The sequence below is a fragment of the Cryptomeria japonica genome, chromosome 2 (genome assembly GCF_030272615.1).
Source record: "Cryptomeria japonica chromosome 2, Sugi_1.0, whole genome shotgun sequence".
In the NCBI taxonomy this organism is placed as follows: domain Eukaryota; kingdom Viridiplantae; phylum Streptophyta; class Pinopsida; order Cupressales; family Cupressaceae; genus Cryptomeria; species Cryptomeria japonica.
This window is the reverse complement of record NC_081406.1, coordinates 632,384,638-632,456,726: the sequence shown is the minus strand read 5'-3', so window position 1 is coordinate 632,456,726 and position 72,089 is coordinate 632,384,638. Positions and strand designations below refer to the sequence as shown.

The 72,089-nt window shown below is 36.7% G+C and overlaps 2 protein-coding genes across 2 annotated transcripts in view; both read right to left on the bottom strand.

The window, feature by feature from the left end:
- Window positions 1-13,355, bottom strand: part of LOC131042919 (AAA-ATPase At4g25835) — a 19,296-nt gene extending 5,941 nt beyond the window's left edge. Inside the window, exon 1 of the mRNA XM_059215707.1 lies at window positions 11,811-13,355. Within this exon, the coding sequence (XP_059071690.1) occupies window positions 11,811-12,725 (915 nt within the window). The 5' untranslated portion in view covers window positions 12,726-13,355. The remainder of the gene's footprint in view (window positions 1-11,810) is intronic.
- Window positions 13,356-48,858: 35,503 nt separating this feature from the next.
- On the bottom strand, window positions 48,859-50,915 carry LOC131042921 (AAA-ATPase At4g30250). Its single transcript, XM_059216941.1, has 3 exons — window positions 50,836-50,915; window positions 49,747-50,741; window positions 48,859-49,708 (listed from the first exon to the last, which is right to left on the bottom strand). The coding sequence occupies exons 2-3, from the start codon at window positions 50,098-50,100 to the stop codon at window positions 49,145-49,147; spliced, it is 918 nt and encodes a 305-aa protein (XP_059072924.1). The 5' UTR covers window positions 50,101-50,741; window positions 50,836-50,915; the 3' UTR covers window positions 48,859-49,144.
- Window positions 50,916-72,089: the final 21,174 nt, after the last annotated feature.

Sequence of the window (72,089 nt, the reverse complement as noted above, 5' to 3'; positions counted from 1 at the left end):
TTAAAGTTTTTTAATAATTTTTTTTAATTTGTTTTTTAAATGTTATTAAATATGTTTTGTTTTTTAAAAGCCAAAAAATGTTTTTTTTTTTTTTTAAAACCAAAAAATCAAACTTACGCCTTTTTAAAAAAAAAATTCTTTATTATTTTTTAATAAAGATTTTTTTTTTTTTTTTTGGGGGGGGGGGGGGCAGCATTTTAATAAATTATTTTCATTAAACTTTTAATTAAGTTGTTAAAAACAAAAATATCATGGAATAAGCAAAATTGGGAACAATTTTTTCTTGTCCACTTTACACCTGTCTTGCAATGCTTCCAACCGACAGTCGGGGGGGGGGGGAGGGGACAGTCGGGGGGGGGGGAGGGTTCAAATTGCTCCTTTATATCTCTTGGCAACATCTCAATAGGAGGCATCTTCATCTGCAGTATTCTACAGGGCTTCTTTGGTGGCATCATCTTCATGTTTCCATATTTGTATGCTCTTGCATGAACAATGTTGTACTCGCACTATCATAAAGTGCCACACCTCTTTGTATGACATATTTTGATGTAATCATCTTTTACACGTAGATTAGGAAATATCTTGTGAGACTTGGTGCATGGCTCTAGTTGAGACTTAGATTGTACACATTTGTGTAGGGCTCCCGCGAGACTTTGATTGTACCAGTATTTCTGCTATTTACGAGTATCCAGTTGATGCTCAAAGCAGGTTGTCTCCATGCCTGATCTCTATCATGTTGCAGCGAGTGATTCATCGTCATCAACATTGGTACTTGGTTTTGTCACACTTTGCCATTATTGGTGCAACATTGGCTCTCTTTCTTCCTAATGGGGAGGTATTTTGGTCAACATCATTGGACCATCTTTGCAAGAGATTTTACATTGAGGGGGGGCTTCATGGTCTCTTCTTCAATCTTATTCATCATTGAGAGAATTGTGTGCTTTCATCATCTCTCTTTTGGGGGGGAGTTTTTTCCCATGTAGTTTTCCTCTCTTTCTCTGTTTGTGAGAGATTGCATTTGTACATGGGTACCTAACATGGCCATATAGTCGGGACCCATCTTGCATTGCCTAGTTGTATTATAGACTTAAGTGCATTCCCCTGAGTTGCACTTAAGGGGGGGTGTTGGTGTAATTATTTATTCATCTTGGATATAATTACACTTTACTTAAGATTACTTAGGTACATGCACAACATTGTAGTTTGCATATGAGACATTTAGGGAGATGTGATACATTGGGAGTGTGTATGTAGGAGAATTTCCACCTTTTATGGTGTGATCTTGTTGTTACATTCCACCTCCAGTGGGTGCACTTCATGTGGAATATTTTACTATTTCTCCTACCTACCCCTACCTACCCTTGCATCTCATTGAGCCACATGTTATCATTGTGTGCTCTCTTGTCTCTTAGCCTTGCCTTTATAAGCAGACTCTTCTACATTGTATGTAACGAATCTTGATGATCCAGTTGATCACATTTTGCATCATTGATAGGAATACAGTTTATTCTTGTCACATTTTGTTCTCTCTTATTTGTGCTTTCCATTGCCTCTAGATCTTGGCAAATTCTCATGAGAGGCAATAGTGCATTTGACCCCCAAAAGAGTGGATTGTAATTTGACTTTTTCTAGCATTTTGATAAGAGTGGGGGAGACTCCATCAAGGGTTTATTTTAAGAATAAGAGGTTCAATCTAACCTCCCATGCCTTTTTATTTTTTCTGATAACCTAAGGATATCCCTACATATCATCCCTGCAATTCCCACCAAGCCTTGCCTTGGGCTTATTTTTTTATGCCAAATTGGGGTGCTAATGGGGTTCAATCTAACCTCTCATGCATTTTTAATAAAAACATGATTTCAAGCAAAAATTAAGTTGGCCCAAAAGTGGACTATGGGACACACTATTATGCTTTCACCTATGATGGGTCTTAAGAAAGATGGTGGATGTAAAATGTTCCCATATTTTTTGTAACTTGATAAGATGACCATCATAATTAAGTTCCTTATTTTTGTCATAGATTATTTATTCTACAAGCTCTCTAGGACTAAAATATTTACCAAGCTAGATATGAAATCGGGGTATCACCAAATTTGAATAAAGATGGAAGATATTCATACAAATGGTTCTTTAAACATGTGAAGGTCACAATGCATTCTTGGTGATTCCTTTTGTCTCAATAATTGTCCCTCTACCTTTTGGAGTCTAATAAATTGGGTTTTCAAATGTCACCTCTACATATTTTTTTGGTACTTTTTGTTGATACTCATTTAAGTTCACACTTAAGCTAATCATATCTAGCATGTGGAGCTTACTCTTGTTGAAATGTGGCGACTGATCAGCAAAGTACTGTACACTCAGCATGTATCCTCGCCGGGGTTTGGGGCCAGGCCGGTAGCCCCCGAGAAAAGCGAGGGTTCGGGGGCGGGAGCCCCCAAGAAATTTTTTTTGGGTATTTTTTTGATGAAAACCGACATTGTAATAAAACTCTAAAAAGGGCGACTTTGTTTTTGCCCTAAAAACGCATGTTATAAGCGGCTGGGATGCTTAAGGCATTGTAAGGTTGATGTATTGTTTTTGCTAGATAATAAGAAAGATTGGACGACTGTGTATGGTGGACGTAACCCATTCTGGGTGAACCACGTTAAATCTCTATGTTATATGTGTCCTGTTTTATTTCTTTATCTTTTGTATTTAAATATGCATATAATTGTTAGTTCATATTTGCTTCGGATCAGCTTGAAACCCTAACAATTGGTATCAGAGCGAGGTTTTTTGTAAATTGGCAAGACTTTCAGATTTGAGTGGGAGCAATGGAGGATTCCAAATTCAAGGTCGAAAAGTTTAACGATTAGAATTATCAGTTATGGAAAATGCAGATGGAGGATTACCTGTATCAAAAGGATTTGTGGCGGCCATTGGAAGGAAAGGCAAAGAAACCAACCACAATGTCAGATGAAGAGTGGGACATTTTAGATAGAAAGGCACTGGGATCCATTCGATTGTGCCTTGCACCGTCTGTAGCATTCAATATAACAGAAGCAAAAATGACTGTAGATTTGATGGCGACATTGGCTAAGTTGTATGAGAAACCCTCAGCTTCGAATAAGGTATTTCTTATGAAGCGTTTGTTTAATTTGAAAATGAGTGAGGGAGGATCTGTAGCGGAGCACTTAAATGAATTTAATACAATTACTAGTCAATTGTCTTTGGTAAAAATTACTTTTGCAGAAAAGGTTAGGGCTCTCTTGATTTTATGTTCTTTGCCAAAAATCTGGAATAGCTTGGTGATGGCTGTAAGTAACTTTGTCTCTGGTAAAAATACTTTGGTATTTGATGATATTGTTGGTGTTATCCTGAGCGAGGAAATGCGAAGGAAAAGCATAGGAGAGACTCCAACATCATCGGGTAGTGTTTTGAATGTGGAGAACATAGGAAGATCAAAGGAAAGAGGAAAAGGCCCTGGGAATGAGAAGTCACGAGGGAAGTTAAAGAAAGGATGCTCTCAATCTAGAGGAAAGAAAGATTGCTGGTACTGTGGAAAGCCTGGTCATCTAAAGAAAGACTGTTGGTCTCGAAAAAACAAAGGAGGAGACAAAAATGAAAATGACAGTAAGGAAGCTAATATTGCAAGTAATACTTTACAAAATGCTTTAATCTTGTGTTTGGATAATGTTAATGATTCCTGGGTAATAGATTCTGGGGCTTCATTTCATGCTACACCCCATAGAAAATATTTTCTAGATTATGTTCAAGGTGATTTTGGACAGGTATATTTGGGTGATGATGAGCCCTGTCAAATTGTTGGAAAAGGAAAGATAAAGATCAAGTTGCAGAATGGAAATGACCGGTTTCTGCAGGAGGTAAGACATGTTCCTAATTTAAGAAGAAATTTAATTTCTGTAGGGCAACTAAGTAGTGAAGGTTGCATAGTTACCCTCTCAAACAGTATGTGGAAGGTCGTTAAAGGATCATGGAATGCGCTAGGAGCATGAGATTGCATGTTGGATTTCCCTTACATTTTTGGGCAGATGTTGTACATACTGCTGTCTATTTGATAAATAGATGACCTTCAACCCCTTTGGATGGTGGTATTCCAGAGGGGGCATGGACTGGTAAAAGGGTAAATTATTCTTTTCTAAAAACTTTTGGTTGCGAAACTTTTGTCCATGTTGATAAAGAAAATAGAACCAAGCTTGATGCTAAATCTCAGAAATGTACCTTCATTGGATATGGGATAGATGAATATGGCTATCGGTTATGGGATTTTGAAAATAAGAAAATAATTAGAAGTAGAGATGTTATATTCAATGAGAAGGTCATGTATAAAGAACAAATGCAGGAAAAGAAGCATGAACAGGACAAACAAGAATATGTGGTGTTGGATGAGATTCCTAGAAATGAAATGCCACAGGTACCTGATGCTCAGCAACAACAAATTGTCCCACAAACTCCTGCAAGTGTTAGACGTTCTACGAGGACATGTAGACCCCCTGAAAGATTTTCTCCTTCTTTGTATTCTATTTTATTAACGGATTCTGGTGAACCAGAAGAATATGAAGAAGCAATCCAGGTAGATGCCAAACAACAATGGGAGCTAGGCATGAAAGAGGAGATGGACTCCTTGATGAAAAATAAGACTTGGGACTTAGTCCTTTTACCTGCAGAAAAAAAAGTTTTGCCTAACAAATGGGTTTATCGGCTAAAGGAGGAGGAAGGAGGTCGGAAAATATATAAGGCCAAACTTGTGGTGAAAGGTTTTGCACAGAAAAAGGGTATAGATTATGATGAAATATTTTCTCCAGTTGTAAAAATAACTTCAATTAGAACTGTACTTAGTCTTGTGGCTGCAGATGATTTACATCTTGAACAATTAGATGTCAAAACAGCTTTTCTCCATGAAGATTTGGAGGAGGAAATTTACATGTTGCAACCACAGGGATATGAGGTCAAAGGTAAGGAGAACTTGGTGTGTAGGTTGAAGAAAAGTCTATATGGCCTAAAGCAAGCACCCCGACAATGGTATTTAAAATTTGATAGTTTCATGGCTGAACACGGTTATCATAGATGTCATTATGATCATTGTGTATATTTTAAGAGATTTGATAATGGCAGTTATATTATCTCGTTGCTTTATGTTGATGACATGCTTGTTGTTGGGTCTAAAATGCAACATATAAATGATCTTAAACAGAAATTAGCCAGGTCATTTTCTATGAAGGATTTGGGCACAGCTAAGCAAATTCTCGGTATGAGGATTACACGGGACAGGAAAAATAGAACCTTGAATTTGTCCCAAAGTGAGTATATAAAGAAGGTGTTGAAAATATTTAACATGCAGGATGCAAAAGTAGTTAGTACACCTTTTGCTAGTCATTTCAAATTGACTAAAGAGATGTGCCCAAAGGCACAGGAAGAGGTTAATAAAATGTCTAACATCCCGTATTCATCAGCTGTTGGCAGTCTGATGTATGCAATGGTATGCACAAGGCCAGATATTGCACATGCAATGGGAGTTGTGAGCAGGTTTATGAGTAATCCGGGTATGGAACATTGGAATGCTGTGAAATGGATTCTTCGGTATTTGAAAGGAACTACTACGAAGGCATTATGTTTCAAAGGATCTAATGCTGCTCTGAGCAGATTTGTTGACTCTGATTTGGCGGGTGATATTGATTCACGGAGGAGTACTACAGGGTATGTTTTTACTATAGGGGGAACTGCAATCAATTGGATTTCTAGGCTGCAAAAGGTTGTTGCACTTTCAACCACTGAAGCTGAGTATGTTGCTACTACAAAAGCGAGCAAGGAGATGATTTGGTTGCAATGTTTTCTGGAGGAATTGGGTCAGACACAAGAGGATAGCCCATTGTATACTGATAGCCAGAGTGCCATTCATCTTGCGAAGAACTCTGCTTTTCATTCAAGGACAAAGCACATTCAGCTCAGGTACCACTTCATCCGGACTGTTTTGCAGGAGGGTCAATTACGGCTTGAGAAGATTCACACAAGTGAGAATCCCGTCGATATGTTCACGAAGGCAGTTCCACAGGAGAAGTTGATTTCTTCATTAGTTTCTATTGGTCTTCTTGATTGATAATTGTGGAATTTATACCAGTCGAGTCCTAGTGTTTTATCCAGCGGATGCTACATGTACAACGGTGTTGTGTAGTATGACTCTCCAAGTGGGAGATTGTTCGGTGTGGAGCCTGATCAGTCTCCAAGTGGGAGATTGTTGAAATGTGGCAACTGATCAACGAAGTACTGTACACTCAGCACGTACCCTCGTCGCCCTCGAGAAAAGCGAGGGTTCGGGGGCGGGAGCCCCCGAGAAATTTTTTTTGGGATTTTTTTTGATGAAAACTGACATTGTAATAAAACTCTAAAAAGGCCAACTTTGTTTTTGCCCTAAAAATGCATGTTATAAGCGGTTGGGATGCTTAAGGCATTGTAAGGTTGATGTACTATTTTTGCTGGATAATATCCCATTCTGGATGAACCACGTTAAATCTTTGTGTTATCTGTGTCCTGTTTTATTTCTTTATCTTTTGTATTTAAATCTGCATATAATTGTTAGTTCATATTTGCTTCGGATCTGCTTGAAACCCTAACAACTCTCTAATAACCCCTAGCATTTGGGAAACATGTTGTTTCATGAGAGAGAATAAGAGTGCATTCTAAAAGCATTATAGCCATTCAAAATTAAACCAAACCCCAATCAATAAAAATTCTTAAGATGTATCTTAAGCTTGATTGGGTACTATCAAAAGTCTATTCATAATGATAAAATTGTGGGACCTCTCACAACGTTAAAAAAAGAAAAATTCTTTTGTATGGGATGAGGAAGCATAAATGACTTTCAATGCCCACAAAGACGCTATATGGTCCAGGTCAACTTTCTCTATGTCTAATTCTCAATAACCATTTATCCTATCGAGTGTTGCCTCTAAAAGATAGGTATGGATGTCGTCTTGATGCGAGAGGGGAAACCACTTGCTTTCAATAGAAGTGGGTGACAAAGATGATTTATTTGAATTATGAGGTTGTTTATAAAAAATAAAAAGAATATTTGGTGGCTAATGCACTTTTTCATAAGTATGAAAGGAAGGTTCATTTTTTTGTCTCTCAATTCTTGTACGTACTTAGAAGGCAACAATTTGTGTAGAATAGAAATCAATACCAATTTTTAGAATATTATTTTACAATTATAACAAGATTTTTAGGTATATGTCATTAATACAAGTTTTGCAATACCATGGCCATATTTATTCGTGTAAAAACCCACAACTCAAGCATTAATTATTCATGGAACTTCATCCATACCCCACAATAGATCACCTAGGCTTCTTGAAGACATATAAGAACCTTGACTAGAATTAATTTTAGGACAACCTTAAATAGGATTTCAATCTTCTTTGGTACTATGTGTCAATTCAATAAAGAAAAGATAATCAAATTGTCAAGATCTCTACAAATCCATGTTCTAAATACAACTTGGTTAGATATTTCCATGGATTTTGTTATGGGGATTCCTAATTCTCATGGTAAACATGTTATTATGTGATTATCATGATATGCGATACTCTATTATAAGTGATCATGATTTGGGTTTTTGATGCAACTTGTGGCAAGATTTATTTAAGTTATAGGACACTCAATTCAACTTGACTATAGCCTATCATTCTAAGGTCCTAATGACCAAACAAAAGTAGATAACAAATGCTTAGAAACTTACGTAACATATTGTGTCAAAGAAGAAAGGGCAATGGGCCTCATAATTTGCATTACCAAAATGGTGGTAGAAAATCACTTATAATAATGCTTCCAATACGACTCTACATGAGCCTCTCTACAATCAACCTCCACATTCTTTGCTTCATATGGTTTACATTCTTCAAGGTTTAATGACATCAATAGCTTCATTTCCTAGTAGAAGAAATATCTCATCTTTCTTAAGGACAATATATAATAGCCACAAAACCATATGAAGCAACAAGTAGATTAGCATAGGTCTTAACATAGTTTTGAAGTGAAGCTAACTAGGACTTTCTATCATTATAGGCATACATATTGTCCTCATTGTGTGATAAGGTAGGGCATAAGTTGTTGAGTTTAAAATTCTATGGTCCTTATTGAGTGGTGTGGCCCATGGGAAAGTGGTGTATAAAGTTGCACTCCTTCCTCTCTAATCATTCATCTAGTTTTTCACGTCTCTTGCCCTGGGAGAGTTATTCAGCAAGCCATACAAGTGTCGACATAACATCTAGTATTAAATGAGGATGGCTCCATCTTTTTGAAACCAAAGGTAATATTAGACAAGTGCACAATGCAACTTTATAATGTTGTCATTAAGAGAAAACCAAGGTTTTGGAGTAATAGAAAGAAATGCAACCTAAAGATATCACGTGGGAGCAAACCAAGATTGTATCAAAATTTCCTTATATCAAGCTTTAAGGTTGATTTTTTTTATAGAAGGATGGAAAGTTCTGATATGTGTATTAGTATTAGATTATATTATCTTTGGTATATATACGTCATAAATAATCTTGTACAATAAACTCATATTCCAACCTTTGCCTTATTAGAAATAAACAAATCTTACTAATAATATTAAATAGTACAATTTAAAGCAACAAAAATCTAGCATCGAAGACTATCAATATCGTACAAGATTTTCAATCATTTTTTTTTATTGTAGATTAATTTTTACTCGCATCATCTAGATGTCTACAATGTGAACTTTGCCATTAAACCAAGTACACAAGATCCGATAAGATTTTCAACTATATGACCTCTTCATTATATTTAAGTTCTCTCTAACATCATATAATTTAAGTTAGGTACAATCAAACTAACCAAAAAAGATGATTACAAATTTCAATCCATAGATTAACTCAAAAGATCACAAAAACTAACATAAGTCCATATAATTCAGGTACTATCGGGACATTGCTGACGGAAAAGGCAATCGACGGACGATCGAGGTTAACAAATTTCAATCCATAGGTTAATTCAAATGATTAGAAAACCAACATCAACTCCATATAATTCAGGGAGATTCCCGACGGAAAAGGCAACCGGCGGTCGAGGATAATAAATTCCCATCCTGAGGTTATCTTATAATTGTTTACAAAAATGGGGTTTTATGGAGGGATTAAAAACTGTACCGATTTGCGTGTCAGTCTCTGCAATTTCCTTCAAGTATTTTATCTGAATCGGTCTAGGGTTTGGAGCTTTGCCTCCATAGAGAAAATAAAGAAATGTGTGCCGAACAGGTGGATCTCCTTACGGCCGGCCTGTGACTCAAACCCGCGACCTCCCAGACTCGTACTTGGACGACTCTCGTGTCAAAATTTCTTGGAACAGGTGAATGGGATTTGATTCCGAGCAATGATCCGAAAATATCTACTCAAAAACAGGAAATTGTTGATCTTGTGCAGGAAAACGGCCGCAGCGGCATATCAAATTGTCCTAATAATAATGATCTTGATGTTGACGGTGCTGATCTGCTAATCATAATTTTTCCAGCCATGAAATTTTGGACGGCGAGCCAGATTCTGTGAAGGAACGCCGCCAGCAGCTTCTGCAATGACGGCGATCTGAAAGCTCAAGTGAATGTGAAGGAAAAAATGGAACTGCTTTATTTCGCGCGTGTTTAACTTGAGTATTAATGGAAAATGTAGCTGTAAAACTTCTCAAATCCTCCTCGGAGGCTGTGACAGTTCACGTCGTATCGTTGGAATATCATCATATTACTTGTGCCACACATCACAACTATAAATCGCGGCCGATTTTATCGTGGAAAAAGATTTATCTCCACTAAATTTGTCGGGAGTAAGTGACTGAGCGCCAAAATTGTGGACATCGGGGCTAAATCACCACCAACTCTATGAAAAAACTGTTCCAAATCTGGGGCAAAACGCGAGGCGTCAAAATATGGTTTTTCTGATTATGATTATACGTATTTTATTTTGTTTGATGAATTCTTATATTAAGCTGTTTTTCATATAAAATAATATAATAGTGAAAATATAAATTTTCAAAATATAATTGTTTTTTAGTAGATTTTTTTACTGTAAAATAATATTGAAAAGGCAGATTAAAAGAATCAAACCAGTAAGAAATGGCATGGTGGTGTTTTCAATCAAGTGGTGGTGTTTTGTATGGAGAATAGATGACTTCTTATCAATTAAAATTTGATGTTAAATTAAGATTTTATTTTATTTTTAAAATTTAAAATAATTATAAATAGTTGAATCAATTATATTATAATTAATATTTTTTCAAATATACAAATCATTTCGAATTTGTTTAAATAATTATTGAGGAAGATTATAAAAATTAAAATAATTAATTATTATCTTAATTTTATAATTATTAACTAAATTATAATTATGATTCTAAATATTATTAATTATTATATTATGATTACAACTAGAATTAATATCAAGACCAGAATAAGAATTATGCTTAAAACTATTCAATAATTAAAATAAATTAACAATCAAAATATTAATAATAAAAATCACTAAAATATGATTACTAGATATGTTTTCAAAGTGTCATAGTTTTCATATTTTATTCATCTATTTCCAACATTTGCAGCATAAACCCAATTTCAATTATATTTCTAAAGATCTAGCTATCAAACTTAAACTCAATTGATCAGTCAAATAGTTAAAACTATAGTTGTTCTTATTTTGAAATTATCATACTTTAATTTAAAATCAGCTAATCGATCAATGATTTATCTTATGAAATATAAAATTGACTTCAACTATGCTTGTCACAATTGTGCCTAACATGAATCAACTCAAACTTTTAAAGTCAATCCTAACAACTATAATCTTTTTCCTTTGTTAAAGGTTTCGAATCCTTAAAACTTGTTATTCATATTAATCAAAACTATAATCTTTCTCGACCAATGACAATGTGATAAATTTGACTTGTAAGAAGCTGCCTGATCTCAAACTATCACTTACCTACCTCCAAGTCACACTATCATTCCATAACATTAATAAATACTTAAATTATTACAATATCTCTACATGAGAATTGTCACACAAACCAATACTTAAAAAATTGTATACTACACATTTCAATTTTAAATAGTAATCATAGAAGCTCATCAAATTTATCTTTAATCTTTAATGCAACAAAAAAATCTTACAATTAAATTTATTATTACTTTGTATAAAATGACACTACTCTCACACATAAATTATCATTTTGTATTTCCATAGTGACAACAATAAATTTTTTCAATCATTTTCTATAAACAGATCATTAATATTAAAACAGACTTAAACCACATGCTAAACAACATATTAAGCCTAAAGAATGTCAATCAACTCTAAATATTTAACACTTTATGTATATTAAACCATTCATTACTATTATGAACATCAGTATTATAACATCCAATCATTCATATTATTTACATGCTTATCCAGAATTATATTGATCTTATATGATAAGATTTATACATGGATGACCATTTTATCTAATCAACATAAAACCTAAAGTTGCCCTATCTGTCAACGATAATTTCTTATCTCGGTTTCCCAAGTTCAGCATTGTTCATGAACCAAAGAAGCTAGCCAAAAGTACAAAAAACATGAACACAGAAGCGAGCATCAGCTGCCATGCTTCTTGTATGCGACTCTCTGATTACATTCCCAAATCCGAAACATACCTGTAATGTTCTTCCATTAAACTATCTTTTAACTGATGGCAAAATAACCTCAACTCCTTAAACTCATACCTGGATCACTTTCATCACACACCCATCAAAGTTCTTCCTCTACTCATTCCTCTGATGGTGACGACGGAGACAATGGCGATTCTTCTTTCACTTTATCTACAGAAGGGCCCATTGCATTCTCACTTCCACTGCAACTTCCTCCATCCAGAGCATCAATAACGGCCTTAATGGCAGAATCAGGATGAGATTTATTCCGAATTAGAATTTCACATATGTCTGCAGGAGTCAGCCGCCCTCCAGATTTCATCTTCTCCTCTACAGACGAAAATAATAAATGATCCCCCAAATCCAAGTAATTAAAAACCAATTGCTTAAATGCCTCAAATTCACAGTAAGACAGATGTATATGCATATCCATTCGACCACTTCTCAGCAGCGCAGGATCGAGTCGCTCCTTATGATTAGTCGTAAAAATCATGATCCTCTCTTCACCGCAACTGGACCAAAGCCCGTCTGCAAAATTAAGCAAACCAGAAAGAGTAATGGCAGATCTACCTCGCCGAGCATGTTTCGAATACTCATCCTTTTCAAACTCAGAGGGCTCCCTGCTAATTGCCTTGGTGGGCAAATTGACAGCACAGTCAATGTCCTCAATGACAATAACAGATTTGCTTGAAGTCTCGAGCAGAAGATGACGGAGAATGGAATTGTCATAGACCTTGGTGAGCTCCAGATCATAAACATCATAGTTCATGTAGTTAGCAATGGCGGCGATGAGACTGGATTTACCCGTACCAGGAGGACCGTACAGAAGATAATCCCTTTTCCATGCCCGCCCTGTCCTCCGGTAAAAATCTCTGCTTTGAAGAAAACAGTCGAGATCCTGCTTAATCTTCTCTTTAAGCGAGAGTTTCAGGGCTAGGGTTTTAAAGGTGGAGGAGCTCCTGAACGCCACCGAGCCCCAACTTGCACAGCAACCTCCACTGGCATTACTGAAGAGCTTCGTATTTCGACTGCGCATCTGCAGGTCGTCTGCGACCTCTGAAATGTGGTCGATGTAGGATGATAAAACCCTCGCTCTGTCTTTGATGGAAATCTTGAGGATATATTTTCCCTCGCTTCTTCTTTCGATTTCACCTCTTATCTCCTGCGTTTCTTTTGATGGAAATCTTGAGGATATATTTTCCCTCGCTTCTTCTTTCGATTTCACCTCTTATCTCCTGCGTTTCTTTGGCCCCGACAAGGTGTGTCCACCATACTTGAGCTCCTTGGAACTCGTCCTTGACTGTGTGTTGAGAGGGCAGGTTAAATAGAGGCTTGGTGTTTCGGTTGGGGCGTGTTATGGAGACTGTGGGAGCGTTTGCTGTTGCATCAAGGCTGCTCAAATACATTCGCACAGAACGGTATATTTCGTTGGGACAGTGAAGGGAGGATTCTTCGTATTCAGGGATTTCTATGCTGAAGTATGCACTTGAATTGTCTCGATACTTCTTCCACAGGTTGTACATTTGGTGGAGAAGGTCGGGGAGAGTTCTGGATTGCAGGGACATGAAACCCATCATCGACCAAAACAGCGTCTTCTCCGACTCCATCTCTGCAACAAGGATTACCAGGCTCTAATGGGCTAAAAACTTATGAACGAAGAATAAACCTGCAACAAAGCGTGGTGAATTTAAGGCAGGGTTCAATGAAGTGAATGTATCCGTTACTTCAAATGAAGTGCACACCCATAAACCTAGGTCATTACGACAAAGAGTGTTGAACAAGTTAAATGAAAGGAGACAAGTGTATGCGGGGGATTTTTAATTTAATTATTAAATTCAAAAAACTGTCTTATCACATGTTCTTTGGTGGGACACTGTTAAACTGGTTTCAAAATGGGTACGTGAAAACTCGTGTTATTGATTTTTTGAAAAAGCCGCAGCTAATTCTGCTGATCATGATCAACGATCTATAATTTTCGCAAAAATCAATAACATGCAGGTTTTTTATTTGTGCCATTTTGGAGCCAGTTTAGCTGCAGCCCTTTTGGTGTCTGTATAGACAATTTGGATTTATGTTGGGGTTCAATAATGTGCTTGAATAAATTAAATTAAAGGTGGTGCAATTTCTCACCTCTTTTATGACTCCCCTTCTTTATTAAGATTAATATGACTAGCACTTGCATCTTGGTGTGTACAGGGTATGTCAAAGAGGTATATGGAAGATAAATTAGAAAAAAAATTGTTCTATTTTTTGCCTACATTTGTGCAACACGTGAGGTCAATTGGTAGCCCATTTAGCAAATGATATTGTTTGTGCAACAAAGGCCTCAATGGAGAAGTGATAAATTTAAATCAACTATGCATCAACTTATGTTAATCCAACATGAATGAAATAAAACCTATGAATTAGAAAAATAATCGAGATCTATTACCAATATAATCACGATATGTTTATAATAAGGAGAGAGGGAGAAAGAGAGGGGATATATATATATAGAGAGAGAGAGAGAGAGAGAGAGAGAGAGAGAGAGAGAGAGAGAGAGAGAGAGAGAGAGAGAGAGAGAGAGAGAGAGAGAGAGGGCAGTGATTAAGAAGATAGAGATAGAGAGGAAGATAAAGATGGAAATAGAAGAGAATAAGGATATGGAAAGAAGAGGGAGAGATAAAGAGAAAGGGGAGAGAGAGAGAGAGAGATAAAGAGAAAGGGGAAAGAGGGATGGGTAGAGATGGAAGAGATAGATAAATAAAGGGGGGAGAGGGAGAGATCAAAAGATAAAGATAGAGATAGGAAGTGATATATAGAGAGTGGAAGAGGCATAGAGACCTGGAGAGATGGATAAGTAATGAGATAGAGATACAAAGAGACGTACAATAGAGGTCTAGGAAGAGAAAGAGGGGGAGAAAAAGGGAAATATGTTTAGAGATAGAGGGGGGAGAGAGGAAGACAAATAATAGAGTGAGGGGGAAAGATAGAGAGATAGATTTGGAGATAGGGAGGGATCAATAGATTGTGTGTGAGTGTGAGAAAGATATGGAGAAAGAAGGAAAGATATATCATAACTATAATTAAAAAATAATGTTAAATTAATTTATAAATCATTACTAATTTATTAATTATGAGTGAGTGACGAGAAATTAATAATCTTTACTAATTTATTAATTATGACACCTAAAATGTGGACCTTTTTCCTTTTCTTCCAACTACTCATAGTAGAGAAAATAAAGGTTTCAACTAAGAAGAACTAATTTACCGTCATTAATGAAAATTTATAAATTTGTAAATAAATATTATTGGTCACAGTGGTTTTCAACTACACATTTCTTTTGGGCACTTCTTTTTGTATTTTTTAGGGGTGGGAAAGCTTAAACATTTTGTCAATTTTTTCTATAATTTATGGTTACTACAAAATTTTGAGTGACTAATATGATTTAAATATATTTTTGTTAGAAATTTAACAATTCTATGGTGACATGATCATAAAAAAAGTGGATACATTTGATCCCTTTGTTGATTAGCTTAATGCAACAACAATAGAGAGTTTCACTCTTTCAATGTAGCTCACTTCCAATATAGTTGAGGAAGGTGGAGAGTGAAAAGAAATAGGATGAATCCATTTAGGCCTCAATAAAATACACTTCAATTCTTGTCAAAATGAAAATTATCAATCAAAGATTTTACAAAATGTTGACAAACTCCTAACTGTCAAAATTTCAAACTTATAGAGTCTAGATATTGTTATAGCTTTTATTTTTCTCTAATCGAAAAATTATAGGATAGAAGTCATTTTTTTATCATTAAGAGGTTATGACTCTTATTGAGAAATCAAGATATTTAAAATTGGCTTGAACCAAGTGGGGCTACAAACAGGGAGTCACCTCCCCCATAAAACACTTGCCACCAAAGTGCAAAGACCCATTAACAACTACTTTTTAACCTTATCTTTAGTTTGAGAACAAAGAAGTATACTACAAGAACCCTCTTGCTTAAGTCTTTTTTTATTTCTTGCCTTGCATTAAATTTCATCCCTCTCCTGCTCATCTACACCTTGTTGCACATGCGTTGTTCTATTCTAGATCTTCCCAAGAATTCCTTGAGAAGGCCACAATACCCTATTCACTAAATTGTTGAAATAAATAATTTATATATTAATTATTAACTTTAGTGAATTAATTCACTAGAATTTATTATTTAGTTAATTAATTAATTGATATTTATCTCCATGCATAATGCAAACTAGGAAAAATAAACTATGTTTAGCTTTTAAGAGTTTCATGCATTAATTAGTCTATTATGTCATTTGTGCATACATGACTGATTCATGCATTGTGTTTCAAACTCTTAGTCTATCTTGGAAACTCCACCATTTAGGGTTTCTATCTTTAGAGATAGATTTCTTTATAAGGATGTCATATCCTTCATTGTAACTCAAGCAATAAGCAATTTCAAAGCAATACATTCAATTATTGCTAATTGTCTTCAATTATTCTTTGTTGTTCAATTCTCTCTTTATATGTGATAGGTATTCTTGTAGAAGATAAGTGGGCTTGTGGGATTCATATTTCACGAATTCTAACATGGTATCAGAGGTCCAGATCTGAAGATTCTTGTTCTTTTTTTTGGAGATTATTTGCATTTACACAACAAATGTTAACCTTGGGTTAAATTGGAGCTCACCATCAATTTTAGAAGACTTGAGAAAGTTAGGATCGCCTTTCATTTCACTAAAATCCGATATACAGAGTCCATTTTGCAAGGGTTCGAAGTTCAAGGGTTTTCTCTGTTCCATAGAGTACCTAAAAATTTGGAGTGTTTTGGGCTCAAAAGGACCTCATGGTCGGATTTAGAAGGGTGATTCCATGAATTTTGATATATAATTTGCCTATTTTCGGTGAAAGGGGCATCTAGAGAATGATTTTTTATCGGCACATTTTTCGAGGCACGAAAATCCATATGGTCGTACTTGCACCTGCATCAGAAATATTTTCCAAAAAAAAATTAACTGGCTGGTTAAAAAAAAAAATTGATTGCTGGTTTTTTAATTTTTTTGTTTTTAAAATCAAGTGGGTGCATGTTATTTCAAATAGGTTAATTTTTTAATCAATTAAAAAAAAGGAAGTCAAAGTACCTTCAGTAGCTTTTCCAGACATTGATGCCAGCATGACATCATGCTAATGTCAATAGTACAATCAGTGGTACGGACCCACTAAATTTGGAGCTCTTCTAGTTGATTTTCTCTATTTTTAGCCCTTCAAAGTTCAAAAAAAACAACGGTTGGTATTTTGCTCATAACTTAAGCATATGGAGGCATTTTTTGGCAAACCATATATCGTTGGAAAGCTCTTTCTAAGACCGATCCAGATATGGAGGTATATTTTTCTTATTTTTTCAATTCACAATTTTTTTTCCAATTGAAGTCAGAAATTGCATTTTGCACTCCCGAGGGCATATCTTGTGCATTCGGACTCTGTTTTTCGCAAACGAGATATTGTTAGAAAGGTGATTCAGAGCTCTACTTAGATATTGGGTCCATTTTTTTAGATAGATTACCAGCCCATTGTCTCTTCCTTCTAAAGTAATCAGTGACTTCTTGTCCCTATTTTGTCCTCTTATGATATGAGCTCCATCTTTTTGTCTTAGATCTCTATTGTTTTTAGCATCATGGAGAATAGAATTCAAATTCTCAGTACCTTTCATACCTCTCCCTTGTCATAATTATGGGGGGGGGGGGGGTGTGGGGGGGTTCTACTTTTATTGCTAATGCTTCCTTGGTTTTGTGTTGGAGTGTTCCATGTATTCAATACTTGTTCATATGCACTAGGAGATGTAAGGCCATTTATCCATGCATTGTCCATGAGATGGAGCACTTACGTATTTTTTCCTATGTACTATGAGATGCGGTGGCCATTTACCCATGCATTGTCAGTGAGATGGTGTAGTGTCCTGAATTGCACCCGGTGCATTTATGACACTTGTGAATGATGCCTAAGGCACTTATGACAACCCTACGATCGAAATTGTAACATTTTGTCATCGTAGGACCTTCATTCCAAGGATCATTGTTTAGCCCTGTCAGCCATTCACGACCTATTCCTGATGGACGACAGCGCAATGCGGGGACATCCGCATGTTGTGCTAACATCCCGGAAAACGGTCAAATTTTAAAAGTGTCGGTGACTTAGATGCGCGTCGACGCGTGTCCTTTGGCTCGCGTCGTGTCATAACGACTCTCCGCGCTTGTTTTGAATTAAAAACCATTTCCAACTCATTTGGGGGGGGTTCCCACTTTGGGTTCTTAGCACTCTCTCAAGCTCTCTTTGGCAAGCTCTTTGCTCGTGCAACATCAACATCAAAAGGAAGCTATCAATACCAACATCAAGCTTCCTGACCTCGTGGTGGCTTCTTACCAATTCGTCTATCAAGTGGGCTCCATCACGCTCATGGTGCCAAATATCAAGGAGGGTTTGATTTCGAAACTTACTCTCTCTATTTCACTTTCATGTAATGAGTCCTTTGCATTAATAAGCGTATTTACCAATATTCCATATATTATTTGCATGCAATAGGAATTAGATTTCTTTTTGCATCTATTTACCAATTTATTCCAAATTATCTATTTACCAATCTATACCAATCTGGTTGTCTGTGGTGGTGGAAACACCTAAGTGGGGGTCTGGTTGAGGCAAGCCCCTATACAACCCCAACATTTTCCCCCTTTTTTGTGTGCGCGGGTATAGGTTCGACCCAACATTTGGACTCTGAAACTTATTGCTTTTTGGATATACAAATGAAAGTGCAACACGTTGGTGTCCTAAACCCAAGAGCCTGCCAGGTTCTCCATTTGTTGTGTCATTTATGATTCATATTTTTGTTTAAGAGGTTCATAGGTTATTTCACCCATATTCTATACATTCTATACTTATTCATTCATGTTTGGTTAGCTCATTAAATAGTTAGTAGTTTTAGTTTTTTATGTTCTATGTTTTATTTGTAAGAACCAGGCATCTTTGTCTAGCTCTGTGTTTTATCCTTCTAGGACACTAGCGCATCGCGCTGCAGTCCGCAATCCACGCTACACTCTTGGGTGTGTGCTATCACGTCAGTTACAAAACCTTGTAGATTTCACCAGAGGTTCGTATCGGTTCTCTAACAGACCCAGAGCATTCCTTTTGCTCCTGGCTCAGCGTTGCGCCTGTTCAAAGAGGTAATCGGACGGATAATTTATCCTTGGGGATTCATCTTAACTAAGGTGGAAAATTCCATCCTTTACATTTTGGTGAACCTGTCATGAATGTTCTAGATGTCGAATCTCTTCCTTTCAGATTTTAATGCCTTTGATAAGGCATTTTCGAAAGATGATTTCAATATGTTGGATGAAGTCTTAGACGACTTCCTTGATGCACCTCCTCCAAAAAAGAGTGCAAAGGATGAGTCACCTTCCTCAACATCCTCATGTGAAGAAAAAGCATCCATGAATGTCATTGTCATCTCCTCAGCCACTCAAAGACCTAAGAGACCTTTCATTCATGTGACAACGACTAGCCCTTCCCCCAAGAAGGTTAAGCCCATTAATGGAAAGCCTTTCAAAGGAGAAGCTTCTGATCTATATGCTATATTTATGCAATGTAGACAAACGTCTTATAACACCATTGCACACATGTATAACACTCGTAATAAAAAGCAAGTTCCCAGACAATGACAACAAATTTTTTTACCACCTTCTCAATCGACTCTTCCTAAGGCACATGTGCTAGCGGACAAGCGACCGAGTGATTAGAATCAAGTATCGAGCAACTTAAGGTTACTCTAGCTAAGATCTCACTTTGGTATTAACTTCAAATTGCCTCGGTATACCAATGTATGTTGCAGGAAGCTTTGCAAAAGACCTTGCTACCTTCCTCTACGAGACCAACTCACATGACTGTGTTGATGGATCATATTTGTGTGGATTTGTCAAATATTACTTTCTATCCACATGAACTTCTGCCTCCTGAGGTGAGGAATCTAGAGGATCCTTTGATGATTATTGTCCATAAAAATGGTGTGGGTATCAGACGAACTCTGACTGATATTGGATCTACACTTAATGTTTGTAGATTGGACTTGCTACCAAAGATCAAAGTAGATTCGAAATCTTTGGAAACTATGGAAAAATCATTGTAGGAATTCTCATACTGTCCTTGAAGGTTGGACAGGTAACCATTCCAACCCTTGTGCACATTATGCTGGGTCCTTTATCGTACAACCTTCTTCTAGGTAGACCTTGGATTCACGCCTTGGGAGTCGTCTCTTCTACGCTTCATGGAGCGGTGAAGTTTGTAGCTGATAACCGGGTTGTCATAGTTCGAGATGACCCTAAGGCTATGCAATTATGTCAGATTGTTGTAGTGGGTCAAGTTGCAGCTACACGCTCATTTCATAATTGGGTACCAAGCTTATCTTATTCGGAGATAACGTTTGCTTCTATCACCTCCCCTAAAAAGAAAGAGTGTAAGAAAGAAGAGATCCCTAAGGAAGTCATTAAAAAGGAGAAGTCATCTGAGTCTCTCATGATTGAAACTCCCAAGATGGAAACGTTAGAGCCACCGCCTAAGTGACGATCTCCAGTAAAGTTGGCTTCTCCATCGAAATTCAATGCATGCTTAGGCAACGACTGGGGTTCTTTGGACTTGATTGATTCCCACGTTGGTGAATACAAAGTAGCTCATGTCCACTCAAGTTTTCCAAAGATAGCGTTCACTTTAGCTAAGAAGGATGATTATGCATCCATAAAGTCGGGTGATGCTTACCATGTGGATCAACTTTTCTATACCAAACCACCATCAGGGAAAGAGCTTCAAGAGATCTATGGTCTTGGATACAAAATGGTCTCTCAACTTGGGTACGATGGAAAGGGTTGTGGGCCTAATGAGCAAGGCATTCAAATCCCTTTAGAGGTTGAACCTCGTCACCACAACACTGGACAAGAGTACCATCAAACAGGACGAAAGGCGAAACCATGGTTGATAGTGAACATGATTTTGACCGATCCCCTGCCTCTGGAGCTTGTCCATCTAGAACTCATTGATACTAGTGCTTCGCCTATTGAGATTAATTTAGACTTATTCCCATTGGAATAATCCTTGAAGGAATTTCTAGGTGTCTATGAGGAGCTTCCCTCTTGTCACCATAAACGTTGATTCCCATATTGCATGAATGCTCAAGCTTACTTTGGAGAATCCGTTGCACAGGGGGCACCACTTTCTCGTAATGAAGAGAAAATATATGTTTCTCATCTAAACGATAGTAGTGCACTCCTACACAAGGAGACTACTGATGTTTTCATGAGTAATAAGGCTCCCGATAAAATTATAAATATTGGGAAGTGCTTGTCCCCTAAAGAATCGAAAGAATATTCTGAGTTGTTACATCAATTCCCTGACATCTTTGCTTCGTCTTATGAAGAGATGCCTGACATTGATTGTGCTTAGCTCTAATGCTAAGCTGGTGAAACAAAAGATTTGAAAGATGAATCCTAAGGTGGCCTTGTTGCTCAAGACCGAGATAGAGAAGCTCTTAAAAGATGGCTTTATCTGAACTATTGACTACTTGCCTTGGATCTCGAACATTGTACTGGTGAGAAAACCCAAGGAAAGAATCCACATTTGCATCAACTTTTAGAATGTGAATAAGGCATCTCTCAAAGATGATTTTCCTCTCCCGAATATTGATATAATCGTCTATTTGACTGCAACATATGCTTTTCTTTCATTTATGGATGACTTCTCAGGTTATAATAAAATCCGCATTAACCCAAAAGATCAGTATAAGACCACCTTGACGACCCCATGGGGGACCTTTTGCTATGCCGTCATGTCGTTTGGGTTGAAGAATGTGAGAGCAACCTATCAACAAGCCATGACTTTGATCTTCCATTATTTCATCCTTAAGATCTTAGAAGATTATGTCGATGACATTTTGGTAAAATCCCTAAAATGAGGAACGCATGTTGAAAGTCTACGTCTAGTCTTTGAAAGACTTCGGTTATATAAAATGAGACTAAACCCTCTTAAGTGTGTCTTCAATGTTGGAGCAGAGAAACTCTTGGGGTTTATCATCTCTCGCTGAGGAATTGAAATAGATACAAATAAGATTGATGCTATCATCAACATGCCCCCACCTAGAAACATCTCTCAGCTTTGTAGTCTACAAGGGAAAATCCAAGCCATCCGTCGATTTGTGGCACAACTGGCTGATCGAACTCTCCCTTTCACACGATTGCTGAAGAAGGATGTTCACTTTAAAGGGAATGAAGACTGTCAAAAGGCTTTCAATTCCATCAAGGATTACTTGGCTAATCCTCCTATCCTGATGTTGGCTATGTCTGATAGACCTTTCTTCTTATACATATCCGCTACATCCCATGTTCTAGCAGCAATGATAGCTCATCATGATGATGAAGGTCGAGAGAGAGTTGTCTATTACGTTAGTTGTACATTGATAGATTATGAGACCCGATATTCTGCCATAGAGAAACAGTGCTTAGCTCTCGTGTTCGTGACCCAGAAGTTAAGACATTACGTTCTCCATGCAGAAACACGGGTCATTGCCAAGAATGACATCCTTAAGCACCTTTTTGCTAAATCTGATCTTTCGGGATGGTTTGCTAAATGGGTAATGTTGCTCTTTGAGTTTGACCTAAACTTCACCTCTCATAAGTCAATTAAGGGATAGGTTATCGCTGATCAGTTGGCCGACGCTCCCTTGAGAAAATCTTTCCCCACCCTAGACCTCTTCCTTAACAAGGACATCTTGATCGTTGATCAAGATCCTATATGGGACCTGTACTTTGACAGTTCAAGATGTCAAACTGGTTATGGCGCAGGTGTAGTGTTTGTTTCGCTTGAAGGAAAACTTGTTCCCCTTTCATTTTGCTTGGAATTTAATTGCACCAATGAAATCACTAAGTACGAGGCCTTGATTGTAGGACTCTGTGTTGCGATTGCCATAGGTGTGAAACATATCCACAACCATGGAGACTTTGAACTCATTGTAAATCAAGTGACATGTTCTTATCGCGTGAAACAACTAAAGTTGTCTCAGTATAAGGATTTAGTTCTAACTATACTGAAACAATTCACTAATTACACAATCGATAGCATCCTTTGGAGAGAAAATTGTCATGTAGATGCGATGGCAAGCGGGACTTCCCTTGTTGGCCCTGATTTTGGCCAGGGTGAGTACCGCTTTATGGTGCAAGTCATTTGCTCTTCGATTATTTCAAATAGCACATATCAAGACAATCTCATATGTGCTCATCTCTACTCAAGAGAATGGTTTGCACATATATTCAACTATCTAAAGACCAGAAGCTTTCCCAAAGACGCTAGTAAAAGTTTGTGTGTGCAAATTCAAAAATTAGCTACCTGCTATATCCTCTTATTTGACATATCATACAAGAGATCATATAATAGGTATAACAAAAGTTGAGATCCCTATGGCCTTTCAGGAAGCCCACTCGAGCTCTGGAGGTGGTCATTTTGGTGGTAAATCTTTGGTGCACAAACTTATTCATATGGGGTACTATTGGAAAACGATGGAGCAAGACTCCTTCACTTTTGTTAAGAAAATCCCTCAATGTCAACAACACATCAACTTGATTTGAGACCCTGCACAGGAGCTGCGTAGTCAAGTCTCTTCATGGCCTTTTCAGACTCGGGGAATGAATATTATTGGTAAAATATCTCCTCCATCGTCTAAAGGTCATATCTTCATTATTACCATCACAGATTACTTCATGAAGTGGGTCAAATTCCTACCACTGCGTTCGACTACTGCTGACATGATTTGTGGTTTTACCATGGATAACATTATTTCTACCCTCATTTCTGATAACGGTACACCGTTTAAGAACAAGGAGGTCAAGCAGTTCCTCAAGAAATTTCACATTCAGCATTGCTTTTCCACTCCTTACTATCCATAGTCCATCGGTCAAGCGAAAGCATCTAACAAAACCATCGAGCAGATCTTACGCAAGACTGTCACTAAGCATGGTAAGGATTGGCATTCACAACTAATTTATGCATTATGGGCCTATTGCACGAGTGTCTGTACGACTACAGGAAGGATGCCCTATAACCTTGTGTATGGCGCTGACACCATCATGCCTCTTGAATTGGAGATCCCCTCTTTACGTATCTCCTTAAAAGGGGTTATCGGTGATGATTCTTATCGCGCTCTTCATCTGAATCAGCTGGAGTTGTTAGATGAGCGTCGTTTGAAGGCCCTTCAACATCTCCAGGCTTATCAAAAATCTCAATCTTGTCAGTATAACCAAAGTGTGCTTCCCAAAACATTCAAAATAGGTGACATGGTCCCTTTATGAGAACTAGATAAATGTCAATGCGCCACCCAACCAACGCAGAAAGTTTAATCCGAATTGGTTAGGTCCTTACATCGTCACTTCTGTGTATGGTTCTAGTGCCTATGGTTTAGCTTCCATGGATGGTACTCCTTTCAAAGAGCCTATCAACGTTACACACCTACATCGATACTATGTGTAGAAAAATATGTAATGTGTGTCTTGCACGTGATGCCTAGTTCCCTACGACGGTCATGTCTTGATGCGTATCCTTTGTCAACACAAACCTCCCTTATTGTGTTTGTAGCATCCTAAAATTGCGACACTTGCAATTTCGACTGCATTTCGGTCTTCACGATGGCGACGCAACACGGAACCTGAATGGAGACCCCGAAACTTGTCCACGACATCAAAAACTGCATTTTTCCAGCACCCTGCCTGATCCCTCCTTGCACCCTGTTGTCCCGGGAGGTGGGACCAAAGCGCTCAGCGCCCTGGTCCTTCAGGACCAGGGTGCCCAGTGCCCTGGTCCCCCAGGACCATGGCGCCCAGCGCCCTGGTCCCTGACCCTATTTTGGGCCCGGTCTCCTATGGGGCTTCGGGTCTTTTTGTTTGCAAATTGGAAAATAACATTTCTTGGTCGGCCTAAGGTCAGAAAAATCAGTCTATCAACCCTAATTGGCAAGTATATAAACTACATTTTCCTCTCTCATTTGGATAGATGGAAAAAGGCGGAAGCAACATTCAAACATTCAAGCATTCAAGCATTCAAGCATTCCTTCAAGCAATTGATCATTCTAAGTCTCCATTCAAGGCTAAGTGTTGCATTCAAGACAAGGATTCAACCATTGAAGAGGAGATCACATACTACATACAACATACAACATACAACAAACAACAACATCTACACCTTCGCATGTAAGAATACAAACATTCTTACAACAAGGTACTAGTACTCGTTTTACATTACAATCATTTACATTTACAACATTTCTCATTTCTTGGTTAATTCCAAAACCGGGGTTTGACCTAAGGGAAAACCCCTAATCCCTAACCCCCCAATTGTCTTCGCTTTTCTGTGTGTAGGTTGCAGGTACGCGGCTGAAATTGAAGATCTGGAATCTTTGTGCAGAGACGAACAGATCCCCCTTCGTTTCGCGGATTTTTCGGAGGACCGTGTGCACGCCGAGTGCCATCGTCCCATCAACTTTCGCTCAAATTTGCAGGACAGCGCCGTCTCGACATTTTACTGCTAATTCCAGGTCCGCAGCTTCATCCTATATCCCTATCTCAGTTTATAAGCGAATCTTTCTCACTTTCTATGCATTCCTAGCTTAATCCTTCTATCTACATTCTTTACAAAAGAGGGTAGCCTTGCTGTCTTAACCCTTAAAACTCATTTAGAATCCAATCTTGCATTGTGTGGGATTGGATCTTGTGGGTTTCAACCCCTCTTTTGAATGTAAAGTCTCCCCTAAGTGAAAACCGTCAATCCTAGTAACCTCCCTTCTCTCTCCTTGGAGTTGGAAGAGGGGAGAGCAACTAGGGTTCAATTTTTTTCCGCTTTACAGTGTTATAAAGTGACTATGCATATCCATATACACGTGTGTGTGCGTGCGTGCATATGTACATATGCTCTATTCTAAAATTCATAGATCATCATAGTATTTCACCATGCATGTATGAACATAACGACATGTAAATGTAATCATGATAGCCATCTAATCTACATCATACATCACATAAACATGTAATACAAATGAAAACATATATCCATAATAACACAAGAGAACAGACCAAAATGTCGAACCACATCATATATATGTATAATGTATCGTGTACATGTATCGCATCACTCCAAAAATAGGTGATGTTGTTGTATATGTGTAAAATACATCTATGTACATCTAAAAAAGAATGTTATACATCATCCATCTAAATAAAAAATATATCACCTCGCTGGTGTTGACGGATCTTGGCCTGGTGTTGGTGAACCTCGGGCTAGGGGACGTTTCCCTAAGTTGGTTGGCTCTGGTGGATCTTGGTCAATCCTTAGAGGCTACCGAATTGAGGTGGACTGTGATCTCACACCTGTAGCAGTCTGCGAGCGCATACCCCTCATTTCCCCTCATATCTTTGCAATGGTCTCCCACTGCGTCATCAACTCCTCCTGCAGGCGGATATCTCGTTGGCATGCAATGTCTAGGTGTGTCATTAGTTGACGCACTCGAGGGTGGTCTAGACAACTCGTGACATCCTGTTGAGTGGCATCCAACTGTCGCTAAAGGTCATCGACCTGGCTCTGTAGAGCGTCACATTCCCTCTCGGTACTCTCGACTTGTGTCACTGCCTAGTCTCTCTCTGGACAACTCGTACCTCCTGTAGGGTCTGATCCCGCTGCCCCATCACAGTGGCCATCTGTGCTTCTCCCTGCACCAGCTCCACTTGACCCTCCTCATAAACTATTCGTAGTCATGCTATAGGCTCGAATAGACGTGTGTGTCATCTTGCTGAATAGATGGGACGATAAGCATCTAGTACATGACCCAAAGGCTATACATCTGAGATGATCTCATCAAGTGGTTGATAAACAAAACTCAGCCACTCCGCCACGCCCTCTATAAACAAAAAAAGATTCTGCATCAGTACCTCATCATATAAAAAATCTCTATCTATGTATATGCATATGAAAAGAAATGAAAGTACATAAATAGAAAATAACATATGCATATCAAGATTGCCTGCCTGCTAGTCTAGATCTCACAGAGGAGCCCTATTGCTGGACCCCTCCACGCCAATTGCGGCGACTGCTAGTGGTACCACAGGTGCTGTTGGCACTCGAAGTGTACCTGGTCATTCTCCTCACCTTGCGCAACTGCGGTGCAAAGCTCCTCAATCATACTTGACCCAAGCTCTCGTTTGCGAGGCATTTTTCGCTTTGGCTCTATACAATTCTAAGCTAGAATGCCTGTAGTGAATAGTAAAAATGATCCTTCCATGGGCCCACTTTTGAGTATATAGGCTAAATTTTTGTCCAAAATGGCTTCCGCCTTCTTTTGGACAATTCTGGCTCATTTTCCTTCCTGTTTTCCCCCACTTCGCTGGAGGCAAAACATAAGGGGGCATATACTCGCCTACAACTGATTTTTCACTTCTTTCTGGACTAACGCTTCTTAACCATTCTTCTCGCCTGAGTAGCTTCCTCTGTTTTTTCATGCTGACACGTTTATTTATTTTGCATCACGTTCTTTATCTTTTTAGATAATACATTTTCTTCGCAGAAACTTGGGGGCATTGTTCATGATCACAAACCTGACCTCTGCGACTCTCGCAGCATATCCGAAGTGCGTTTATTATTTGGCCGCATTTATTGCGTGATGTGAGCTTGGCAAATATGTCTTCTAAACTACTTTAGTGGAACTGATCCCTAAGGCTGATCAGTCCACTAATGTGGGGGCAAAATGTAGTGTCCTAAATTATACCCGGTGTATTTATGACACTTGTGCATGATGCCTAAGGCACTTATGACGGCCCTATGATCAAAATTGTAACATTTTTTCATCGCAGGACCTTCATTCCAAGGATCATTGTTTAGACCTGTCAGCCCTTCAAGACCTATTCTTGGTGGATGACAACGCGATGTGGGGACGTCCACGCACCGCTCTAATGTCCCGGAAAATGGTTGGATTTTAAAAGTGCCAGTGACTCATATGTGTGTCAATGTGTGTCCTTTGGTCGACATTGTGCTGTAATGGCTCTCCGTGCTTGTTTTGAATTAAAAACCCTTTCCAACTCATTTGCGGGGTTTCCCACTTTGGGTTCTTGGCTCTTGATTTGGCGCTCTCTCAAGCTCTCTCAAGCTCTCTAAAAATCTTTCTTTGGCAAGCTCTTGGCTCATGCAAAATCAACATCAAAAGCAAGCTATCAATACCAACAGCAAGCTTCCAGAGCTTATTTCACTTTCATGCAATGAGTCCTTTGCATTAATAAGTGTATTTACCAATATTCCAATATTTATTTGTATGGAATAGGAATTAGATTTCTTTTTGCATCTATTTACCGATTTACCAATTTGTTCCAAATTATCTATTTTCCAATCTATACCAATTTGGTTGTCTGTGGCGATGGAAACACCTAAGTGAGGGTTTGACTAAGGCATGCCCCTATACAACCCCAACATTTTCCCCCTTTTTTGTGTGCACGGGTACAGGTTTGACCCAACTTTTGGACTCTGAAACTTATTGCTTTCTGGACATATAGACAACAACGCAACGCCTTGGCGTCTGTGCACCGCGCTGGCGTCCTAAACCCGAGAGCCTCCCAAGTTCTCCATTTGTTCTGTCCTTTCTGCTTCATTTTTCTATTTAAGCAATTTACTGATTATTTCACCCATATTATGTACATTCTATTTTTATTCATTCATGTTTGGTTATCTCATTAGATAGTTAGTAGTTTTAGTTGTTTTTGTTATGTGTTATGTTCGTAAGAACCAAGCATCTTTGTATAGCTCTGTGTTCTATCCACCTAGGACACTAGCGCATCGCGCTGCACTCCACAATCCACACTGCAGTCTTGGGTTTGCGCTATCACCTCGGTTAAAGAACCTTGTAGAGTTCGCCAGAGGTTCATCTTGGTTCTCTGACCTGGACCTAGAGCATTCTTTTTTCTCTTGGCTCAGCATTGCGCCTATTCGAAGAGGTAATCGAACAAATAATTTGTCCTTGGGGATTCGTCTTTCCTAAGGTGGAAAATTCCATCTATTACAGATGAAATACTTACCATATTGACACTCTAGCATTCTTATTTCCGGAGGTTAGATTTTAAACACCATAGCAATCTTACTACGACAACGTTTGCAACTTCTTCATGCTTGTCTTTTGTTTCTCTTTTGGAGAGGAGTTTTGTTCTCATTCAAGGTTTTCTCCTTTGCTTCGTTTATGAGAAACTTCCATGTTTGTTCTGTTGGCAATTTGAAGGAATTGATTATGTGTTGCATTGATGTTTGTCATTGATGTCAACACTAGCTTGTTTGGTTGTCTACCGGGTTTCGGTATAGTGGTTGGATTGTGATGTTGATCTAGAGATCATTACTGGTATTCTCTGATACATTCAGTTTGGTGGAATTGGTTTGGCTGGGTCATTCATGTGCATGTCACATTCAGTTGGTTTGGGATTTGGTCATCTAGAAGCTATCATATGTTCTAGTAAGCCTTTTGGTTATCGGTAAGGGTTTCACTAACAGAGCTTTGTTGAAGATGTTTTGATGGATTCGATAAGTGGTGTTGGTGCAGCCTCTAGAAGGTTCTTAGGATGTTGTTGGTTATCATGTTCGTGTTCTAGTTGATCGGTGGTGTTGCATTTGACTTATGACAACCTATTTTAGGTCTGATGCTATTATGTGTTATTCTTTTAAGTTATGGATTGGTTTACGTAATGTGTTGGTGGATGCTCTTGATACCGGTTGGATTTATTATTTGGTTAATGTTGTTTCGGTCTCAGGCCGACTCGGGTTATCATTGGTTTGTGGGTTTATGTCCAGGGTTTGTATAAATATTATGTAAGATCTCTTTGTAGATCATGGTCATGGATGGGTTATGAGATTATCTATGTGTGAATAAGGTTGTAATCATATGCAGAGCATTTGGTTGATCATGGGTGATCGAATTGGGTTTGTGTAAGAGGTTTAAGACCTCCGACATTGAGCTTAACTAGAACTATACTCAAGCATAGGAGATGCTATACTTACAGTTCAATCTTATTTCCAGATTGTAGTCCAATGATTTCTTGTAGTCAGTGAGGCTCCTTTTGTGATGAGTAGTTCGCTCTAGGTTGTTGGCCTTCTTGCATGTGCAAGCCCCTTATATGTAATATTTATTCATCTGATCAGTGGATAGATGTTGTGGGTCTCCAATCCCACCATGGTTTTTCCTCCTTGAGGTTTTCCACATATAAATTTGTGGTGTTATGGTGTTCATATTTGTGGTTGCATTATTAGTTGTTGTCATTTGCTTTTATGCTTACTGATTGCTAAGTCAATATTAATAAGGTTAAAATTAATCATACTGGGAGAACATTGATTCACTCCCCCGTTCTTAGTGTTCTTGGATTCCAACAATTGGTATCAGAGCATGGTGCCTCATAATAAGTCTAACAGCTTGAGGGAGATCCTGTATTTGGAATCCATGGAGATGAGTTTGAGGAAAGAACGTGAAGTATATCTTGAAGACTATGATGCTGAAAGATTGAAGAACATGAAGCTGCAAGATGAGTTGAGATCTACGAAGGAATTCATCTTCACTCTGCAAGAGAGGTTGTCATCTGCTCAAGAGAAAAGGAAAGAACTATGTGATCAATTACAAAATTCGGATGATGAAGAAAAGAATGCTCTCAAGGAACTATGTCAAAAGTTGAGTCAGGAAAATGGTGTCATGAAGAATGAAATACAAGCCCTAACCACGATGATGTCCAAGGAAATTGAAGACCGAAAGAAGAATGAAGAAAATCTTTCCAAATCTCTAAAAGATAGATCTGAAGGATGCATTAGGTTGGCGCATGCGAATGATATATTGAGGACTGAATTGGTGAAATCCCAAAATAATGAGCAAGAGTTGGAAAGAATGATGACAGTCCTAAGAGGTGATGGATGTTGCAAATGAGTACAAAGACAAGTTCAAGGTTAGTTCTACAAATCTTGACGAGTTATTGAAGAATCAAAGGGAAAATGGAGACACTAGAGGTCTTGGATTTGAGCATGGAGAAAGCTTCAGTACTACAAATCATGATGAAAAATCCGATCAGAAGAACAATCAGGAGAATCCACTAGTCAACCAAAATCAGAGGTCATCGGTAAGGCAACCCAATGCACATAAATTTAATGATAGATGCTTTGTTTGCAATAATTTTGGTCATATGGAAAGTCAATGTAGAAATAGAGTCAATCAGAACAACAATTCATTTACAAGTCAGCGTTTCAATTGCAAAAAATATAGTCATAGGACAAAATAATGTAGAATGAATGTAAAATGTCATGCATGTGGAAATTTTGGACATATGGCTAATCAATGTAGGTCAAGAAATGATCAAGGTTACAACAAGGCAATTCAAAAGAACAATGTCACTTGTTATGCATGCAACAAAGTAGGACACATTGCTAAATTTTACAGAAGCAAGAATCTACGAGGAGGAAATGACAAATCCAATGAGAAGGGAAAGCAAAAAGTTGATGATATCTGGAAGGATCATGAGAAGAAGTGGATTAGAAAATCTGAGGATCAATCGACTAAAGAAAATACCCTGGTTACTCAACTGACATAACAAAATGTTCCTGCACCTACAGCACCTGTAGGAAACTCATCTGGTAACTAAGGAAAATGCCTTAAGGGGAGGCAAATTGATGACAAATCTTGCATTTCCCCCGGTAGTGGTTTGAAAGCCTATTTTAGACATTAGAGAAGTTAGTTTGAAGGTTAACCGACGAAGATTTGATTGGACCTTGGATATGGTTTGGTTTACCGGTAAGACACTTTTGAGGAATAGTTTGGTCATACACCTACAATTATGTATTTCAGAATCTTTGGTAGTAAATTGGAAAGTTTGATCCTAGATGTGATGAAGGGATATTTCTTGGTTATTCAAATAAAACCAAAGCACATAGATGTTATAACAAAATATTGCAGAGAATTGTGGAGAGCGCTAATGTCAAGGTGAATGAGTAGTACAAAGGTCAAATTAAAACTTATGAAAGAGAATCAGAAGTGGAAATGATCATAACTAATCCAGTAGTACCTGCACCAGAACAAAATGTTGAACTAGTTACCTTGACACTATCAAAATATTCAACAGTAACTGAAGATCAGAGCAGAGAAATAGAAAGTCAAAAGACTCCTAGGTATGTAAGGTTGAATCATTCAGAAGATTAGGTCATTGGAGACAAGAGAAAAGGAGTGATGACAAGGAGAAGGTTGGAAATTGATGAGGTATGCTTAATTTCTCAAATTGAACCGACATCAGTAGTTGAGGCATGTAAGGATGAATGTTGGATGAAAGCTATGGAAGAGGAATTATATCAGATAGAAAAGAACAACACATGGACTTTAGTTCCCCGACCTAAAAATAAGAATGTTGTTGGAACTAAATGGGTTTTTAGGAATAAAGTGAATGAAGATGGACAAGTTGTGAGGAAGAAGGATATTCTCAGAAGGAAGGAATTGATTATGATGAAACCTTTTGCTCTAGTAGCTCATATTTTTAGATATTTTCAAGGAACAACATTATATGGTTTATGGTATCCTAAAGATAATGACTTTACACTATGTGCATATATAGATGCAGATTAGGCTGGAGATATAGATGACCGAAAAAGCACATCCAGTGGAGCTTTCTTTCTTGGAAAGAAACTTGTTTCATGGATCAACAAGAAACAATCGTGTACTTCTTTATCCACTATTGAATCTGAGTATGTTGTTGTTGCTACTAGTTGTACAAAAGTTATATGGATGAAGCAAATTTTAAAAGATATAAGGGTAGATTGTGATGAACCGATAGTTATTCACAGTGATAACTTTGCTGCTATTGACATATAAAAGAACCTGGTATTTCATTCTAAGACAAAACACATATCAATCAAGTATAACTTTTTGAAGGATAAGGTAGGAGAAAATGAAGTCAGATTGGTTAATGTGAACACTAAAGAGAAAATTGCAAATATCTTCACTAAACCTTTGCCCAAGGAATCATTTGAGTACTTTAGAGACAAATTGGGAGTCTCTGCCCCTCTGGTAGAGACTTAAGTGATGATGATTGGCATCAGTCCAGTATTCATTATCAAAACTATCATTCATTTCGAATTCATGAGTTGATGCTACTAGTCAAGGGGAGTACTCAATTGTGTGGTTTAGAAGATTTATGGTTTTTCTTTGATGTTTATGTTAGATTTGTAGCATTGATGTCAAAGGGGGAGATATATACATGTGAAAAATAGAGCTTAACAAAGATATCAGTCAAAGGGGGAGGAACATAATCTCAGATTAGTTGTATCCCACTGGGGGAGTTTTGTTCAGGTCTATGGATGGTTAATTGGTACAAAGATAATTGGTTCAAAGCTTCATTGATATATCATTTGTGGGAGACTGTTGGATGTCTTCCATTAGGGGAGAATTGTTTGGCATTTCTTGGCACTTGGATGTTTTTCACATCTAGTGTTGCCATCAATGCCAAAGGGGAAGATTGTTGGCAATTTAGAGGAATTGATTATGTGTTCCATTGATGTTTGTCATTGATGTCAACACTAACTTGTTTGGTTTTCTACCGGGTTCCGGTAGAGTGGTTGGATTGTGATGTTGATTGGGAGATCATCTATGGTATTCTTCGATACGTTCAGTTTGGTGGAATTGGTTTGGTTCGATCATTCATGTGCATGTCACATTCAATTGGTTTGGGATTTAGTGATCCAGATGCTTTCATATGTTCTAATAAGCCTTTTGGTTACCGGTAAGGGTTTTACAGTAGAGCTTTGTTGAAGATCTTTTGATGGATTCAATAAGTGGTGTTGGTGCAGCTTCTAGAAGGTTCTCAGGATGCTGTTGGTTATCATGTTCGTGTTCTAGTTGATCAATGGTGTTGCATTTGGCTTATGGAGAGCTATTTTAGGTCCGGTGCTATTTTGTGTTATTCTCCTAGGTTATGGACTGGTTTATGTAACGTGTTGGTGGATGCTCCCAATACTGGTTGAATTTATTGTTTGGTTAATGTTGTTTCAGTCTCAGGCTAACTTGGGTTATCATTGGTTTGTGGGTTTATGTAATGGATTTATTGTATTATCTTTTAGGTGGCCGACCTAATTGTTTAGGTCCAGGGTTTGTATAAATATGATGTAAGATCTCTTTGTAGATCATGGTCACATATGGGTTATGGGATTATCTGTGTGTGAATAAGGTTGTAATCATATGTAGAGGATTTGGTCGATCGTAGGTGATCGAATTGGGTTTGTGTAAGAGGTTTAAGACCTCTGACATTGAGCTTAACTAGAACTATACTCAAGCATAGGAGATGCTATACTTGCAGTTCAATCTTCTTTCGAATTGTAGTTCGAAGATTTATTGTAGTTAGTGAGGCTCCTTTTCTGATGAGCAATGCGCTTTAGGCTGTTGGCCTTCTTGCATGTGCAGACCCCTTATATGTAATATTTATTCATCTGATCAGTGGATAGATATTGTGGGTCTCCAATCCCACCGAGTTTTTTCCTCCTTGAGGTTTTCCACGTATAAATATGTGGTGTTATGATGTTCATCTTTGTGGTTGCATTATTACTTGTTGTTATTTTCTTTTATGCTTACTGATTGCTAAGTTGTTGTGCTAATAAGGTTAAAATCAATCATGCCAGGAAAACACTGATTCACCCCTCCCTCTTAGTGTTCTTGGATTCCAACATGTTCATGGGTACCTCATCAGGGTTTAGGTCGGGACTCATCTTGCATACATCATACATATTTGCATACTTTTTCCTATATCTTTGCCTCTCTCCCAGTTGTGCATTCAGGAGGGGTTTTGGAATAAATAATTTATATATTAATTATTCACTTAATTGAATTAATTTATTAAATAATTTATTATTTAGTAATTAATTAATTATGAATAATTAATTAATATTTATCTTCATGCATAATGCAAACTAGGAAAAACAAACTATGTTTAGATTTCGAGAGTTTCATGCATTAATTAGTCTATTATGCTATTTGTGCATACATGATTGATTCATGCATTGTGTTTCAAAATCCTAGTCTATCTTGGAAACTCCACCATTTAGGGTTTCTATCTTTAGAGTTAGATTTCTTTATAAGGATGTCATATCCTTCATTGTAACTCAAGCAATAAACAATTTCAAAGCAATATCTCTTTATGTGTGACAGGTATTCTTGCAGAAGACAACTGGGCTTATGAGATTCACATTTCACGAATTCTAACATAAACACCTTGAAGATGCTTTCCCCTGCTCTATCACACAAATAGCATTATCAATGTCCTTATTTAAGCTCAATACCCTTTTGGGGGCCTTGGGCAATACTCCATTACAATATCCCTAATCAATCAAGGCCTTATAGTCACTTTTCTGACTTGCATCATCTTTCTCCATCAAATAATGGATAGGGGATTCCTCTTTCCACTAAGTGATAATTTTGTCCTACTTATGCTTATCACATTAGGAAAAGATATGTCATGTTTACAAACATCTTTAGCACATGAAAGGGATTCCTTCATAATCCAAAGATTGCAGCCAACATCCTTTTGAAGTTTTCATTATAATCTCTTTAGAGAAAACTTTAGTTACATCCATCTCCACGAGAATGAGAATTAGAGCATAAAATTTAGGAACCCTTGTCTACCACCAAAAATCTAACCAAAGAATTTTCAATAGACTCTAGACAAGACTCAAACCAATATTGCAAAAGGAGATTAGGAAGTCTTACCCAATATGGAACCCTATCAAATGATTTAGTAGTTTGGTTGAAAGTCGGGAAGCATGGTTTGAGCATAACCAAGTACTTATCCTCCCAACACCACTGAAAAACACAAAGGATCTTGCTCTTGTCCTACACATTATCAAAGGCAACCACAAAGAAACCTCGAGTACCTAGGAAGATATGAACTACCCCCTCCAGAATTGTCCTAGTACTCAGAAATCCATTTGTGAAGTTCACAAACGCTTGGCCAAAAAACTTTGAACTATCCAATCAAGCCATGTTTTGCAAAATACCATCCATTTATACCTACTCCATTTTCCACCTCCTCTATTAAAACCATCATTACAGAATTGGTAGTGAATTGCTAACTATAACCAAATCCCTCCCCTCTGAAACAAAAATATATTTATTTTGACCTTTGTTCCTACTAAACCATATATATACACACACGAAGTTTCATGATGTAAAGAGAAATATTTTACATTAAATATCTGTTGAATTCAAACTTGCCCCAAAACCCCTAATTGAGTGGCTTGAGGCATTATGTAAACTCTATTTAGGGGTAATTGTCTACTTGTAATTCTAATTGTATTTGATTATTTATGATAATTCTAATTGTATTTGATTATTTATGATAAGATTGTATTTGCATTATGATTTAAAAGGTCAAAATTGTTATTGATGGTTGTAACAGAAATTTAAGAAACAAGATTATATTTGAAGTTAAAGGAAAACATGTTCACTAAAATATCCATATTGGTACATTTCATTGACTATTTTTTGGAGAGCTAGGTAACAATTGATTTAAGAGGGAAGCATTACGAGACTTTTCTCCCATTTATATAATTTATAAGAACTCCCTTGTAAATAATTTATAAAAAAAGAGAATACAATGTAAATAAAAAGAGATCAAAACTCAATAACCCTTTAAAGTAAAAGGTGTAATATGACTTTAAAAATTATAAATAGTTTTTATTAAAAAAACATACCCTTTAGTGAATTGTGTGTAAAAATGCAATTGAATATTTTGAAAAGGGGTGTGAAGGAATTTTATTAATCTATGACAAGAACTTGGAAGGCTAAGATGGAGAACACTTAGGAAGAAGGTGCTTTGGTGATCTATGCACATTGGGGAAGAAACATGTAGAGTACATCAATTTCAAGGTACAAGGTCATTGCAAGGGGTGTGGTGCATGGACACATGTTTGATTTCAAGGATTTTGTACTATATCATGTTTAATTATTTCATTTTAGAGGACCTAAAAGTCCATTCCAATTTTTTGTGAGCTAAAGGAAGTTCCTACAACAATAAAATTATTTTTTGCTTTAATTAATTATTAATTTGCAAATCTAAGAGAATAGGCAAAATAATTATTAAAATATTAATTTAGTGTATTTGACCAAAATAAGGCATGAGAATTCATATAAACCCAAGGCATTTGGATGGAAGTTATAAGGATAAACCTTTTAGTCATACTATTATGTGTGAAATCTCTTCTACAAAATATGGAGATATTCATTATGTATAACCAAAATCATTCACATGGTCTCAACAATCATTGCTAGATATTTCTTCTTCCAAGCTCATGACCCATAGTGTAGATAGTTCCTCTATAAGCTCATAGTTGTCTAACATAAATACTCAAGAGTGCTAGCAAGTTTCTTTACCATTAAGATTATATTTCTCTTAAACCAAAATGTTTGACTCATGGAGCATACACAAACCTTATTAAGTGTAACTTTTAAAATATAATACTAAATTTGCACTTAAACATTAATAATTCATTACTAAATTTGTCAGAGGATCAAAAAAATTAGACAAAAATCATTGAAAAAAATATAAATGCAGATTAAAAAAGGTAAAATGGTGAACCGTCCATTTCAACAATTAAGTATAAATAGAATGTATTTGTGCACACGGATGCCATGAGCTAGACAATTTTAATTACATATGAGGATGTCTAATTACATATGAGAATATTATTTGATTTTGGAAGATAAGATTTGATGGTGTGAACATTCCACTGATGTTATGTCCCATAAAAGACTGTATGCAGGTGGTTGAAGACTGTTATTGGCAGAAAAAAAGAATATAACAAGATGGATTTCTAACCCACATTATGAAATAGAAAATAGATTTTCAACGTGAAAAACTCCAGGCAACCGATGCATTAATCTGACTCAAAAATAACTCACTAACCTTCGTATTATACATTTTTTCGAAAAATAAAAGATGCAACTAATTTGCTGAGCATGACCAAAATCTTCAATTTTCAACTAACCTTGATGTTATGCAAAGATGGTGAGACTTTAAAACCAGTTTATTCCCAGCCTCGACTGATATAATTATATTTCAAACCTGCCGCAGCGGCATATCAAATCGTCCTAATAATAATGATGTTGATGGTGATTGGCTGATCATAATTTTTCTCTGAAATTTTGAACGGCCTAAAGAAAATTAAGAAATGTGTGCTGGACAGGTTTAGGGTTTAGGATTTGGAGCTTAGAAAGAAAATAAAGAAATGTGTGCTGCACAGGTGGATCTCCTTACGGCTGGCCTGTGACTCAAACCCGCGACCTCCCCAGTCTCGTATTTGCAGGAATCTCGTTTCAAAATTTCTTGGAATAGGTGAAAAGGATTTGATTCCGAGCAATGATCCGAATCTTCTCTCAACAAGAAGAAATTGTTGCTCTTGTAAGTCTCTGCAATTTCCTTCTTTAAGTATTTTATATGAGTCGGTCTAGGGTTTGGAGCTTCGTCTCCAAAGAGAAAGTAAAGAAATGTGTGCTGCACAGGTGGATCTCCTTACGGCCGGCCTGGGACTCAAACCTGCGACCTCCCAGACTCGTACTTGGAGGACTCTCGTGTCGAAATTTCTTGGAACAGGTGAATGGGATTTGATTCCGAGCAATGATCCGAAAATATCCACTCAAAAACAGGAAATTGTTGATCTTGTGCAGGAAAACTGCCGCAGCGGCATATCAAGACGTCCTAATAATACTAATGATGTTGACGGTGCTGATCTGCTAATGATAACTTTTCCAGCCATGAAATCTTCAACGGCGAGCCCGATTTTGTGAAGGAATGCCGCCAGCAGCTTCTTCAATGACGGCGATCTGAAAGCTCATGTGAATTTTAATGGAAAATGTATCTTCTGCACAACTTTTCAAATCCTCCGAATTGTGCCAGGTACGTGAACATGATAATTGCACCATATCTCACTTGTGCCAGACATCACATCTGATATTATTCTAGTGTTGAAGATCAAGTACTACATTTATAATGTGAATGTTTTTGACAATGAGAGGTACTAGGTATGGTGTCTAAAAAAATTTATTCTCGGTCTGCCTTCATCAAATCCTTGCAAATGCCCGCCAAATTGCCTGACAGAAGATAAATCGCGGCCGATTTTATCATGGAAAAAATTAATCTCCATCAAATTTGTCAGGGTAGGTAAATGAGCGCCAAAATTGTGGGTATGGAGGCTAAGGGTGGGGTTCCATGGAAGGGGTTTAAGCTCTATTTTTAAGGAAGAGGCGGTCTCATGAAAAAAATATTTTTTGGCTAGGGGATTAATTAGAATCTTTTCCTTAAAAATAAAGCCTCTACCTTTTAGGCTTGAAAATCTAAGCTTGTGAAAATGGGGTGGGGCTAGAAATTGCCCCGCAAGCTTAGGAATGTGTTATGCCATTTGTCAATTACATAAATTTTAGAAAAAAAAACTAAATTTGTTTACTACCAATTTACTTAAATTTAAGAGTTTAAACTTAAGTTAATCTGCACTACAAAGTTCATGACATCCCTAAATATAGAAGCTGAAATTTTTAAGCTGAAGTGTAAAACAAAATCCATGGAACCGCCAGCTTTAAAATATTCCTAAAAAAACTCAGTAGCTCCAGCTCTATTTTTTAGGAAGCCCCCCTCCATGGGACCCACCCTAAATCACAACTAACTCTGTGGGAAAACTGTCCCAAATCTGAGCAAAATGTGAGGCATCAACATGGTTTCTCTTCAAATTAGCTTTATTTTTTTATATTAAAACAATATTAAATAAGATTTATTATCTTATAGTTAACTTAGTGCATTTTAAATTCTTAAATGATAAGTTATAGCTATTGTTCTAGTCTTAGTGTAGTAAAAGATCAATATTGTTGGATAAGTTATGGGGATAAGGGTCAAAAAATTGTCATTTCAAAGTGCCATTCAAAACGTATTTTCTATTGCCTCATTATCAATTGGTTTTGATAACCAAAAAACTTGTACAATTGATCCAAAACTTTAGACAAATACCCCAATAATCACGTCACTATTAGTACCAATAAAGTTACACAATTGAATATCCAATGAATGACTATGGATAATTAGAACATGGATGTTATGTGGGCCCTTCCCCTACACTTGCATCTCTCAAAGAATATGTACATATAAAAGTAAAGAGAAAAATTAAATGTATATTGATGTTACATAATTAGAAAGATATTTAATAATACAAATTTTACATATTTTTAAATTATATCTCATTCTTATTAAAAAAATTTCAAGTAAAAAAAAAACTTTTTTTTTATTAGAAAATTGTTTTAAAACTGTCAACAAACTAACTTTAAGAACAAATAAAACAAAATAAACCAAAATTTAGAACGATTGATTAAACAAAATGTTGTTAATTGATTTAAAATAGATAAATAAACAAAATATCTTTTTGAAACACTTCAAAACCCCCTTTTAATTCGTAATAATGTTATATATTAATACCTTCAGCTCTTCTTGTAAGTAAAGTGAAGAATGTGTACATTAAATGTTGGGCTTTCTTGAGAGTTAGCTGGAAGATGGTTTAAGTAGGGGTTGAGAGCACCTGCTTCCACCTTATAACAAGCCTTATTTGTTGTTTATTTTGTAACTTAGCTCGAAAAAATAATGAGCTAAAATAATATAGGGCTGGGTACTTTTCTCCTTTGATAGCGCACCTTACCTTAGCCTTTTTCAAGGCTTAGTTATATGACAGGAAAGGTTCTTTACTAAGCCAACTTTATAATGGAAAATCAAATTTGTTATTAGCGCCAAAAGGTGTCTTATTGGGCCGACCCAATAAGGCACCAACCTCCTATAAATACAACGCACCTAATGTCATTTGATATACACTCCAACCACAAGGCGAAAATACCTCTGCAATACTAGTCTGAATTCTGCCCTCTGCTACTTGCAAATTATAATTGATTATTAGTGCGAATACTATCAAATGCTTGGTGTGATAAAGATCAGAAGATTGGTGCAAAATATCGTGCAACCTATATTAGATACTTGATGCGAAAATAGCAGATCCAGAGCGAATCCTTTGGTGCACGCTTCGGTCAAGAAAGAGAATTAAAAGGAGGACAAACCTGGTGCAGATCTGAGCAAGGTTGATTCAATTAGACTTACATGCATTTCCAGATTGATGACTGGTGCGAATACATGTCAGACTAATGCAAACCTATAAAAGACTCATTGATGTTGAAAGACATGAATCCAAATGGGCTGCAAGCATGAAACCCTTCATCCTTGATGAATCAAATGCTTCAGATTGCTGGCTGATCTAGGCAAGTTGGTGTACAAACCTAGACATCATCATCAAGCTCTAAAAGCTAAGTTTTGTACAGTTACAATTTGGATGCAATACATAATCAGATCGGATGATCGTTCTTGCTAGGTTTTTCCTCCAGATGTGGAGGTTTTCCCGGGGTAATTCGTGTTGTGTCTTCTTGTGCATTTACTTTATTGATTTATTGGTTTAAGTCATCAAATCTAATAATCTGATTTAACAAAATCAACACCTTAATTCTGTTTTCTGTTTTACTGTTAATCTGAGATATTAAAATTCAACATGGTATCAGAGCTAAGGTTATACTAACCCTCAGATTTCAGTAAGCTCTTACCTTCAGGTTGTTGTTTATCTTTTATTAAGATAATGACAGGGGTGAAGTTAGAGGGCATCATCGAGTCCTCATCAAGGAGTCATTCTTTAATTCATTAAAGATTGTGGAGATTCGAGTGAAGAACCAAAGAAGGAAGTAACTGATATTTCTCCTTTCAGATTTTCAGATCTCTGGAATGCAAAGTGTATACTGTGGAGTTATTACCTTATTCAAACCTTCAGAGTTGTTGATTTTCAGAATTGGTCTAAACCCTAGATTGGTATAGATTTCATGATTCTTAACCCTTGATGTGATCCAACCCAATTTTAATAATGATTGAATCTTTGATGGTATGGTAGATTTATTTTGCTACTAGACATGCAACTACTATTTTGTATTGCTAACAAAATCAGTTCTATTCCCACCAATCTTCAAACCCTAGCTGACTGTGCTAAGGCACATCAAGAGGAGATTGTGAATTATGGCTTTTGAAGATAGACTGCAAAGATAGTTTCTTTTGGGGAAGCTTTCGGTTCCAGTGTCAGTGTTATCTAAACATCAACATGTGTATTTTTCTTAATTCTTTATTAACTTTGTGATGAGAGACTTTATGATAATTGAAGGTTAAGTATTCCCGTTGAATAATTTTGTCAATTTGTTTACATGGGGTTTCTTTGTCAAGTTGTAATAATAAGGGTTTCATTATCAATATTTTCTTCTTATAGGTTTGTGCTTACTTAGTTTTGTAAAACCCCAGTTGGGTTGTGTGAAAGGAAAATGGTATTCTCTTTGAATTAACCCGTGTTGGGCCAATCATGTTTTGGGGTTCCCTGTGACGTGTTTATCCTTGTAGGTCTGCAAGCAAGTTTGTGCATGTGTTATCCCGAGTTACCATCCTTATATCATCCTTGTTGCATTCAATCTCATGTCATTAAATGTTGTGACAAATGCAGTTTTATTATGTGTCAGTTATCTGTTAAAATAACTGCATGACAAGTTGCTTTTAGTTAATTGGTTATGATGATGCTCTTTCCTACATAGTAGAAGTTAGAATGTATTATTGTAAATAGCATATGTAGAAAAAGTGAAAGATGAACAAGTCTGTGGTCTCCTTCTATGATTATCATTGAGATCTCTTCAGGCTGAGGTAAGCATTTTACTCGTTAATTTCTTCTACTTCTACCAAAGCTGAATATAATTAGGATCTTGTTCAGCAAAGTATGAGATTTCGTTCTACTTGATATTTATCAATCATATGTATGTAGTCATACTATATCTTGTGATTGGGTTTCTAAGAAATCTCAATTTTAGTTGTTCAGTTTGAAAGATGATTTGGCTTATGTATTTTCCTTGCTTGAATCTCACGCCTGTTTTTTTTTATAAGTATATAAGGATCCTTTCAGACATGGTTATTCAGATGGGAACTAATTTGTATCTTAGCCTCTCGGGGTTAAAGATGAAGGTTTTCTGAAAATTCACCTTGCAGAAGGTGAAAGTAAGAGAAAAGCAAGTAGCATCTTCAATTTTATATGATTTTTGGTTCCTTTATTGATTCTTATTTGATTAAGGATTAAGAGGGAGTCCTATCTTCAATAAAGGCTTGGTATTAAAGAATTGACAATCATTTGTTAAGTCTAGGGTTTTGTAAAGTTCTAACTTCCTTTTTTAAAGTATTTTGGTTTTTGATGTGATTATTTAACTCTATTTCTCATCATTGGAATATAAGGAATAATTAGCGCAAGGAAATAAATTTATTGTCTTCTAGGATTAGAAATATGTCAAGGATCTAACCAAATTATTCCAAGTCAAGTATACTTTTGATATTTAAAATAATGGATTGTAAACCTTTATGAAAACTAACATAAAGATTGAGGATGTCTGTAGCAAAGTCTGATTTTGCAGATCCATTTGAAGACAAGAAGTTGATTGGTGGATGCCTCAGCTAATTCATGATCAAGGTTGAAGCATGTTGTTGCTACCAAGCATATCTTGTTGCATTTTGAAAATCTCAAATGATTGTGAGCAGAAGACTATAATCACCTTAGAAGGCTAACTCAGATTTTGAAGTGTCTCAGACAAGGGAAGTCACTTCAATCTCTTGTTGTAACTTGGATACCCTATGATCTCTTAGGACTACAACAAATAGTCCTTAGTCACACTGAGTACTGTTGAAGTTGAATTCATTGGAGCATGAACTGTATCAAGGAAATTGTGTGGTTTTTCAAATTCTTGTTGAATGGTTTCTTATAATTATTTATTATTAGAGTCGTATAGAGATACTTGAAAATTCAGTGTCTTATGGTAGGATAATCTTGTGTTGCAAATGTTCTCACCAAGTCTTTTGAAGCTTGAATACTTCAGAAGATAGACTTGGAGCTGTGGAGAACACCGCCTTGATTGAGAAGGAATCTCAACCTCAGTGATGCATTGTGTTTCATCAACCACCCTCTGCGAGTAATGTAAGGTGGTAGTGTAATCTTCTCAGGGAGGAGTAATTGTTACCATTCTCTGCGGGCAATGTAAGATGGTAGAAAAGATCCTCTTCACCCTCTGCGGGCAATGTAAGCTAGTTCCACTCTATGCTTGTGTGTTAGAAGGAATCTCATCCTATTCTTGTGTGCTGGATGAAAGAGGTGCTAGATTCACTCTATGTTTGTGTGCTAGACAGAATTTCATCCTATTCTTGTGTGCTGGATGGAAAGTGTACTAGATAGAAGATTATGTTTATTCATTCTTTGCTTGTGTGCAAAATGGAGGACTATGGTTTATGTAACTTCATTCTATGCTTGTGAGCAAGATGAAAGATTATGATTTTCTGATGTTACATTCTTCTCTGGGAGAAGATTGAGGTAAAGGCAATGCATTCTTCTTTGGGAGAAGATTAAGGGGAATACTCATGTGCAAATAAAGTTGGTGCTGCAATCTTCTCTGAGAGAAGATTGAAATGGAAGTTCTTCATCATTCTTAGCAGGCAATGAATGGTGTATATGTGTGATAGATATCATGAAAAGAGTCCATGATGTGCATATATATACTTGTGTTTGTAGTCATGTCTTGCAAGTGTACATGATAAAGTTCTGGATTCATCCTCTACAGGAAAGGCAAGATGAATATTATAAAAGGATCCATGATGAGTTACCATTATGTGATTTGGTTACTTATTACTTATGGTTACTGGCTACTTGTTGTGATCCTCTCTAAGGAGTGCTGGCTGAGTTCAGATTACAGATTGCACAATGAATGTATCACTTAGGGATGGACCCTAATCATAACAATTATAAATTTTCATGACATGAAAATCTAGTTATGTAATAATTTTTCTCCCTAGTTAAGAGGGAGTGTTGTTTATTTTGTAACTTAGCTCGAAAAAATAATGAGCTAAAATAATATAGGGCTGGGCACTTTTCTCCTTTGATAGCGCACCTTACCTTAGCCTTTTTCAAGGCTTAGTTATATGACGGAAAAGGTTCTTTACTAAGCCGACTTTATAATGGAAAATCAAATTTGTTATTGGCGCCAAAAGGTGCTTTATTGGGCCGACCCAATAAGGCACCAACCTCCTATAAATACAATGCACCTAATATCATTTGATATACACTCCAACCACAAGGCGAAAATACCTCTGCAATACTAGTCTGAATTCTGCCCTCTGCTACTTGTGAATTATAATTGATTATTAGTGTGAATACTATCAGATGCTTGGTGTGATAAAGATCAGAAGTCTGGTGCAAAATATTGTGCAACCTATATCAGATACCTGATGCGAAAATAGCAGATCCAAAGCGAATCCTTTGGTGCATGCTTCAGTCAAGAAAGCGAATTAAAAGGAGGACAGACCTGGTGCAGATATGAGCAAGGCTAATTCAATTAGACTTACATGCATTTCCAGATTGATGACTGGTGTGAATACATGTCAGACTAATGCGAACCTATAAAAGACTCATTGATGTTGAAAGGCATGAATCCAAATGGGCTGCAAGCATGAAACCCTTCATCCTTGACAAATCAAATGCATTAGATTGTTGGCTGATCTAGGCAAGTTGGTGTACAAACCTAGACATCATCATCAAGCTCTAAAAGCTAAGTTTTGTATTGTTACAATTTGGATACAATACATAATCAGATTGGATGATCATTCTTGCTGGGTTTTTCCTCCAGATGTGCAGGTTTTCCTAGGGTAATTCGTGTTGAGTCTTCTTGTACATTTACTTTATTGATTTCTTGGTTTAAGTCATCAAATCTAATAATCCGATTTAACAAAATCAACACCTTAATTATGTTTTCTGTTTTATTGTTAATCTGAGATATTAAAATTCAACATTATTTCCATGGGTAACTAGAAAGAAATTTATGTTCAGTTCAAATAGATTTGACTTTTAAATAGAGATTCTTTTGAGTGCTTGTGTCCTATAGAAATAATTAATGGTGTAGCCCAAGCTTAAGGTTTGCACATAATCATATAAATCAATATCAACCTCTACATCAAAGTACAATATTATCTTGAAATGTATTTAGAAGTTTGGGTTCATAGATTTTGATTTTGTGTTTTTTAAAAAAGAAATAATCTTTTATTAAAGTAACCTGAATGCAAAAGGTATATCTATACAGTTAAGAACTTGTATTTAGAGGTGTATTTGAGCTTAATTTTGGTTAGTGAATTCGGAGATTGTAGCGTGTCTGAATGAAATATAGAATTGCAATTTCATTTGTATTATGATGATGCAATTTAGATGATCTGAATATTTGAATGAAACATAAAATAGCAATTTCATTTGTATTACGATGATGCAATTTATATGATCCGAATATTCGTGAGAAATCAACGATGTTCCAATTAGGAGTTCAAATATATACAACATAAAAATGACAGACATTCAACACAACAATGATTCCTTTTTGTGCAAAATTCTCAATAACTCATTCAATATCTTGTTTTCTTGTTTTCATGAATTGCTATAATATGCATTTGTTTTAACCTAAACTTTAAGTCCAACTAAAATCGAAAATGGAGGATCATTTCTAAAATACAAATAATTTGCCTTTGTTTTAACCTAAATGAAATCATAATTGGATGAAAAATGAGGATCATTTCTTAATACAAATAAATATTCTTTGTATTTACCATTATTATCTAGAAACTTGACCAGTAATAAGATCAAACTTCAAGATTGAACAAAGGGAGGCCCCACAAGTCATATAGGTTTAAGTCAAAAGTACGGAATGTAAAAAATAATGAAACAGATAAACAAATGAAATGTCGAAAAATAGAAAGTCTCAATAATAGATCATGAAATGTAATCCAAAACATTGATACAAAAACTAACACAATCTAATTTAAAAATTCAACATTAATTAAAAAATAATAATTTCATATTACTAAGAGAGGGGAATGCTATTAGTATTGATTGAATGATAAGTCATGGTCAGTCTATAACATGCTCAAACTGTAAGGAAGTTGAGCAATAGTACACTTAAAGATTCTTTTACTGAACGATTCGAAGGGTTTGTTGCCAAGCTCCTATATTTGGCTTTCCTTCAAGGTTAGCAATAATGGAATTAGGGTCAACATCTAGCCAAAAGTATGGTATTATCACCATGAACTGTAACTTCATGAAAAATAATGAATCATGTATGAGACCAGAAATTATCAGCGCGGAGCAAGAAGTGACAAAACCAAAATACCAATAAATACCAAAATATAGTGAGAAGCAAATTTTAAGAAATAAGGACACATATATATGGTATAAGATGAGGAGAAATACCAAATACAGTGCTGTATAGAAAACTCTATTTTAAAAGTTGAATGTTTTGATGCTAGAGAAGCATGGATTTGTGTCAGTAATCTTCAAGGAGAATGCAACGCCCCAAATTCCAGATCAACGATTGCAGGCATGAACAACTCATACAAAGGAGTGTAAGATTTTCAGTGAACTCCTACTGTAAAGGTTTTATATTTTGAAATTGTACTTGAGGTTCACTTAGGTTGGTCAAGGATTACAATGTGTTTGATTGAAATATACATCAGTGCACTCACATTCTGTAAAACATGCTGAATCCTTTCAATCCATGTTTTGCATTGTAGAGATACATTAAAGTGGGTGGATGTTTTAATGAGATATAAATAATGCCCGCAAGAGGAAGATTAAATTTGTAAGACATGAAAAAAATTAAATTGCCCACAATAATGTATTATTAATCAGCAAATACCAATAACTCAATCTGCTCATTCTTCTCCTGTATTTATGAATATAGCCCCAAGATGCATTTGTTCTAATGTTACCCAAGGAATCTCACTATCCCAAAGTTTATGATCAAATGAGATTATAATTACTAAATCAGGAGTGTTTCTACAATACAAATTATAGCGAGGGAACAAACAGTATTCTTGATTCAAGCATCTGAAAATTTGGGTAGCAATTGAAATAAATAATAAAAAACATAAATGGTTTAATAGTAGATAAAACTTTCTTAATTCAGATGATTACATAACTTTTTATCATGTGATCAAAGATCAACTGATCTAAAGATTAGAGATGAGAATTCGTTACAATTGCCCCAAATGAATAAAGGCCTTTGACAAATTCAAGAACAGCTAAATATAGAGGTGGATTTAAGGCATATTCATGCAGAACTGGAGATTTAACAATCTAAGCAGGACTGCTGTTCATACAAAATCTGCACATGCAGTTCTCATGCAAAGTGGAAAATTTAATTAGTCCAACAACAATAGAGTATCACTCGAGAACTCATGCCCATGAAAGTCATACAGTTTTAGGGCGGAAGCAAAAATGAATAGAATCAAATATAAAAATTCTACTGTAGGTATTGTACACACAAATTGTTACACAGCAAATAACTCTTCTTATTCATTAAAAGAGATTACATAATGATCAAGGATCAGTTCATCAAAAAATCAGAGATAAATAAGACATTACGATTGCCTTAATATACAGAAGTCTTGAATTCAAAGAGCAACTAAAAATAAATGAAATTACATATATATACATGCAAAATTATAGATTAAACAATCTATTTTTGTCTTCAAATGGAACTGTTGTTTCCATACAAAAACTGCACATGAAAATCTTATATATTAGAAAAAAATTCTTTATATTAAAATTATCAAGTTTTCACAATTCATGAGATGTAATGCTCTTAGTTTTTGGATTCAATTGTATAAGATCAACTTTTCAGATCATAATCCCTACAACTCAAGAAAGAATTCAACATTACATTATTCATATTGTATCATTTATCGTACACATTTCAATTTTAAATAACTAACTTGCCACCGCCTTTAAACGACCTCACATGTTAACTATCATTTTACACTTCCACAATGACATGGAACAATAAATTTAGTCAGCTATTCTTTATGAACACGTCTTGTACGACATTACTCGTATTGTTTACATGCTTTATCTTATACGAAAAAAAACAGATTTATATTGATCTTATATACAAACATTTGATACATGGATGATCCTTATACCTAATCAACAAAAATCAGAGGTTACCGTCTATCAACAATAATTTCTTATCTTGCTTCACAAGTTTGGTATTGTTCATACACTAACATGGACCAAGAAGCTACCCATCTATACAAAAAAACATGAACCAAGAAGCAAGCATGAGCTGCCATACTTCTTGTATGCGACTGTCTGATTTCCTTTCCAAAACAGAAACATACCCGTAATGTGCTTCCATTAACCCATCTTAAACTAAGGGCAAAATAACCTCAACTCCTGACACAATACCTGGACCAGTTTAAGCAGACAGCCCACAAAGCTCTTCCTCTACGTCTCTTTGATATATTCCTCTGATGTATTTATTCCTCTGAATATGAGACGATAACGATTCTCCCTCATCTTCATCTTCACGAGACTCGATTACATTCTCATTTCCACTGGGAATCCCCGAATCTAGCGCATCAATAAGAGCCTTAATTGCTGCATCAGGATTATATTTATTCTGAACAAAAATTTCACATATGTCTGCAGGAGTCAGTCGCCCTCCGGATTTCATCTTCTCTTCTACAGAAGGAAACAGCGAGTGATCCCCCAGATCCAAGTAATTAAAAACCAGTTGTTTAAAGGCCTCAAATTCACAGTAACACAGATGTATATGCATATCCATTCGACCACTTCTGAGCAGGGCAGGGTCGAGTCGGTCCTTATGATTGGTCGTAAAAATCATAATCCTCTCTTCGCCACAGCTGGACCAGAGCCCATCTGCAAAATTAAGCAAACCAGAAAGAGTGATGGCAGACGTAGCTTGTCGAGCGCCTTTGGACTCGTCCTTGTGAGATTCAGAGGGACACCTGGACATTGACTGTACCTGGACATTGCCGTGGTGTGCAACTTAGCAGCACAGTCAATGTCCTCAATGACGATAACAGATTTGCTTGAGGTCGCGAGCAGCAGTTGACGGAGATTGGGATTGTCCAACACCCTGGTGATCTCCAGATCATAAACGTCATAGTTCATGTAGTTAGCAATGGCGGCGATGAGGCTGGACTTGCCCGTACCGGGAGGGCCATACAGAAGATAACCTCGCTTCCATGCGCGGCCCGTTTTGCGGTAAAACTCTCTGCTCTGCAGAAAACAGTCGAGATCGTGCTTAATCTTGTGTTTAAGCGAGGGGTCGAGGGCCAGGGTTTTGAAGGTGGACGGGTGCCTGAACGCCACCGAGCTCCAATTTCCATAGCCCAGTTTACTGCCCATCGAGCTCCAACTTGATAAGCCCAGTTTACTGCCATTGCTGAAGAGCTTCCTCTTCTTGCCGCGCCCCTGCAGATTGTCTGCAAATTCTGAGATGTGGTCGATGTAGGATTATAAAACCCGCGCTGTGTCTTTGTTGGAAATTTTGAGGGTATATTTTCCTTGGGTTGTTCCATCGATTTCACTTCTCAACTGCTTTTCCTCGGTCTTGACAAGGTGCGTCCACCACAGTTGGGCTCCTTGGAACTCGTCCTTAACTGTGTGTTCAGAGGGCAGGTTAAAAACCGGCTTCTTGTTTCGGTTGGGGCGCGTGATGGAGACTGTGGGGGCGTTTGCAGTCGCATCGAGGCTGCTCAAATACATTTGCACAGAACGGTATAGTTCGTTGGGACAGTGGAGTTTGTCGGAGGCTTCGTCGTATTGAGGGATTTCTATGTTGGTGTATGCACTTAAATTTTTTCGGTACTTCTTCCAGAGCTTGTAAACTTGGTGAAGAAGGTCGGGCAGCGTTCTGGATTGCAGCAACATGAAACACATCATCGACCACAACAGAGTCTTGTCCGACTCCATCTCTGCAACAAAGATTGTTGAACAGCGTTCTTGATTATCAGGCTGTAATAGGTTAAAACTTATGAAGCATGAACCTACAAAAAAGCGAGGTGGACAAAGTTTCAAGAAAGCGCAGAAGTGTATGAGGGAATTTAAAGAAGTGTTCAATGAAGTGAATGCAGAAATTACCTTAAACGTAGTGCACAACTATAAACCTTGGACAGTATGACAGAGACTGTAGAACAAGTTCCATGAAAGAAGGGAAGTTTATGAGGGAATTTAAGGTGGTGTTCAGTAAGTGAATGAATAAATTACTTCAAAGACTCCAATTTATCACCTCTTATTAATCATTTTGCTTGTCAAATGCGATGTCCCTACCCCTACGTCAAGGTGATTCACCAATTTTGAGATAACCGTAAAGAAAGTTTAATTATAACATGAACAAGAAATCAAATGACAAATAGAATGAAACTCAAATTTTATTTCTCACTATTGTTTGGCAGCAAGGTTAAAGTCAAAACCACCCATTACGAGACAGTTATCCTGCACGTTTCAAAAACCATTGACTCCTTGCACACGTAACCTCTTCATAACTTTTACATAAACCAATAGCTCTCTATTTTTTAACATTTTTGGATCATAAATAGGCAATTTGTGCACAATTATTGGTATCCATAGTGTAAGACTACTTGGACATTGGTGTAAAAGTATTGGCAATTTGAAGTGCATGGATATTCGGGCATCTTGAAGTAGGTACTGAACAACATCTCGAAATGTGTACTTTTTGACCCTTGCGTACATCACGGATCCCGCTATGTGCATTATTACTACCTAAAAGTCGAAAAAATAGCTATAAGTAGTTAAGTCATATGTAGAGACAATAAAACAAATGTCAAAATCCGATATACCATTTAGAATTTGCGGATGTGCAAAGTTAGCTATAACAATTACTGGTATGCTTCCCCTAATAAGAAGGGATGCAACTATTTTGGCTCCAAAATTGGGTTATAAAACATGTTTTATTGACTTTTACGAAAAATCTCAATCGTTGTTTGTGCGATCAATGGTTAGTAATGTTCGTGTTACTGACATTTGTGGTACAACAGTGTTGTTTTGGAGCTAGAATAGATGTGGGCAATAAGAAATGTCACCAATACTTCTCTTTTTTACTACAACTCTTATTATCAATACATGTATCGATTTAAATTAAATAAAACCAATATATGTTTTATATAATATAATAACAAATAATACTAATTAAGATTAATACATGTGATGATCAATATTAATTCATAGTTAAAGAGGGGTCTTAATTTAATTCAAATGGATCATCCACTAATTCAATCAAATATATATTAGCTATACAAATACATATTAGCTATCCAATTTTGGACTTAAGCATGCTTTGGATTAAGGATTTTTTTATATTATTTTATGAATGAAATTTCATTTTATGTTTTTTTTTTAATGAGGAATAGCATTTCTATTAGGAACATATTGCAACTAAAAATATGCAAATAAACCTTTCAATATGTATTTTTCTACAAATTATAGGACACATAATAGAATTATTGACAAAGATGAAACAATGAGTCATAACATTATAAGTTCTCTAAGGTGTAAATATTTAGTCTTGTAGCCTTTATAAACCTAAAAAATTCTTTATACATGAAAATAAAAAGAAATGCAACACAAAGCCTTGTCTCAATGAAATCTCACCTTGGACCAACTTATATATTTCATTCTACAAAATAATTTTTATTTTTTTTAACAATATTTTTCTTTTTTCTTCATGGGCCCATGAATTTAAGTCTTACCCCATTTTTTATTTGATATTGTTAGTTGTTAAACTAAAGTTCGTAATCTCAAGAAATGTCAACCCACCCTATAATAGCCTATTTTATTTTTCTTAGCATCAAACTGATTCACTCAAATTAGTGAAATCAATAAATAGCCATTGGCACATTTGCATGCTTAAAAATTTAACCTTTCCTACGAAGGGTGGGTAGAGGAATCACAATAGTTACATAAGTGTTTAAACATGTAAGATTGCACAGGGATACTAAATATTGTAATAAATATGGGTAATTTTGAATGTTCCTGACAATCATTTCTCTTGTGATTATGTTAGATTGTTGAAAAGTTCCTATAGGCATAAATTAGTGTTATCTTGATTGAAATGTTTAAAAATTCGTGATTACTTTTGGGAATGAACTTCACTAATATCATAATATGTCATTATGATTTAAAGAAGACATTTTTGATCCTTTCAAGATTAAACTTTAGGTATGTAATTTTGTTTGATTGTAAATGTTCAATCTTTTGCTATTTTGTAATGGAAGATATTAAATGGTTTCTGAAAGTACTTTTGGAGTACAAAGTAGGGGATAGAGCTTGATGCTAGCGTGTCTTACCTTTAACGTTTTGCATACATACTTTGATGCTACATTAACACCCTAAACTAACACAATTTAGTTAGTCTAACCTATCACTAATAGAAATATTTTATTTGTAACTAAATATTCTAATAATTTTATTACACATTTGTTTTTAATAAAAAATATTAATAAATGTCAATTTTAGAACCACATCTTATAATCATTTATGCATACCACCAATAGCTAAATTATGACACACTTGCTCCAAATGTTAAATGAATAGGAAGCCAACATATTTCATGCATATAACTACATGAAATGAATTAGGGTTGTAAGACCTTAGTATTTAATTATTGTACCAAGGAACCTTCATCCTACTCTCAATTATCATTAATATTTCTAACTTATACTCATTTCTACCTATCACTAAACACAATAGTATGTTGTGTCTTGTGTCTGCATTTTATTGTCTTCTATAATGTTATGTAGACCATGTGAACCCTATGTTACAAATGCACAACTGTGGAGAAATAACTCTATATAAAATATTATAGGAAACTATTTTATATTCGAGTTATAATTTAAAAAATCTTGTAAGAAAGCATTCTTTATTATTAATTTTATTAGAAATTTGTATAAATATTGTTGTCCCTCTCTGTAAACTTTACATTGTTTTTACTCTCAAGGACCATCTAATGAGATTGACATTAAGAAGATTATCTACCTAACTTTGAATGGTTAGAAAGATCACATTCTTTTCTAAGGAGAAACCAAAAAGGTATGTAAATAACTTATTTATTATATTTGGATTTCATAATTTAACTATTTTAAGACCTCATTTATAACTTTTGTATTTATCTAAATTATAATGATATTAGAGTGGAAGCTAAAATGTGCTACAAATTATTATGCAATAAGTCATTAGTGAAAGTTTATTTAGTAGATAACATTTGGATTATTATTGGAGTAGATCCTTAAATTTGATTCTAAGTAGTGATTTTATACTTTAAGGTAAGATTATTTGCAAATCATTAAATAATTAAACTCATTGACTCTAAGATTGTCATTCACAAATTATGGCAAAGCATGCCAAAGATTTTGTTTAGGTTTCATCATGATAAATCTCATGTAAATCCTATAAACATGGACTATTTTATTTTTTAGGCTTATTTTTAAGATTTATTTTTTCTTGGGTGGTAAAATAAGGTGTTTAGTAGAGATGTATAGGTATGGGAAATAAAGTTATATTATTTATATTTCAAATTTGAAATTTGTAGAAATAAAATCTATTTTGTTGAAGTTAACTTTTTCTTAATACAACCACTGTAAATGGAAACTAACTAATTCTTCCTCTTATAATAATATTTTTTAAGATTTTAGTTCTATTTAATAGTAAATTTTTAAATATATTCATGAATATAAAGTTGGTGATATATTTGATATTTTTATTTTGAAGGATAGTCATGGATAGTTGTGGTTGATATGGTGGTCAAGATACACATTTTTTGACCATATAGGGAAGGTGAGGCTGTCTTTTCATCTCACCAAGGCAATGATCAAACTAATATTTTAGTTTTTGTTGCTTATCTATTTGTTGTGTGTTGTTGACATAACATTTTTTTTATGTTATGTTGAACTTACTTTTTTAAGAGCTATTTTTCTTTGCATAGAAAAGTCACTATTCTTGACTTGTTTAAGATTTGTATGTTCTTGTATTCTTCTAGTTTAAGATTTATATTTTATGGTGACTTTTCTTAGTTTAGAAGCTTAATATTTTTTTATGAAGATTAGGAATAAGCAAGATGAACAAAAATAGAGGTTTTCAAGTGCTTAAACATATCTTTTTTTACTAATTTGTATGATGTGAATATCAAAAAACTTATTACAAAGTATGTTGAAAGAGTGAACAAAATGACATACATGTCTGTCAATGTATTAGTATAATATATGTCCCTAGGTTTACTAGAAAATATGACATACATGTCTCTTGAAAATGTAACTAACACATGTATTCACACTTTCTTAACACTTGAAACCCCAATTTAATTTAGAACTATAAGTTGAATCTTACACGAAGCTATTTTAGAATTCACTAAAAACATAGAGAAAGAATAATCCTCATGATGGCATACAATAGGGTGTTGTTTTCTAGTTTTTAATGCTACTTTCTCAACCATATACTCCTCCATGATTGTTGTATGATAAGAGGGTATATGCACCAAGTTGTGGTACCAAAAGGGGGTCTTAAGATGCCACTTTTTTTCTAAAATCAGCAAAGTCTGAACTTCAACAACAAATTGAACCTAATTACACTCCAAATTTGAAGATGCAACAACAACAAGAGTCGGAGTGCTTCGAGTCTACTTTCTAAACTACTAATTTGTTTTGAAAATGGTGGAGTTTAAGGACTTCAAAAAGGGGGGCCACAAAAAGTGGTCCTATTTTTATGCAAAAAACATAACATAGCGTCTGTTGTGGCCCCCCTAAAATATTAACTTTTTTTTTGAATTTTTAAAATAGCTTCAATGAGAAATTAGCTAACAACTTGTAGTTTATGCCAGATTTTTCAGCTAATTTTTTAATGAGTATATGATTTTTTACTAATTTTCGAAGTGGACACATCCTGAAAAACATAAATTTGAGCGTGCTCCCCCCTAAAATATAGAAAACTAATAAAAAATCAGAAATTTTTTAAAAAAATTGTGTAGAATGGAGTCTAGTTTCTAAAAATGTAAGTTTTTTCAAAATCTGATGAACGTGTAAAAATCTATACCCAAAATAGTGCATGTTGGTTTTTGACAAAAAATGGACGCACTGACAAAAGAAATTATAGATGAAAGACTTAACGAAATCAAAATTTGAAATAAATTTACATTGTTGGATAGCTAAGAGGGAGCTCAAGTTTACCACGGTATTTTTTTAACTTCATTGAAACACGTGCAAACTTGACGAAGAGCACGACCAAAAATATGTCAAAATTTTCAATGTTCTGATAAAAACACGTCTCTAGCTTGAAATGGTTGTCCAAACCTTTGGGTTGGATGCCCAAGGCAAATCCAACCCATAGGTTTGGTGTTTCCCAAAGCGGGTCATTTGGCGCACGCCAAATATGGCATTCGCCCTATTTGGCATGCGCCAAATGTGATGAATGAGTTTTCCCATTTGGCACATGCCAAATAGGGAGAGCGCCAAATATGTACATAGACACCCCCATCTCACCTCTCCCTTCTTTATCTCCCTTCCCTCATAGTTCCATCTCTCTCTATGAACTAGATCTCATATTCTCTCTCTCCCCTTACCTCTTCTTGGGTTCTTCATTCTTATATATGCATACTCTTCTTTATCACTCCCCTCTTTAGCTCTCACAATTCCCTTATTCCCCTATCCCTCAATCTATCTCCCTCTCCATCCTTACACCCATCTAATTCCCTCTCTTACCTCTTTCCCTCAGTTTCTTCCTCATTCCCTCCTCTCTCTAGGTCCTAAGGGGTCATAGGACACCATATGACCCCTTAGGACACAATATGACCCCTAATGACACCCAAGGGGTCATATGGTGTCCTAAGGGGTCATAAGACACCATATGACCTCTTAGGTTACCATAGGACCCATAACGACACCATATGTTGTCTTAAGTTGTCATAGGACACCATATGACCTCTTAGGATACCATACAACCCATAACGACACCATATGGTGTCTTAATGGGTCATAGGACACCATATGACCCCTTAGGTGTCGTTAGGGGTTATATTGTGTCCTATGACCCCTTAGAACACCATATGACCCCTTAGAACACCATATGACCCCTTAGTACACCATATGGTGTCAATATGGTTCGTATGGTGTCTTATGACCCCTTAGGACACCATATGACCCCCTAGTACACCATATGGTGTCAGTATAGTCCTATGGTGTCAGATGATCCCTTGGACACTATATGACCCCTTAGGACACCATACGACCCATAATGACAACATAAGGTGTCCTAAGGGGTCATATGGTGTCTAAAGGGGTCATAACACACCATATGACCCGTTAAGACACAATATGATCCCTAACGATACCTAAGGGGTCATATGGTGTCCTATGACCCCATAGGACACCATATGACCCCTTATGACACCATACAACCCATAATGACACCATATTGTGTCCTAAGGGGTCATAGGACACCATATGACCCCTTATGACACCATACAACCCATAACGACACCATATTGTGTCCTAAGGGGTCATATGGTGTTCTAAGGGGTCATATGGTGTCATAAGGGGTCATATGACACCAAATGACCCCTTAGGACACCATGTGACCCCTTATAACACCATATAGTGTCATTATGGGTCATATGGTGTCCTAAGGGGTCATATGGTGTCCTAACAGGTCATATAGTGTCATATGACCCCTTAGGACACCATATAACCCCTAACGTGTCGTTAGGGTTCACATTATGTCCTAAGGGGTCATATGGTGTCCTATGACCCCTTAGGACACCACATGGTGTCATTATGGGTCGTATGGTGTCCTAAGCGGTCATTAGGTGTCTTATGATCCCTTAGGACACCATATGACCCCTTAGGACAACAAACAACCCATAATGACAACATAAGGTGTCCTAAGGGGTCATATTGTGTCTTAAGGGGTCAGAACACACCATATGACCCGTTAAGACACAATATGATCCCTAACGACACCTAAGGGGTCATAAGACACCATATGACCTCTTAGGACACCATAGGACCCATAACGATGCCATATTGTGCCCTAAGGGGTCATATGGTGTCTTAAGGGGTCATTGGACACCATATGACCCCTTAGGACACCATATGACCCATAATGACAACATATTGTGTCCTAAGGGGTCATTGGACACCATATGACCCTTTAGGACACCATACGACCCATAATGACACCATATTGTGTTCTAAGGGGTCATATGGTGTCCTAAGGGGTCATAGGACACAATATGACCCCTTAGGACACCATGTGACCCCTTAGAACACCATATAGTGTCGTTATGGGTCATATGGTGTCCTAAGAGGTCATATGGTATCCTAACGGGTCATATAGTGTCCTATGACCCCTTAGGACACCATATTCCCCCCTCCCTCCATATCTCACCCTCCATCCTTACCTCATATGGTTTAGCATATCGGGTTATAGGGTCTATGGTTATTGTATAGGGTCAAGGATTTAGCATATTGGGTCATACGATCTAGGGTATTTGTTATAGGTTTTAAATGGTTTAATTTCTATGGTTGTGGCTATCAAACTATAGGGTATAGAGTAGAAATTTATCAAAGGTTAAAAAATTTCAATGGAAGTCATTTGGCGCTAGCCAAATGAGCTGCACTAAAAAATGGTTATATGGGACCCTTGACCCGTGCTCCAAGCCCACATTCTCTCATTTTGTCTGCTTTTTGTGCATGATTAGATAAAAAAATGCTTTTTGCACGGTGTTGATATTTTATGCAAGGTTATTTTATACATTCCATCAACTCTCCACCACCTTGTTTTTCATTTGGCAACGTCGAAGAGGAAGAACATAGTTTTTTTTATCAAATTTGAATAATTGAGGTAATATTTTCTTGTTTTTAGAATTCAAATACTCATTAAGTGTTATTTTGTTTAAATGTTAGAATAAAAGTGTGAGTCAAAATTGATTATAATCCTATTAGATTTACATTAGATTTAGCAATGCATTTGAAGGAAGTTGCATAAGAAAATTATTTGTTTAGTGGTTTAAAACAAAATTTGTAATTTCATACATCCTTTTTAAGATCTTATGAAATAATTTAAAAAAGGAATACATGAAATAATTTCAATTTCATATATCCATTTTAACATATGCATAATTAGGACAGTCATAGATGCATTAGGATTGTCCTAACATAATTAGGACAGTCATAGATCCATTAGGACTGCCCCTTACGCCTCTTGAAATCTCTTTAGGAATTAACTTTATTCTCTTTTATGTGCATGTACATGTAGAAATCATCATCATGCTGAGGAAAAGACCAAAAATTGTAACACCGGAAGAGCGTGAAGCTAAGAATGCAAAAAAAAGAGAAGGAATGAAGCAACTTTGTGAAGAAAGGAAATTGAATACCATAGAAGAAGAGGTACCAATTGAAGAGGAAAATGAAATATCCATCCAATCTAAGAGAGAGATAGAATTGGCCACACAAAGGCAACGGATGCAAAACCTTCGTGCAATGAGACAATTAAATCCCAAGGTTGAGAGCATGTCTACCACAATTCAAGTTGAAGGCACCCCATCTCTTACATCTCAAGTTGAAGGTACACCATGTCTTATTGGCACACCGTTGGCGTCTACAACATCTCATATTGAATGCACTCCCTCTAAGCTACACCATCTTGTACACCTCAATTTCAAGGTATGTCATCATTTTCATCTTCAGTTGAAGGTGTGCCACCTATCCCTAATGTTGTTGACATTCATAATCTTGAGGTAACTCAAAGTTTGAGAACACCTCCTAGAGTTTTGCATAGAAAGCCTAAGTATTTGACTGATATTGATGCTAATGTTTTGAAACCAATGGTTGACAAGATTCCGAAGCTTACTTGTCAAAGACATGCTAACCGGATATGTAAAATATTTGTGAGCCTTTAAATGAGATAGGAAGATGTCAACTATTTGTTGAAATGATGAGAAATCTAAAATTTAGGCCCATAATGAAGATTCTTGGGCTAAGAACATCGATTGAATCAAGCGACAAATCTATTGTGAAGAATCTGATGAATGCATATGATACTGTTGGTTCTAGCTCACGCACAAAAGATAGTAATGCCACACAACGTGTCATTACATCAACAATTGTAAGCACTCAAACTAAGAAAGCTCGCCTCATTAGAAAGACAAGTAAACAATTGAAGATAAGTAGACAAACTCTAATGCGAGCTATGGGAAGGCGACAAAGGGCGGAGGATCCATATAACAATGAGTTATGGGCATTTTCCGGTAGATTACCACGGAAAGATAAAGCAATTGTTGAAGCCTTGAGATCCCTAATTGAAGATTTTTAGAAGAATAACACAAGGGTCTCTCCAAATCAAAGAGATGTTGTAAGAAGGAGGTTTGGTAGTAAAATTTGTGATCCACATCCGAAACATTTTTTGGATATGACTTAAACAAAATTTTTTGCCATGTTTCAACGTATGTATCCTCAAATTAAAATTAGTCAAAGATTCTTTGAAATGGTAAAGCCTTTTTATGTCAAAATAAATCACACACGCAAAACTTGTTGTTGTAGAGTACATATAGAATTTTCTAACCATTATGGTGTTTATCAACACATATGTATAGATTTGCATGCTAACAATGTTTTGCAAGAATGCAACATAAATGGTCCACCGACATCTTCAAGAAAATTCATATCTAGCATCTTATGTGAAAGAGTAGAAGGTCAAGTATATTACAATAAGTGTTGCTTGGATGGTACATGTGTTCATTGTGGTGGATTGTGACATTTACAAATTTGTCAACATATGGATATTGGACAAGAAATTGGTAATGAATTAGTGGAATTTGGAAAATATAAGACAATGGCCTACATGCTAAAAGATGGAAAAGAAGCAAAAGGTGTGAATCGGTTAGTGAGAAGATTCTAGTGTATCAATATATGGGCATCTTTCATGAGAATATAGTGTATGAGTATGCAAGGCATAACTATCAAGCTCGTTGGTTGGACTCACAATTTAAGCTATGCAAGGACACATTTCCACTTCATACAATTGTTTCAATTTTTTACTTTGCAGAAAACTACACACTACAACCGCAAAAAGAGGTGCAATCGCAATATTACAACTCCACACAAGTTGCTATATTTGTGCATATAGCATTCATTCATGCACATGATAGTATGGAAGAGGATAAGAATATATTGAGGGAGTATCATTTTTACATCAATGATGATCTCTCACACTCTACAAAGTTTGTGCAAGGTTGTTTTCAGATATTCTACGATGATTTGGCTAGCCGAGGCATATCATTTCGTCAACATATCATATGGTCAGATAATTGTGCATCGCAATTTAAGAACTCTCGGATATTTTATTGGTTGAGTAGGATGCATAAGTTGACTACTATTCAACATATGTGGAATTTCTCTGAGGCTGGGCATGGAAAAGGGGAGCATGATGGTTCAAGAGCATGTATTAAAAGAGCTTTAGCACGAGAAGAGTTGAAGTACAAAGGGAATGCAAAATTGAAAGATGCAAAATCAATTGTTCAGTGGTGCAATGGTACAATTGGTCCAGGTAATCAAGGTAAGTCTTTAGTTCACAGATTTTTTTGGTTGGTAGATGATACTAACATTGCAAAATTAGAGATTGTTGTACATTGACAGGATCAAGTGAGCTACACTCTTTCAAAAGCTCTAATGCAGGTTCATGGACTGTCCATACGCGACGGATGGCATGTTATTGTTCTTCATGTAGAGATGGTGCCTATAATGAGTGTGAGTCAAAGGAGTGGCTGGACGAATGGTGTATGAGGCCTCTAATCCCACTTGAGACATATCGACCTTTGAGGGCACTACAACTAACACAGATGGAAGCATCATTTGACTTTGACCATGTGTTAGATTTAGTCCAACCAGGTAAATTATCCACATCCAATTTTTTGTACTTTAATATTTTACCTTAGTTGTTTTCTAAATTCTTCTCACTTTATCATTGTAGGGCATGTTTATGCAGTTATTGCAGCTGAAGACAATGAAGAAGGAACAAATTATTACCTGTGTCATTGTGTGGATACAAAAAAGAAATTGGATGGCCCTGTGGTAGATGGAGAAAATATTGAGTACCCCACAGGATCAATAGTTGTTACTGGTACATGGATTAGAAGGTACCCAGTGAAGAAGTCTAACTTGTGGTTATTCGAGGACTTCAAGACACATTGGAAGATTCTTCATTATTCTAACCTTGTTGTAGCTTCAAATGTTCATTTGATCAGATATGGGGGTAGACCACTAAACAAGAACCTATGGAAGGTTCGTGAGTCTGACCATGAGGCCATACTAGACACGATAAAGAGTAGAAAAGATCCAGATGGTTCATTGGATTAAATGTAAATGTAAAAAATTGTAATATCAATCATATTTGGATATATGTACATGACTTGTATTTTCGACTACTCAAGGCATTGTAATATAAAAATTTGTGTTTTTGTCTTGTTTTGTGTGATTTTATGTAAATAATGTCATTTTGGACCATTAGAGATCACATGGGATCATTTCGTGAAGTTTTAGGCTAATATGGTAAAAGATGTAAAAATTGCTCATTTGTTGTCAATCACTCAAAGTGTGAAAAATTATCAAAATTCAGCATCCTTTTTCTCGATGTTAGTGACATGTAAGAACGATTCATCTAATCCTACGAGGTTGTGTTATGGCACTCTAAAAAATCCTCTCTTGGTTTAGGTAGACTCAGATCCAATTGCTCGTGGCGACACTTTCTCGGTTGCGACAAAAAGCGTCAACTGAGTTCAATGAAAAGTTGCACAATGCCCCATCTTTCAATCCGCTCGTTGCGGCACCAAACCGTCAGCTTGTCGGGGTGGCCGATTTTATGCTAGGGATGCTTTCGTTTTTCTCTCCAACTCGCCCGATTGTTGCGGGACACACCCTAGCAGCGAAATCGCTTAAGTGCTCAAGTTGCTCAAAGTTGTCAATATTCGGCATCGCGTTTCTCGGCGCCTGTTAATCATAAGAACAAGTCATTTGATCCTATGGGGTTATGTTATGGCACTCTAAAAAATCCTCTCTCAGTTTTGGTAGACTCGGATCCAATTGCTCGTGGTGACACTTTCTCGGTTGCGACAAAAAGCATCACATGAGTTGAATAAAAAGTTGCACAATGCCCCATCTTTCAATCCGCTCGTCACGACACCGAACCGTCAGATCGTATGCATTGGGGTGGTTGGTTTTACGCTAGGAATGCCTTTTTTTTTCTCTCCAACTCGTCTGATCATTGCGGGCTACACCCTAGCAGCGAAATCGCTTAAGTGCTCAAGTTGCTCAAAGTTGTCAATATTCGGCATTACGTTTCTCAACGCCCATTAATCATAAGAACTATCCATCTGATCCAACGGGGTCATGTTATGGCAACTCTAAAAAATCCTCTCTCGGTTTAGGTAGACTTGGATCTAGTTGCTCGTGGTGACACTTTCTTGGTTGCGACAAAAAGCATCAGATGAGTTCAATGAAAAGTTGCACAATGCCCCATCTTTCAATCTACTCATCGCGACACTAAACCGTCATCTCATACACGTTAGGGTGCCCAAGTTTATGCTAGGAATGCCTTCGTTTTTCTCTCCAATTCGTCCGATCGTTGCGGGCCACACCCTAGCAGCGAAATCGCTTAAGTGCTCAAGTTGCTCAAAGTTGTCAATATTCGGCATCACATTTCTTGGGTTCCCGTTAATCATAAGAATGAGTCATTTGATCTTACGGGTTCATGTTATAGCACTCTAAAAAAGCCTCTCTCGATTTCAGTAGACTCGGATCCAATTGCTCGTGGCGACACTTTCTCAGTTGCGACAAAAAGCGTCATATGAGTTAAATGAAAAGTTGCACAATGCCCCATCTTTCAATCCACTCATCGCAACACCGAACCATCATCTCGTACGCATCGGGGTGGCTAGTTTTACGCTAGGAATGCCTTCGTTTTTCTTCCCAACTTGTCTGATCGTTGCGGGCCACACCTTAGTAGCGAAATCGCTTAAGTGCTCAAGTTACTCAAAGTTGTCAATATTCAGCATCGCGTTTCTCGGCGCCCGTTAATCATAAGAACAATCCATCTGATCTTACGAGGTCATGTTATGGCACTCTAAAAAATCCTCTCTCGGTTTAGGTAGACTCGGATCCAGTTGCTCGTGGCAACACTTTCTCGGTTGCGACAAAAAGCGTTAGATGAGTTCAATGAAAAGTTGCACAATGCCCCATCTTTCAATCCGCTCGTCGCGGAACCGAACTGTTAGTTTGTATGCGTTGGGGTGGTCGGGTTTACGCTAGGAATGCCTTCGTTTTTCTCTCCAACTCGCCCGATCGTTGTGGGCCACACCCTAGCAGCGAAATCGCTTAAGTGCTCAAGTTGCTCAAAGTTGTCAATATTCGGCATCGCGTTTCTCGACGCTCATTAATCATAAGAACGATCCATCTGATCTCACAAGGTCATGTTCTGGCACTCTAAAAAATACTCTCTTAGTTTAGGTAGACTCTGATCCAATTGCTCGTGGTGACACTTTCTCGGTTGTGACAAAAAGCATCATATGAGTTCAATGAAAAGTTGCACAATGCCCCATCTTTCAATCCGCTCATCGTGGCACCAAACTGTCAGCTCGTACGCGTCGAGGTGGCCGGGTTTACACTAGGAATTTCTTCATTTTTCTCTCCAACTCGTCCGATCGTTGCAAGCCACACCCTAGGAGCTAAATCCCTTAAGTGCTCAAGTTGCTCAAAGTTGTCAATATTCAGCATCGCGTTTCTTGATGCCCATTAATCATAAGAACGAGTCATTTGATCCTACGGGGTTGTGTTATGGCACTCTAAAAATCCTCTCTCGGTTTAGGTAGACTCAGATCCAATTGCTCATGGTGACACTTTCTCGGTTGCGACAAAAAGCGTCAGATGAGTTCAATGAAAAGTTGCACAATCCACCATCTTTCAATCCACTCGTCGCGGCATTGAACCATTAGCTTGTATGCATTGGAGTGGCCAGGTTTACGCTAGGAATGCCTTCTTTTTTCTCTCCAACTTGTCTGATTGTTGTGAGCCACACCCTAGCAACGAAATCGCTTAAGTGCTCAAGTTGCTCAAAGTTGTCAATATTCAGCATTGTGTTTCTTGGCACCCATTAATCATAAGAACGAGTCATCTAATCCTACGGGGTCATGTTATGGCACTATAAAAAAGCCTCTCTCGGTTTAGGTAGACTCGGATCCAGTTGCTCATGGCGACACTTTTTCGGTTGCGACAAAAAGCATTAGATGAGTTGAATGAAAAGTTGTACAATTCCCCATCTTTCAATCCGCTCGTTGCGGCACTGAACTGTCAATTCGTACGCATTGGGGTGGTCGTTTTTACGCTAGGAATGCCTTCATTTTTCTCTCCAACTCGCCCGATCGTTGCGGGCCACACCCTAGCAGTGAAATCGCTTAAGTGCTCAAGTTACTCAAAGTTGTCAATATTTGGCATCGCGTTTCTTGGTGCCCATTTATCATAAGAACAAGTCATCTGATCCTATGGGTTTGAGTTATGGCACTCTAAAAAGTCCTCTCTCGGTTTAGGTAGACTCGGATCCAATTTCTCATGGCGACACTTTCTCGGTTGCGACAAAAAGCGTCAGATGAGTTCAATGAAAAGTTGCACAATGCCCCATCTTTCAATCTGCTCGTCGTGACATTGAACCGTCAGCTCATACGCGTCGGGTGGCCAGGTTTACATTAGGAATGTCTTTGTTTTTCTCTCCAACTCGTCCGATCGTTGCAGGCAACACCCTAGCAGCGAAATCACCTAAGTGCTCAAGTTGCTCAAAGTTGTCAATATTCGACATCACGTTTCTTGGCGCCTATTAATCATAAGACCAAGTCGTCTGATCCTACGGGGTCATGTTATGGTACTCTAAAAAATCCTCTCTCGGTTTAGGTAGACTTAGATCCAGTTGCTCGTGGCGACACTTTCTCGATTGCGACAAAAAGCGTCAGATGAGTTCAATGAAAAGTTGCACAATGCCCCATCTTTCAATCCACTCGTCGTGACACCGAACCGTCAACTCGTACGCATCGGGGTGGCTGGGTTTACACTAGGAATGTCTTCGTTTTTCTCTCCAACTCGTTCGATCGTTGCAGGCCACACCATAGCAGCGAAATCACTTAAGTGCATGTATTAGATGAATAGAAGTGAATGGGCTATGCAATTTTTTTAGAATGGGTATTGGTACAATGGTGTCTTACATTGTCTAATTTTTTTTCTTTCCATGTTTCCTTTATATAGTCTTATTTTGATTATAACTATTGAATTTGTGTTGATCTCCATAAGCTTGTGTCTTGGATTACAAACACATATTTAGTTTCAAAGCTTAAGTAACAATAAACTTTGTGCAATTATTCATTTAATCATTTGTACTGCAATTATGCATAACCATGATAAATGATTTGCATTAACCAAAAAGCTATAAATCTATACAACATTGTATACTGTTAAAATTATCAAATATATCCAATATAGACAAATAGGCTTACTAAAAGCCACATGGACATAGAATTTCACGTATTCATAAAACAAAACATATGTTCAAAATTACTATAAAGGCATACAACATGATATCCAATAAAATCAAATAGGGGCTTGCCAAAAGCCATATGGACATAGAATGTCACATATTCGTAATTGTAGTATCCCTCCTTGATCAGACTCTTTTTGTATATTTTTTATGGACTTCAGTGGAACATTATTGTATATTGATTCAGATTTCATGCGACGTAATTTCATGCTTTATTTGGATTTGTGGTGTATGATTTTATGTAGTATCTCAATGCTTATGATTAATGTTATTTTATGGATTATTATCATGGACTGACACTCTTATCTTATATGTGCGATGCATTATTTATGTGTTGCATGTTTGCATGTGTATGGGATGCGAGGAGATGATTTTCCTTCACTCACTCCGGTGAGAAAGGGAACGTCACAATTCTCCTTCATCGGTGTGTGTGTCGTGTCTATATATATATATTTGTCTATATGCACATGTGGTTCTTTGGTGCAGGACATTGCAGGTACAAGTACCAGGTAGGTACGAGGTATCGACTCCACCTGGTGTCACAGGTCTGAGCGTACCTTATATGTCTGATGGGAGTGGAGGAGATAGTTGTTGGACCCTAGCTTGACCTGCAGTTACACTCGTGTGAGTGTTGTCAGTCGGTTGTCTTTCCCATCTGGCCGGTATGCGAGTCATAGTGCTTTGGTTTGGTCATTTGAGAGTCGTCATTTGATCATTCTTCATTTTGCGTGTTTTCGTTCATCTGAATGGTTATTTAATTGAATGGATGATACTATCTTATGTTTGCGTAACTAGTTAATTATTAAGCTTCGAGATTATTGATTTAATTAAACTAATGATTTGCTAGATTAAATGGTTAAATGGCTTATTTCATTGTGTAAAGTTGCATTAATATATTTTGTGGAAGGAAATATATAACTACCTAGCCATTTAGATGTTAAATGCTTATGTTGAAAGAAAGTATTTTGGAAATAGGAAATTTAATAAAAGCTTTTCCTTTAACCTTTCCATTTGACTTTTGCATTTTAATTGTTGGAAAAGAATTGTTTTTGGAAAAGAGAAATTTGATTGATTTTTACTTTTTAAAATAATTTAATCTGATTGGTGGAGAAAACTTTCAACCTAGAAAGTTTAGGTTGAAATTATTTTCCCATATATTCCTGGAAATTCACGGGAAGAGGAGGCAGAAATTTGGGAAGAGAAATTTGGAAAAACATTCTAGAAGAGGAGCTGGAATTTGATTTGGTTTGCAAGGACTGAGATTCTTCCACCATTTTGCTTCTAGTTTGCTTCAAGGTTGGGTAATCTCTTCTTGTTTTGAAAATTTAAATTTGATTTTTCAGTTACTTCCTGTGTATGAAGGAAAATGCAAATCTTCCTGTAGAATCTTGTGGAATGATTGGAATGGAAGAAGAAATGCCTGTTATTGTTGATTTTGTAAAGCTTAAATCATATGTTTGCTTATAGGAAAGAAATGGTTCATTTCTCTATTTGTTGTATGTTTTTGTACTCTTGAAAATCAACTTCCTAGATTGCCTCTTCTATTTGGAATAGAATGAATTGGATTTAGTTTGTTGTGTGCCACCTATTATCTTATTGCCCAATATTTGGGGTTCTTGTGTGATCTTATTTCACCATTTACCGTATTGGTATATCCATTCGGAATTTGGATCTTGGCACTATGTGTGTGTGTGCCCGTGAAATAATCAGAGAATGAATCCTTTTCATGATTAAACGATTTTGGGCGTATTGATTTTTAATGCTTTTGAAGCATGTATTTATTTTATATGTTGACCTTACCTTACCCCATGGCGGGCTAGTCCCACCACGCAGGTCGGTAGTGTCTGCTACCCGCAGGTGGTAGTACTACCGATCGACAATACCGCTATCGGTTGGTAGCAGTGCTACCGATCGGTAGCGGCTTCTACCAACGGTAGTGGTACTACCGGTCGGCAGTACCGCTACCAGTTGGTAGCGGCTGCTACCGGCGGTAGCAACACTACCGGTCGGTAGGCTTGCTACCAACGGTAGCAGTACTACCAACAGGTAGTGTCACTGTTGCGGGTTGGCCTTGACCCCCGCTTGACCTTGTACCCTTACTGGTATGTGCTATGAATTTAATTTTTATTAAATGAAATATTTTTAAGTGGTTTTTTATGTTAAATAGATAGTGATCTTCAAGTGATTTTTATTATGTGAATTAATAAATTTATCAATGAAAATCAAGGCATGAATTAGTAATTCAAATTGGTTAATTTGGATATATTCTGGAAATTAATTAAATGCCTGTTAGGAATTCATGTTTTATTCGGTTGAGTAATTAACGTGAATTTTATCCTTGATGGAATATTGATTTGGAAATTGAAAAGATGTGAATGGTCAAAGAGTGTTTTATTTAATTTTCAATCAATGATGTTGCAAGTACTTATGATGCTGATTTTCTCAAAGATTGTCTAAGTGCGGACTTAGTGAAATTAGCTTTCCTTGCAAGAGTTATATTGTGTTAATTCTGGTCTGTGTAGTGGTTCAGTCGTCCTGTGGTGGCGTAATTGGTACCTTTGACCAAGTGATATATGATGACTTCGTTGTCTTAACCACGTAGTGTCTTTGCCTTATGGTTAACTAAGAGTCAGTATGTCCTTGTTTGACCACTTGTTTTTGGATAGTGGTGTTATGGTTGCCTGCTTCGCCATAGGGTCCTCGTGGAGTGACCATGTTTGTTTAGTGTCCTTTGAGAGAGTGGCTTTCGAGTGGGGGTCGCGCCCAAAGTGGTTGGCAAGATAACCCATCGAAAGTCAAATAATAAAGTGATAATCTAATTAATTGATTAGGTGGGTAGTTCTCAAACATTTATAAGATATTGTACCTCGCGCATAGGTGAGTGCTTGTACAGGGCTCATAATGTAGCGAGAAGGCCTGGAATGGAAAACCAACCACCTTGTCCTCATGAAAGGTTGGTAGGGTCTGCATGAGACTTAGCTGGAGCTGGAGGTTCGGGAAAGGTTACCAGGATAACCCAGGATGGGGGTCGGGACCTATGGAGGCTGACCATGGTAACCATCATAAGCTATACGATGACACTCTCTTTTTAGGTTCACTTATGTATTTGTGATATTGAGTCACCGGGATTATTGTGGAGTCATTTTGTGTTGTCATGGAGTCTTATTGTTTTGTCGACCATGTCATGCTTTTTCTTGCTTGAGGGTCCTCAACTATCTCCTAACACAGTGGGGTGATTCCATTTTGGGAATTACATGGTCGGGTGGTAGTGTCACTTCCCATCGGATGTTCTTGTTTGTACCTTCATGCGAGGATTGGCTTCGCAGGTGTTTCGGTGGATCGTGGCTCATGCTTATCTCATATTTTGTTGATTATTGTTATTTGGAGACCTATGTGGTCATTGTATCTTGATCTTTTCTAACCTTGGAATTGGTTAAGTTGTATCTTTATATGTATATTGAGAAGCCATGTATTGGAAGAGCAATGTAATCCTTTGTTCGGGATGTTATTTATCAGTTTCCTTTATGTTATGTGTACATGCTTATTGAAAAGATTATATTGTATCCTTTCAATCTTTCAATGGTGTAATATGTACTGTTTATGGCTTCTTGTGATCATTGAGTTAATGATGGATTATTGGATTAACCTTAATTGTGGAATTTATCTTTTGGTTTTAATTCTTCATTGGTAACCCTTAAGGAATTCTGGTGTAAGTCTTTCTCTTGTGTTATCATGCATGATGTGTTTAATACACCTATTATGTTAGTACTTTAAAAAAAAAATAGTTTCACCCTTGTTGTGGGTTTTCCTTTGGGGTTCCTGGCGAGGCATTACAGTAATACAAAACATATGTTCAAAATTGCCATATAGGCATACAACATGGTATCCAATAAAGTCAAGTAGGAGCTTGCCAAAAGCCATATGGACATAGAATGTCACATATCCGTAATACAGAACATATGTTCAAAATTGTCATATAGGCATACAACGTAGGACCCTATTCTATTCATTTCCCTCTAGGGGAAGGAAACAGATCACGAGATATCTTTGCCTGTCGAGGGGATGGAGATGTATATGATGCAGGTGTCTTTCGAGTACGTCCACTCAACCTCCTCTCCAGACTTTTTTGTAGCTCCACCTGATACAATGAAAAGAATGATGTTAGCATATACAAAAATTGAATTTTAGAATGACATATAATAGAATAGTCACTTACCGCATACAAATAATCATGATGTTCATCCACAACAGGTGCACGTTCATGATCTATAGTGACAAGCCCCTCCTGTAAGCATCACAATATAAATTAAACTAAATACAAGTGTCGTTAAAATTTTCAATAACATATTATTAAGATAACAAATGTAATGCTAAATTTACTAAATTTACAAATATGTTTCATACTTTTGTCAAACTAGTTGAACTTGCTACTGCTGCAATAGCACCGCGCTCCATTAACGCGCAGACAACAGGAGGAGTCTCTGATGTCAACATCTGAAAATTAAACAAAGTATATTGATTAATCACCAAAACTATCTATATTATTTAATAACAACATTAAAGATAAATTGCTTACCTGGGTGAAAGATTGTCAATGAAATACACTGCGAGGTGTTGATGTTCAAGCTCTAGCATCAAACTATTTGACATCCAAAATGAGTAATTAGAAAATCATTCACATAAGGTTCAACTATCTACATATAATAATTATATTTCTCCACTTGTTGTATACATGTGGAGTCAACGAAGTCGTGAAAAAGGGTGCTGCAGGAATGTTGCTAGTATTGTGAATAGTTTGACCCTGATTTTTTATCATAATAATTTACTAATTTAGATATATTCTCAAATTTCCATATAAAATTTAATAAAAAGAATGAAATGAACTTGTAATGAAACTCACCTGGGTATCAATGCCAAATGTTTCGTTCAACAAGGATTTTGTCATGACAATGTTCTCTGTAGCAAACTCCGCTTGTGCATGTGCATTCTCAGAACTATCAGGACCATAAGTGTAAAGAGAACCACAAGATCGACAAAAATGGGCTGGAACTCGATGCCTAGAAGAATCACCATCATCACTCGCATCACTTGCATCACCCTCTACTAGAGGCCTAACATACTATAAGGGTCTGAGTGAGTGAGCTAATGGAGTCTAGAGTTTCGACCTTAATACTCTCCTTCACAATGGAAGGAATAATAACATGCTCCACCATAGGTCTAGCCAAGGGTCTTGGTGGGATATTTGGGTCACGTTGTGCACCCTCTCTATCATGTGAGGAACCCCCACCTCTACCTTGGAAATCTAGAAAATCAAAATAGTTTGGGATCTCATTAAGGACAAACTCACAGTACAGTTTTCTCAAAAAGTATTGGGGTACCTCATGATTATTGCATGGGGCTGATCAAATACCATCCACCACATATCCCAAATATTGTTCTTAATCCCTTCATGATGACACCAATGAATAGGGAATCTCCTACATCCAGGATGTAAAGGTTGATTCATTCGGGGGTCCGTAAAAAGAGAACACAAGTCAAATTTATTAATTTTCTTTTTCTTCATTGTCACGTATGATAATTTGTCAGCATAAAATTTCTTTTGTTCTTCCTTCTTACTAGACCAAAAATTTATTTGCCCACTTACTGATTGTATGTGAGATACAATAGATTGCAAAGAACTGGCAAGGTTTGTCCTATGGGAGTTTGTTCTAGTGGGATCTTTTAGCTTTGTGATTAAACCTTCAAGCTCTTTTTGGCTA

Coding starts and splice junctions, on each gene's coding strand:
- LOC131042921 (XM_059216941.1), bottom strand. CDS start 50,100: ATGGGCAGTAAACTGGGCTATGGAAATTGGAGCTCGGTGGCGTTCAGG. Junction 49,709..49,746: donor TCATTGAGGACATTGACTGT/GCTGCTAAGTTG, acceptor GTCCAGGTACAG/TCAATGTCCAGGTGTCCCTC.